Genomic DNA, 70,151 nt, shown 5'->3' on the forward strand with positions numbered 1-70,151 from the left:
TAAAACTAACTCCTAATATAAATTGTCCCATTCATGAGTACAGATTTTTCTTTATTTGTCGAAACATAATAAGCTGGCAGCTAGCTTTCTCGGACAAAGTAACATCGACACATAACAATGTGACCCAAATATGTCAATCTTTCGAAAATGAGATCATCCCGATCGCTAGGGGGAGATACAGACTATGACGTAGATTTAGACATAGTGTCGTTATCTTCCCGAGTAGCCAATCGGAGAGCTCGTTTCGGCAGTAACCTGGAAACAGTTGCTATACCAGCTTCGCCTGCAGTGAAGAAATCAGTTTAATAACGTATAGGTTGAGAGGGGGAAATGAAGCTAAAACGTTTGTTTCAGAGGCTGAAACCTGAGCAAATGAAAGGTACAACACATACAGATCATCAGAAACACAAATATACAAGAATCCGGTCTTTAAATCTCCGTGCTATGTCGAAGTGACGGAGCAGAAAACGACAGGGTTGTGTTCCTTTGTTTTCTGATATTTTAACAGTTTTTAGATCCAAAACCGTTCAAGTCAGCTCTAGTTTTTATACCTGACAACACCCATGACAGCTCTAAATGCAGAGTTACAATAATATGTGGCATAAAAAATGATTTTTGGCGCTAAATTGTCATGGTGACTACGCCTTTACATGACAGTAAACACCTGAAAGCGCGGCAGCGGGAAACTGACCACAAATAAACATAAACACCATCCCATACATATAATAATATGTATTGAAATCTTAAACAAAAACAGATTGATGTCAGACGCTTTAAAATACTGAAATAAGAACGAAAATACAGTTGATGTCGGTTCATATTTATCCACTCTAACTTGACGGAATATTTGGTGGCAAAACCAAATTATCAGATATTCAAACCACTTTGTGTTTACATGACAATTTAAATGCAGATTAAACAAGTTGATTATGTTTTATGTTTCTCTTAATCCGCTAATATTTTATTGCGGAAATCAGATTCACTTACTATGGCGACTTCAACATTAATTTTAACTTTATGACTCTGTTTGATGACAGTCAAACGCCAGTTTAAGAGCTTTCAAGTGTCAAATATATATGTTCTTTTGTCATGAGAAATGTTTCGTAAGCGGTCATTTTAATAGTTTTATAACACCGGTTTCGGGCAATTTCGTAACCCCGCACAAACAAAGCCGTTTGAATTTCCCGCAGTAGTTCAGGTGTCACGTGAACGTGGCTCGCAACCTGATTGGCCACGTCGCAGCATCAGTTTAAAGAGCCAGTGCGAGCTGCGTTTTCATTGGCCGGCCGCGTTCTAGCGCCAAGATTTCAATAAAAAGGCGAGGGGACAACAGAATCCACTTCAGTCTTTGCTCTTCGTCTGTGTCAGCTCTTCGTTAGCTTAGATTTACGCTTTCCTCTTTTTACGTTTAGTTTCTTAAGTTATATTTTATTTATCCGAGACCAAAATGCTTACTGCTCGCAATCCTCTTACCGTCAGGGATGAAAACACACTCAGCAACCAGACCAGCAACATGTCGCTGGACAAAGAAAACACGGTGAGAAGAAAAAACCCTAAAACTTACGTTTCGTCTTCTTTTGAATGTTCAATTCTTGTTAACGTAACTACACTTAACTTAACCAGAAGTTTACGCTTTAAGTTTAAGGTGTGTTTAAGTTAAACGTAGTGGCAGCCATTTCCTGAGCAGTTCAGCCTAAGTGACTCAGAATTAATCAGTATTTGTCTGACGTGATGAAATCAAACATATGGACTAGGTATTGACGCTAGTTTCTGGTCACTTTAATGATTTCTGGTCATTTATCTTTAAAGCCTCCGAGTCTGAACACCACCCGCATCCTGGCGTCTAAAACCGCGCGGAAAATCTTCGACGATGCTGAGGTAAGTGACTGAAAATCTGCTGAAACCTTCAGTTTGTTAAACTGATCTACCANTCTTCTGGCCGTGGATGCTTTAACTCGGTTTGTTGAACTGTTGTTTTGTTTATGCTCAGGACTTTCTGACGAAGGCTCTGCCCGTGAAGCTGATCGGGATGAACTGTGAGCTGATGAAGCAGTACATCGAGTTTGTAGCTGACAGACTGATGCTGGAGCTCGGCTTCTCAAAGGTAACAACACCCCGGCTGAACCGCAGCTCCTGGTAGATCCAGGTGATACCTGGAATGAAGTCTTCATTATTCCTGCTCAGCTGGTTTGAACATGCAGGCCTCTAAATGTTTGTCATGTAGATTGAATTAGTCCCAGAAACGGCTGCAGGCTGATCAGCTGCTTCCAACCAGCACAGCCAGGTTGAACATGTGATGATGATTCACAGCGTCTGCTGGATCCAAAAATTCAGCAATTCAAAAAGTGAATTAGACCGGTTTAAGTGATATTTTAAGTCTAGCATTCCAAGCGTTGCTGTTCCTCATCAGACTGTTGATAAGACACGATGAAGGCTTAGATCTGACTCTGACACTTGCTGCCACTCTAACAGACAGTCACTGTAACTTGTGCTGCGTCAGAGACAAGTTTGGTCATTTGTTCTCCTGCTGTTGGCACAAAGTTTTATAATCGGAGGTCCCTGGTGTTATTTCATTGAAATATGACTTTAACTCTTCCTAGTTTAGGTCACCTATACTCACCTGATAAGTAGGCCGAGTTTAAACTCAGAGCAGCTGCTGTAGCGGCCTCCTGATCCTGGTCTGTACTGTGTAGGTTTGTAGACGAGGATCAGGTCTGTGATGATGAGAGGCGCAGGGGTACGGACCTCAGCCGGTGATGGGGGCTGAGTGTTGCTGCACACTCTGCTCAGAGAACAAGTGGTTCACTGACAGACGACAGCAACACGAAACAGACGCCAGACTGAACAGACCTCAAAAAAGTCCTGCAGTGCTCCGGTTCACGTCTGACAGTAGACCAGGTGCACTATAGTGCAACTGCTTTATAGTTATACAAAGCAAGTCAGAGCTTCACTCTGAGGGGGAACTTTACCCCTCAGGCTTCCGGACAGAACACTCATTTTCAGATCGTTTTCATGTGTCCACCAGAGAATAAACTGACCTCTGCTCTGTCTCGTGTCTCTGCAGATCTACCGGGTGGAGAACCCCTTCGACTTTATGGAGAACATCTCCCTGGAGGGAAAGACCAACTTCTTTGAGAAGCGAGTGGGCGAGTACCAGAGGATGGGCGTCATGTCCGGCCCCACAGACAACACCTTCAGGCTGGACGCAGACTTCTGAGGACAGAGGTGGAGCGATCCACACTCAGTCACACATTTCAAAGAGAGAAACCAGGTGATGATGAAGGCCATCGCTCCACTCTGGGAGGAAACTAGACTCTTAAATTAAAGGTCAAAATGTGTTATTAACTGGATGAAAATCCACAGGTGGATATACTGAGTGTAGAAACAGATGGATCATCACTGTTGTACAGGACCATTTTAATTTATGTTGGGTTGTCAGCTGATGGGTGGTTATTATTATAACAATGATAATAATGAGATTTTCAGACAATAAGGATACTGCAGCCCATGGATCTGCAACTTAAATTCAGCAGTTAACTTGATAACTTGGTAAAGCATGGACCAGAATTGTGTATATATATATATATTAGTTTTTCTTTTTTACCTCCTTATGTGTAAACTAACTTTTTAGAGTTTGGTGTTCTTCATAAAATCTGATATATTAGTATGTTTTTATAAAGGAATTTTATGTTGCTTGTGTTCAATTTGTACAGATGTTTAGTTCTTTTGTAATAAAATTTTAAATGATAAAGTGTGCTTAGTCAAAGCCCTGATTCTGTTCATTTCCATGTGTCCGTTGATAATTTGGGTTGAAACGCAACAGAGAGCTTTAGGTTTAACTTAGAGTTTTTCACATTTTAAATTAATGAATAAATCAACAATGAGCTAATGGACACATGATCTCCCCCTGGGGGATAATTAAAGCATCTATCTAAATAGTTTAAGGCAAAAACATTTGGGCAAATATTTACTTTCTTTTCTTGAAATTATTGGTCTAGGCTGAGAAATGATAACACACTGAGTGCAACTGCAATACGTGTAATATTGGCCGATATATCTGGCTGATTTTTTTTTTTTTTTTTTTTTTCCATTTGTTCACATTTTCTAAAGGAAACTGGCAAATCAGTCTGTTACAGCCTATGAACAAGACCCCTGCTCTTCTTTGTTTATATGTCAAACTGAATCAAGCCAAATAATGAGACATGAAATGACTAAAAGATGTAAAAATACTAAAAAGTCCTAAAACTACCAAAAAGAAGCGTAATATTACTAAACTACTGAGGAGAGACGGTAAATTACTCATCAAAATGTATGAAACTTTGTATGTAGCGTTTAGGGCTAAACATTTCCAGTTTATCAGACACCAAGAACTTTACATTTGAGTTAATGACCACACTTTAAACAAATAAATTATGAATTAAATCGATATTTTTCCTGTCGTTTCTTATTGGAAATGAAAAATGAAACCACCAAGTCACACTGAGGTTATTTGACCTGCCCGATAAACTGGGTTGAGGTAAGTAAGTCATTATTGAAATGAGAAGACTGACCTACAAAACCTCTGCATTCTGTAAGGAGCCGACAACTGTGTCATCACGCCGACTCCAAATCGGCAATAAAATAAAGTATTTAAACAGCAACTATCATGTTTCTAACAGGCAATTTTAACCGTGTTAATCAACTGCTATATTAAATGAAATTTTAATTTAATAAAACATCTTAGTCATGTGTAATAACCGAAATCTTCTCTGTCTCATCCTTGTAACTGTGAACCGCGCTGACGTTTGATCAGGAAGTAAACAGAAAAACAAACTAGCCGCAGACTCCAGCTGTTCTGCTCCAAAATGTCGATTTCAAACCCGAGACAGACGTTTTTAAACCCGGTAAGACACCTACCTTGTTCATCTTAATCACCATTATCTATTTCGATTCATTTTCATTGTCGCCATGACCGTTTAATTGACAATTTATCGAGGATTTGTCGGCGAGCGGGCTAGCTAGTATCTCAGCTAAGCGCTCACTTTAATTCGTTATCATCAGCTGTAATGTCGTATAACGTGGAAGAAGTACTTTTATCGACTTGATATTATTCATGGTGAATGTGTCATACATGTCTTCCACTAAATAACTTCATTTCAGCAAATTTGCTCAGAGTCCAGTTGGACTCTTTATTTACGAGTCATTTTGTTAGAATATGAGCCCAGCTCGGTGTTTTCCGATGCCGGAGAGAGCGATTTAATTTGATTTAATTAATGTACAGTCTTAACTCTGCTCGTGTCGCTTTTAAACAATTGCAGACACAGTAGGAAATACTGAAACACCTTCAATTTCCAATGAAGTTTGGTGTGGCGATACAAAACGTTTAGAGGTAGATGTGTTTTTAGTCATTTTTATGTAAAAAATGCAGTTGGTTTATATCAGTGTAATCTAAGTTTTTTCTTTTAATTTGCATTTGTCTGGAACTAATTATTACTTTAATTTTCAATTAATCGTAAGAAGATCATTTTCTGGATAAGTTGTTGAAGTTTTTGTTTATAAAATGTCTTCATATAGTTAAAAATGCCTCATGACATTTCCGCAGAAATCTGCAGCCCAGAACCCAAAGATATTCAGATTACTCTCACATATAATAAAGAAAAGCATCAAATCCTCACATTAAAAATATCAATTTACTAACATTACAACATGACGGTTAAAGGCTCAAAGGGTCATATATGACAACAAAAGCAGGTCGTATCTGACCCTCTAAACATTTGAGCCAGTTTATGTTTGCAGAGATATCTTCTATGTATTATTTAGACTGTTCTGTCTGCAGGTTAAATGATGTTTGATGTCGAATTCAAACACAAAATCCTTCTTTCCGCCTCTGTCACAAAACTTTTCTTCATTTCTTCTGAATCTCCTTCGTTCTCATCATATGTTTGTATGTGTTTAGTGTGGTCCCTCTCACCTGACAGCCTACATCTGACATGTTTTTCTCTTCAGGTGATTCCCTTCGCTGGGACAATCCTGGGGGGTTTGCTACCGGGGGAGATGGTTCTCATTCAGGGCTCAGTGCCATCTAATGTTGACAGGTGAGTACACGCAACACAAAATTATCAAGCACAGAACTTTGTTTAACCTTTAACACCGGCATGATCCGCTCGTGTTTACAGCTTCGTTACAAACAGACATGACTAAATATTATTTTCCAGTCTCCACAAGTCTTAGAAAGCATTGAATTCAGTTCCTTCAAAAAAAGAGGCTGTTAAGATGTAAAAAGCCTTCAATTTCATTCACAAATGTCTTCAATATTTTTCTCAGTCATTCAGCTCGCCCACTCATAAAAATGCAAATTAGAAATTATTTATTTTTTAATTGGTTAATCTATCCATCAGTTTTCTGTTGTTTATCTGGGTCCAAACATGGACCGATTATGAGACATGTTAAAGGCCCCTCCCATGTGGTCGTATTGTGTCTATTTGTGGGGTTTTTTTTGTCTTTTTTGTGGTTGTGTTGTGTGTTTTGACTGGGCTTTGTGAAATATTAATTGTCTCTTCATACAGAGTTTCTGGTCCAGGGGCCCTCTGACCATTCGGCCCTGTAGGATTGTTCAGTAATCCATACATGGCTCCAGGTCATGTTAATTGAATAACTATATTCGTAGGATTTATTGTCCTACGCAGTTTGGAAGTACAGACAAAAATGTAATTTGGTGAACACCAGAAACAACTGAAACCCTGTTTTAAATCTGAAATGATGCAGATTTTTCTTCTGTATGTTTGACTCACCTGTCGTCCCTCTGCGCTGTCTTGCAGGTTTCAGGTGGACTTCACATGTGGCAACAGCGTGAAGCCGAGGGCCGACGTGGCGTTTCACTTCAACCCGAGATTTAAGAGGTCACCGTGTATCGTATGCAACACACTGCAGACAGAGCGCTGGGGCAGAGAGGAGATCCTGTGCCAGAATCCCTTCACTGCCGGGGGGGCTTTTGAACTCATCATCCTCATCTTGAAAGACAAGTTCAAGGTGAGAGCTCGGCTGCCACAGGATGCTTAAACTGATGCTCTTGATTCATTTCCCAGTAAATTGCCCTGCAAAATGAAGAGTTTGAAATGTTTGTTTGTAAGATGATAGAAACTATTCCTGCTGTGTTTACAGACATCATGTAAACAAACCTCTCAAACTGCATCTGAAAACAATAAGCCAGATTTGAACTTTAATTCTTGAAACAGCAGTTGACAAATCAATAAGGTGGCTGATCTGGAGCACATTTGATATCAGTAGAGTTAGAAGCTTTGGAGGCAGCAGAAACATCTACATTTGCATACTGTATCTTCTGATGAAGATCATGTGATATGATCAAAAGCAGCAGCTACTATCTACTACTCAAGGTTTGTCAATAATTTAGATTAGTGCTGCAACCATGAGTTGATTAATCAGGAGTACTTGTACTACAGTATTGGATCAGAGTACTTGTACTGCAGTGCAGGATCAGAGTACTGTGCTGTCTGTGCTGCAGGTGGCTGTGAACGGAGGACACGTGTTAGAGTACAAACACAGAGTGGATCTGGAGCGAGTCGACACTCTCAACATTTCTGGAAAGATCAAAGTTGACGCTGTGGGCGTCCTCCCCCCGAGCTCTGTGAGTTGCTCTCTGACGACAGCATCTGATAAAAGTAAAGTTTGTTGTTTTTTCTTCATGTGATGAAACTTGTGATGAAGTTTATGAGCTGTTGTTTTTGGCTTTGTTGTTTTTCAGACTTCAGTGTCTCCTGCAGCCAGTCTGACCAGCCAGGACTCAGAGATGAATGTAAGGACAAATAATTAACTGTCTGATGTTTGCAGCGGAAACAGTTCTGGTACTTTACTTTAAATCCAGCTATTTATCCTGTATAATCAGTTTATAAAATGGTTTCTAACAGACTGTAATGCAACTTTAATCAGACCTAAGTTTGGTTAATGTATTTGTTAACAACTCTAACTCCTCCTGTGGACACACACATCAGTGGAGGCTGCTGTATAAAAGGAAAATGAACGAGAATATAGTAAATTATTATAAACTTTATAATATAAAGTATGTAGAACAAACACTTAAAATGTTTACTTACTGATTATAAATGATGAATGGGGGAACATTATGTTAATTGTTATCTATGATTGTATTTAAACAGATTTTCTTGTTTGTTCCTCTTCCAGCTGGTAAGCGACTCGTCAGGCGACTTGGTGAGTTTCAGTTAGAGGTTTACATGGTTTACAATGATTATTGTCCTTATCTACTAATCTGCTGATTCATTTTTCAGTTGATTGATTCGGTTTTGGTCTAAAAAATGGCAGAAAATGCCATGATGACCTCTTCAAATGTCTTGTTTTGGGCGACCAGAAATGTCCCATCAATTTCATTGTGAACAACCTCTTATACTTTCCCAAACTCCAAGGTGACCTCTTCACATGTGGTTTTGTCCAACCAATTGCCCAAACCCAGAGATTCACTTTACTGGCATACAAGTGTCAAATCTTCACATTTTAGAAGCTGCAACCAGCTAATATTTGCCATTTTTGCTTGAAAAATGTTTCAGTTATTTTTGTGTCGATGGACAAATCAATTAATCACTGCAGCTATAGCTGAGATAATGTCGATGAGACACTGCAGCAGTGAGCTTGAAGTATTTACACTGGCTCTTGACTGATGAAACCTTGTTTTCTGCAGAGTATTCCTTTCAGAGGTGATCTGGGTAAAGGACTGAGCGTCGGACGAAGCATCACCATCAAAGCAGAAACCACTCACAAAGCACAGAGGTAAACATCACCTGAATGACGTTAGCAGCACTTTTCATGACCAGAAAAAAACTGTGGTGGAGGAAGAGTACTTTTACTTTTGATACTCTAAGTACATTTTCCTGATTATACTCCATTCCTTTTGGAACAGAGTATTTTTACAGAGTGATGTTTTACTTTCACTACTTATTCATTCATTCTGACATAAACTAACTAATAACTTAAATGTTGAAACAAAGTAACAAAAAAGGAAAAAAATTCTTTATGTGGATAAAAACAACTGAAGGATCCTGAACATTTAGAGATGATAAAAATCAGTCGTTTGAACATTTCTGTTTTTCTGCTGTGTTTCCGACATGTTTCCGACATGTTTCCTTCAGTTTCGGTGTGAACCTGCGAACGGCGGGCAGCAGCGACATTGCTCTTCATCTGAACCCTCGTCTAAAGCATCGAGCCTTCGTCAGAAACTCCTTCCTGTCAGAGTGCTGGGGCCCTGAGGAAACAAAGCTGGGCTCCTTCCCCTTCAGTACAGGACAATACTTTGAGGTACATCATGACCTTTGACCCTGCACACGAGACAGATAAAGTAAACAATTTGAAGATATCTCATTGTGCACTGGGAATTTGTTATATTTAACAAACAACTAGTGGATTAATTAAGAAAAACACTGTGAAAAGCAGCACTCTTTGAAGATTTTTTTTATTACTGATTAATCAATTATTTGTTTATGTCAAAAAGTTGGTAAAAACAGCCATCACAACTTTTTAGAGCCAAAGTCAAAAACTGACATCTGCTAGGCTCGTTTTCTTTAGAAAGAGTTCTTAGACGTAAATACTCTACATGTAGCTCTTTTGCTTGACCTTCCAGTCAATTACAAATTATACATTTCTATGTCATAATAATTTTCTTTCTTACTAAAACATATCAAGAAGTCAGACTGACTACATGTAAATCTCAACAAAACATGCCGGGCAGCTGTCTTCCTCTGATATTTTAAATCACATTCTTCATGTTGAATATTTAAAGTGTTTTCAGAGTTTTCAGTGTTTGAGAGCAACTGTTTTTAATATCCTAATAATTGCTTTTGTCTTTTTTTTCTTAAAAGCAAAATGCCCAAAAATTTGCTGGTCCTGGCCTCTCAAATCTGAGGATTTGATACTTTTTGAATTCGAATTTCTTTGGGTTTTATCGAGACACCTGAAGGCATCGCTTTGGGCTGTGGGAAATTATAACAAGTATTGTTTAATTTATATTATTGTGTATTTTAGTTTCCCGCTGATCATTTTTTGAAGTCCCTGATCAGGCATTATATGGATTTTGTTCTTTTCAGATGAGTCTCTTGGTTTTAGTTCATTCTATGAGAATCAGCAAGAAGAGAAAGGGATCAGCATGATATAAATGAATAAATTCATAGTTAATGTAACATGTAAAATCAGCGTCATGGACCTTTGAACCTTCTCTGTCCTCATGATTTTGGTGTGTTTCCTCTGCAGATGATCATCCTTTGTGACTCTCAGCAGTTCAGAGTTGCTGTTAATGGGCTCCACCAGCTGGACTACAAACACAGAGTCAAGGACCTGAGCCGGATCAACCAGGTGGAGGTGCTGGGAGACGTCACGCTGCTGGACATCAAGATCCGCTGAACCTGTTTTCACAATCTATGTAAAATGTATATATTGGTAGGAAGTGCCTGCTGCAATAATAACCTCACATCCTTTAAACCGAGCAGTGTTAGGAGTTAACAAGTCTTATTGCTATACAACTTTACAACAACTTAACATCTTTATATTAAAATCAGAGAATATATTAATGACTCAACATAGTTTCATCCTGAAACATATCAATCGACTGATCTACAGTATGTGCTTCTATAACCGTTCTTCCTGTTAATTTGTGACCAGATCAAATAAACTAACCACATGAACCTGTTTAGGAGTTTGATTCATGCTTTGTTACCAGCAGTGGGGAAAAAAAAAAACTTTGATCTGCTGGTGACACACTATATTTTATATCTTACTATAATTTATGCGTTGCTATACTATGACGTTTTTATGCCTCACCTGGTAGAGCGAAAACCATTTAGGCTTTGTCCTTACCATAGCGTCCTGGTTTCAAATCTGACATGTGGCCCTTTGCTGCATGTCATTCCCTCTCTGCAGTTTTCCTGTAACCCTCTCACTGTAAATATAATGAAGACAACCCCCCCCAAAAAAAACACCTAAAGTAATTTTATGACTCAGTATGTTTTTAATGCTGCTTTTTTAAAAATGATATTTAATGCTCATTAAGACCTCAAAGAAAATTGAACCTTTCCTCAGCAAAGCTAATGCTTATTAGGCCTGATTGACATGTTATTAAGGAATCAATATTACAATGCTGATATAAATCTTTGTAAAATGATATAACACAACACTTGAAATATTGTTCAAGGCAATGAACCGTTTCACATTTAGGCAAAACAAAACCTCAGTTTTGGCAGCATTTGGCTGAAAACGAGATTATATACTTAAAGGCTTTTAAGGCTTATACCACAGCTACAGCACAAGTCTAATCAAAACTTGATTTCAAGGTCTCAGGTACAAGTTGATATGTAATACTATAAATCCATTAACAATCAAGCTAGTTAACTAAAAAAAAAAAAAGAAGAAAAAAAAGAAATATAATCAGCTTCTTTTGTAAATAAAAGCTTTGAAAAAAGGCAAAATAAACTGATCAGGTTTTTATGATCAGGTTTATATACACACAGACACATTTAATTACAAAATCAAAACACCAGCATTAAAAACACTCAAACTGTACATATTTCACAAAAGTAACCTACGATACAAAACTGATCTAAAAGTTCTAATATACACATCTGGAGTTTACATGTCATTACAAATGGGCAGATAAAACACAAGTTAGTTTTACCGTACAAATACCAAAACGGCCTCAATGCTCTGATGGTTTACAATAAAAGATAAGATGAAGTTTTAATTCATCACAATTCTGCTGAGGTGCAGAACATTTCATAAAATGTTCTATACAACACTGAAAGCCTATCTCTTTGTGCTCTAGACTTTATGCTCAGGCGAGTCTCAGAATGCACTGGGTGACAGGCTTATGTTAATTTAGATCATAAAACCGCTGTCCTCCTACAGAGTGGAGCGATGGCCTTCATCATCACCTGGTTTCTCTCTTTGAAATGTGTGACTGAGTGTGGATCGCTCCACCTCTGTCCTCAGAAGTCTGCGTCCAGCCTGAAGGTGTTGTCTGTGGGGCCCGACATGACGCCCATCCTCTGGTACTCGCCCACTCGCTTCTCAAAGAAGTTGGTCTTTCCCTCCAGGGAGATGTTCTCCATAAAGTCGAAGGGGTTCTCCACCCGGTAGATCTGCAGAGACACGAGACAGAGCAGAGGTCAGTTTATTCTCTGGTGGACACATGAAAACGATCTGAAAATGAGTGTTCTGTCCGGAAGCCTGAGGGGTAAAGTTCCCCCTCAGAGTGAAGCTCTGACTTGCTTTGTATAACTATAAAGCAGTTGCACTATAGTGCACCTGGTCTACTGTCAGACGTGAACCGGAGCACTGCAGGACTTTTTTGAGGTCTGTTCAGTCTGGCGTCTGTTTCGTGTTGCTGTCGTCTGTCAGTGAACCACTTGTTCTCTGAGCAGAGTGTGCAGCAACACTCAGCCCCCATTACCGGCTGAGGTCCGTACCCCTGCGCCTCTCATCATCACAGACCTGATCCTCGTCTACAAACCTACACAGTACAGACCAGGATCAGGAGGCCGCTACAGCAGCTGCTCTGAGTTTAAACTCGGCCTACTTATCAGGTGAGTATAGGTGACCTAAACTAGGAAGAGTTAAAGTCATATTTCAATGAAATAACACCAGGGACCTCCGATTATAAAACTTTGTGCCAACAGCAGGAGAACAAATGACCAAACTTGTCTCTGACGCAGCACAAGTTACAGTGACTGTCTGTTAGAGTGGCAGCAAGTGTCAGAGTCAGATCTAAGCCTTCATCGTGTCTTATCAACAGTCTGATGAGGAACAGCAACGCTTGGAATGCTAGACTTAAAATATCACTTAAACCGGTCTAATTCACTTTTTGAATTGCTGAATTTTTGGATCCAGCAGACGCTGTGAATCATCATCACATGTTCAACCTGGCTGTGCTGGTTGGAAGCAGCTGATCAGCCTGCAGCCGTTTCTGGGACTAATTCAATCTACATGACAAACATTTAGAGGCCTGCATGTTCAAACCAGCTGAGCAGGAATAATGAAGACTTCATTCCAGGTATCACCTGGATCTACCAGGAGCTGCGGTTCAGCCGGGGTGTTGTTACCTTTGAGAAGCCGAGCTCCAGCATCAGTCTGTCAGCTACAAACTCGATGTACTGCTTCATCAGCTCACAGTTCATCCCGATCAGCTTCACGGGCAGAGCCTTCGTCAGAAAGTCCTGAGCATAAACAAAACAACAGTTCAACAAACCGAGTTAAAGCATCCACGGCCAGAAGAAGCCGATGAACCAGACAGAAACGTTCAGGATCTTCACATTCATCCGTTTGTGTCGCTGTCGACCGACCTGTTCGATCTCCACGGCGTTCTTGATGATGTTGGTGACTGTTTTTTCTGACGGCTTGTTCACCAGGTGTTTGAACATCAGACAGGCGAAGTCGCAGTGCAGACCCTGAAACCAGCACACAGTTAGACCACCACACTAAATTATACGAACAGGCAGATCCATACAGAAAACTCAAGACATTTGATTTGAGGCAAAAATCAAAGCTAAAACAAGGATTCAATTTTAATTTAACAAAACATTTCATGGTCAAACTGGCCAAAATATGAACGATATAATTATCTGCAGGTCTTAAAAGTCCTTAAAAAGCACTGAATGAAGTTTATTAAAAAGATCTTTGAAGGTATTGTAAGTCTTAAAATATTCTCTCTAATGGTGATAAAGTGTAAGTGCCAATGATGAAACGATTTGTCTGATTTCAGCAAAAACTGGCTGGAAATTCCCCAGACCTCTGACTTTATATATGACAAAAGGTGATGTAAATAAATTGTGGTCTTGCTGGTTCACACCTTTATACCAGTATAACCATCAAACAGGGTTTAAATTTCACTCTGGTTTTAAAAAAGTCTTAAACTTAATGAACCTGCAGAAACTGTCAATAAAGACCAGGAGGGACGATGAGGCCTCAAATTATTCACCAAGTCTAAGAATATCACATTTTTCCAGCACTTCCCAGATATAAAAACAATAATTGCTAAAGACATTATTGATTAATCATTAAACATGAGCTGGATAACAGCAGAAAAAGGAATAAAGAACAAATTTAGAGAAAACTAATTCAGCTGATGGATGGTCTCTTAAAAAGCAGATGAAGTGTAACATCAGTGTGGGGTCGTCACCTCGTCTCTGCTGATGAGCTCGTTGGAGAAGGTCAGGCCGGGCATCAGGCCTCTCTTTTTCAGCCAGAAGATCGCAGCGAACGAACCAGAGAAGAAGATTCCCTCCACTGCCGCGAAGGCCACCACACGCTCTCCTGGAGGATCAATAACAGATATAGTTGATCAATATCAAACCTGATCACCCAGGAGCACAAACATCATGTGGAGTCCCGGGGAGCAGGTTTACCGTAGTTGGCGCCCTTGTTGCCGATCCAGTTGAGCGCCCAGTCGGCCTTCTGCTTCACACATGGCAGAGTCTCAATGGCGTTGAAGAGGTATTCCCTGAGGGTCAGTGAACACACCGTCAGACAGTAGAAACCAGTGCAGACAAGAGTAAAGGCCAGTAGAGACAACAGTATACCAACCACCAAGAACAGTAAGAGTGCCAGGATCAGCTCACCTCTCCTTGGGCTCCTTGATGTAGGTGTCGATGAGGAGGCTGTACATCTCAGAGTGGATGTTCTCCATGGCGATCTGGAAACCATAGAAACACCTGGCCTCTGTCACCTGCACTTCCTGTGTGAAGCGCTCCACCTGGTGGTCACAGAGTGAAACAACGAGATGAGGACACGGGCTGGTTGATGTTTAAAACAGAATCACACAGCAGCAGGAGACGGTGTGATGCCTGACAGCTGTTCAGATGGACTGGGGAGTCAGAGCTGATCCCGAACCAGTAACACATCAACAATCACCGTCCTGCTGTCAGGGACGTTTCACGCTTAAGGCCGGTCGTCCTTACCAGGTTCTCGTTGACGATGCCGTCGCTGGCGGCGAAGAACGCCAACACGTGAGAGATGAAGTACCTCTCCTCGTCCTTCAGAGACTCCCAGTGCTGCAGGTCCTTCGACAGGTCCACCTGAACAAACAAGACGTTAGCATCACATGAAGATGACCACACCAGGGTCACAGCAACACTTCCAGTACTGCACACTTGTGAATGCAGCGGCGTTCATGCGTACCTCCTCTGCGGTCCAGAACGAGGCCTCGGCCTTCTTGTACATCTGCCATATGTCGTGGTACTGGATGGGGAAGATGACGAAGCGGCGAGGGTTTTCCTTCAGCAGCGGCTCCTCCTGACTGCTGCTGCTCTTCTTCACTGCTTTGGGCTGAAAAACAAACAATGTCAACCACAAACTCATTGCTACACATTTTATAACTGGTCTGATGACGCTTTGATTTTGATGCTTTAATTGGTCAAATTTCACTTGGGCTGCTTTCAAATTAAACCGTGGTTCAACACAGTTCAACGCATAATGCTGGGGTTGACTTATTAATCGAAACCTAATGTCTCAGATAATATTTGAGACACAAATGCCAGTCAGATAAATGCTTCACATCTTCTATTACATGAAGATTACAACAGTTATGATTATTGATCTAAGATCAGCTGTTATTGATGAGAACTTATCCAGTGTTGATATATAGTTTGCATGTGACTAAAACCTGCACACATCTATGAGAAGAATAACCTCTTATCGCCAAGACTTTGTCATGTTAATGTTTGATAAACTTTCTAAATGTTGGCAAACGACCTCTGATGAATAAAACCCGTAGGAGCGACAGCTGAGTTTTATCAGTGGCAGCTGACTGTCCACGTTGGCGCCAGAACCGACATTTTAAGCGCCATGTGAGCACAATACACAAGAAAAATTCCGGTCACTGACTTTAATATGAATATAGATCATCCGTCTGGTAGATCAGTTTAACAAACTGAAGGTTTCAGCAGATTTTCAGTCACTTACCTCAGCATCGTCGAAGATTTTCCGCGCGGTTTTAGACGCCAGGATGCGGGTGGTGTTCAGACTCGGAGGCTTTAAAGATAAATGACCAGAAATCATTAAAGTGACCAGAAACTAGCGTCAATACCTAGTCCATATGTTTGATTTCATCACGTCAGACAAATACTGATTAATTCTGAGTCACTTAGGCTGAACTGCTCAGGAAATGGCTGCCACTACGTTTAACTTAAACACGCCTTAAACTTAAATAAACGTCTGGTTAAGTTAAGTGTAGTTACGTTAACAAGAATTGAACATTCAAAAGAAGACGAAACGTAAGTTTTAGGGTTTTTTCTTCTCACCGTGTTTTCTTTGTCCAGCGACATGTTGCTGGTCTGGTTGCTGAGTGTGTTTTCATCCCTGACGGTAAGAGGATTGCGAGCAGTAAGCATTTTGGTCTCGGATAAATAAAATATAACTTAAGAAACTAAATGTAAGAAGAGGAAAGCGTAAATCTAAGCTAACGAAGAGCTGACACAGACGAAGAGCAAAGACTGAAGTGGATTCTGTTGTCCCCTCGCCTTTTTATTGAAATCTTGGCGCTAGAACGCGGCCGGCCAATGAAAACGCAGCTCGCACTGGCTCTTTAAACTGACGCTGCGACGTAGCCAATCAGGCTGCGAGCCGAGTTCACGTGACACCTGAACTACTGCGGGAAATTCAAACGGCTTTGTTTGTGCGGGGTTACGAAATTGCCCGAAACCGGTGTTATAAAACTATTAAAATGACCGCTTACGAAACATTTCTCATGACAAAAGAACATATATATTTGACACTTGAAAGCTGTTAAACTGGCGTTTGACTGTCATAAAACAGAGTCATAAAGTTAAAATTAATGTTGAAGTCGCCATAGTAAGTGAATCTGATTTCCGTAATAAAATATTAGCGGATTAAGAGAAACATAAAACATAAATTGTTTGTTTAATCTGCATTTAAATTGTCATGTAAACACATAGTGGTTTGAATATCTGATAATTTGGTTTTGCAACCAAATATTCCGTCAAGTTAGAGTGGATAAATATGAACCGACGTTAAACTGTATTTTCGTTCTTATTCCAGTATTTTAAAGTGTCTGACACCAATCTGTCTTTGTTTAAGATTACAGTACAGTGACTATTATATGTATGGGATAGTATTTATGTTTATTTGTGGCCCGTTTCCCGCTGCCGCGCTTTTAGGTGTTTACTGTAACATAAAGGCGTAGTCACCATGACAATTTAGCGCCAAAAAAACATTTTTTATGCCACATATTATTGTAACTCGGAATTTAGAGCTGTCATAGGTAGTGTCAGGTATGAAAACTAGAGCTGACATGAACGGTTTTGGATCCGAAAACTGTTAAAATATCAGAAAACAAAGGAACACAAGCCGGTAATCTGTCGGTTTCTCATCCGTCACTTCGACATCACAAACAGATTTAAAGGCCGGATTCTTGTGTAATTGTGTTTCAGGTGATCTGAATGTGTTGTACCTTTCATATGTTTAGGTTTCAGCCTCCGAAACAAAGGTTTTAGCTTCATTTTCCCTCTAAACTGGCGAAGGTGACTTATCAGCTGTTTCTGAAGAGGAATGCTCTGATTGGCTGCTTGAGAACCTGTAAAAACAAGTGAACAGTCGGTGTCGCCACCTAGAGGCCAGGATGAGTTGATGTTATTACAATGCAATAACATATTTTAATCTATACAAAGATTTTTGCTGCACAACTCTTTTGTTTATACAGTTTTGGACCCTACTGTATGTTTGACGTTTAGCAGCAGTGGAAACTACATACAGTTACTTATACAATTTTGAGGTACTTTACTTTATTTCAATTTTATGTCACTTTATACTTCTATTCCACTACGTTTCAGTGGAAAATATTGTACTTTTTTACTGCACTACCCTTATTTTTAAAGCAGCTAATGTGCTGTCATGTAAGAGTATATGAATATATCCAAATTGCCACCTACGAATTGACATGTTTAAACAAAGGATAGTTTTAATAGTAGAAAACAAATGTAAACTAAGGAGGTGATCACAAACATAGGCAGAGATGCAAATATTGCGTCACTAAGAAGATTCTTCATGTGTCTAGGGTCTAACGTGATGGAGGCAATCTTTCTTCTTTTTTTTGTATCAATCATATTGACACAAGCATTGATACTAAAACAATTGTACCTGTATTAGAGTATGTTTACAGAGTTTCTACTTTTGCTCAAGTAAATTATTTGAGTACTTCTTCCACCACTGTCATTTTCTGCTGGTAATATAGGTAAATGTCCTTTTTTATTTCCATTTCATTGATAATATGATAATAATAATAATATTGATAATAATGATACAGATTAATAATACAAAATGATAAGATAAGATGACATAAGATAAGCTTTTGTTGATCCCCAGAGGAGAAATCTGGTACTTACAGAAGCACAAGGACAGAAATAAGTACAGGTAAAGGTTAAGATAAAAAAAACAAAAAAAAAAAACAAACATAAATATAGGTATATAAAATGAAATTGAGAATAGATTAAAAAAAAATGAAACTATGCAATTACATGGCAAAACATATGACAAGTGTTGTAAACTAATTCTGTCTAGCACTGTCTCAAGCAAGCAACAAAGTCATCATGGTATAATGATTAAATTGTTTCTTTACCAATTTCAAACAGTTTACATGAGCCAGAAACATCATATGTTCCTTTACAGGTTGATTACTTTGCCTCTACCACACTCCTGTTTTTTTTCTTTTTTGGCTTCAATAATATGTTTATTATTACTAAGAATCAGGACTTTAAATTTAGTCTTGGCACATTTTGATAATTCAACAAATGTGCCTCAGTCTGGCCCCCATTCATAGGTTCCTGCTTTATAGATCACTCACCCAATCCGAAACGATATTTTGATATATTTGATTTAAAGTGTATGTTTGTCTTATACAGCGTGTCCCTGTTTTAAAATTGTGCTGCAGTGCCACTTGCCGCCACACGATGCTGTTTCCCTGGTCACTTCGCCTTCACCAGACTCCTGTGTTTTTTTTTAGGTTTTTTTTACGTATTTTATTTTTATTCATTTTCTTTGGCATCTGCTGAATGTCGGTCAGTAAGGTAAGTAGGCGGGTACCTCATCAGCCAATGATGCGACCGTCCCACGTTCCAGGCACAACGTCAACTTCTGCTATTGGTCACACCCCCTCAGCACTGGCTGGGGATTGGCTGAGCGCTGTTACCGGGTGGTGTGGGGAGAGTGGTCGGGGCTCCGGTTGTATAACATAACACGTAACAGGCTCGCTGTCGCCGAGCAGAAACTTTAGATACAGGACAATGTATGTGTTTATATAAAGAAACGCAGCCTAGAAAACTGAATTAACCCATTTTGTTTATCGACACAGCGGTGTTTAACCGTGTTTTTACGGTCGCTATAACATTTCTGACCTAAATCCACACAGGAAGAAGCTTATGAGCTACACGGAAAAATATTTTTCAAAAGCCATCTGGGAGATTTTCTCATGGTCATAATTTATCTCACAGTTTGAGTCAAATACACTGTATGACACAAAAAACTTAAACTCTGTCAGATTGTAAATAGGGGTGAGTTTGGAAAAGTTGTGGGGTCAGACTGGGACACAAAGATATTGACAAAAAAATGTGTTAGGACTCACATTTAAATCCCTGATTCTCATCAAACAGCACATGATTAATATCCATTGTTTATTCAGTGAAATAAATGAAAATAAACAATTATATTCTAAATAATTTAGTTTTTTTTTGAGGAGAAATGAAGTAAATGCAACCCCTTCAGCAAACAGACATAAAAAGTGAGCCGTTTGTCAAATGTCAATGCTCAAACCTTTGCTTACAACTGTAGGAGCAAGGCTCTGAAACTGAAAGAGACAAAAATATGCATTTGTGGTAATTTTTTGACCCTTTTATGGCCATTTGACATATATCTTTGTTGTAATTTTCCATCTTTTTACACAAGAGACATTGTGTGTCTCTTTGTGGTCAACGAATTAGTCCATTGGTGGCTGTTTGACATCACTGTGGTCATTTTTCATCTTTTGTGTCTCTGTGGTTGTTTTTGTCTGTGTTATTTGTCTCTTTTTAGCCATTTTGTGTTATTTTGTGGCCATTTGTGGTTGATGAAAAAGTCCAGCCTCACACATCAATCACTAAAGTGAGTCAACGTACCAACTAAAGTTGTAGCCAGTGTTTTTGGGTCGGCTTTCCGCCCAGTTGAACTATTTTTTCTTCAGTTGTGCAGGTTATGGATTTGTGCAAGTTGATATTATAGGCTACTCTTTATCAATCAAATATAGAAACACTGGTTGTAGCCTCAACAAAATGCCTATGTGTAATATATATTCTGGTTTTACCACTAACAGTAGTCTCTCTTATAAAGGAATAGTTCAGTTTTTTGTGAAATATGCTTTTTGCCTTGTCCCAAATTAGTTGAGAACACACTTCTTGAACTTCTAATCTTGATAACCACTACGTCTGGACATGGTGAGTCACCTGCTAATAGAGTCCCTAACAAATAAACAAGCAGTTTTTCACGATCAGCGGAAAAACTAAATTAGCCAGAGTTAGCCTAGCAAGCATGTTAATTTCCCATGTTAGCAATGTTAAAATGCATTAAAAAATAAAACAAAATGTCACTTGATGAAATGTACAGTGAAAAAGAACAAACAACAAACTACCACTTATTTTCATGGTAAATTTTTATTATAAAAGCCATATTCTTCACCATTGCTTACAGGCAAATGTTCAGAAATGGGATTATTCTGATAAAAGCCATTATTATTAAGAATAACATTTAATAACATGAGGTATTTTCTTACTGGCTACACTATGGGCCAAATCAAGCTATCAAAAACAGCATTTTTTTCCTCAACAAATGTTTATTAAATAATAATAATATTGTGTAAAGCAGAGATAGTAGGTAGTATCACAGTGAGGAATACTGTCCACTGACATTTTTAAAATATCAATAACTCGTACTGTCAATAAATGCAGATTGGAATACACGTAACATTCATATAGATATCAATATATTTACAATATTTACAGTCACAGACAAATAAACATAAGTAGGCTAACAATAGAAGCACAATACAGAGGCTTTGGCAAAAAATAAAAAGAGTGCATACATTTTGCTAAACTTGACATATACACATGAAGTAAACATGATTATACACGGAGAGAGTACAAAAACAAGCAAGATTAAAAAAATCCAGTGCAATGTCAGGTTTTTGTTGGTTTCTGTCCGTGGGTGAATAGCAGCCTGTCGCCTTCGTGTCCTCCTCCTCCTCTTCCTCCTCCTTGTGAGTTTGTGGTTGGTGGGAATAAAATGTCCTGAGCAGGGTGGGAAACTCGCTCTGTCCTCTGCTGGCTGCTCCAGCTACGTCTACATGAATTAAACTCAGAATATCTGGATTTTAACTGCATTTCAGCAATACTCACTTCAGATGTTAATCTTAATCATTTCAATTACTGTAGTGTGAATACACCTGAATATCTGGCCACACCTCAAAGTGTCTGAATGAAGATGATCCGTAAGCTAATGTTTACCACGCTAGCCAGTTATGAACATGTATCTGCTTTTTCAGTCGCAGTAAAAACACCTGGACCATTTACTGCCAGCTGCCATTTTGTTTTTAAGATTGTTCATTTCAAAAAAGGTTATAGTTTTTGTTACCTTGGTTGTTAACGGGAGAATAACTGTCAAGTTTACTAAAAGCTGTGCTAGTGTCAATGGTGGAAAACACCACAGTGCATTTACTGAAGAACTGTGCAGTTTGGTTTTCTGGTGTGTAGAGCTGCAATAATTGGTTGATTAATAAATAGAAAATTATCGACTATTGTGATAATGGAGTCATTGTCATGTTTTTAACCATTGCTGTTCCTAGCTTCCCAAATGTTGTCTGAAATGCTTTTCTCTGTCATACAAGATAGTAAACTGTGTATCTTTGGATTTTGGATTGTTGGCCAGACAAAACAAGACATTTTAAGACGTCACATTGGTCTGTGGTAAATACTAACAGGATTTTTTTCACTATTTTCTGGCACTTTATAGAGAAAAAAATAGAATAGATAGCATCAGATTAATTGTTAGTTCCAGCCCTAAAAGAAACAATCGATCTGACCCAGGCTAGTGGGACAGATGCTTAGCTTGAAAAACAAAAAACAAAAATACTGATGAAACAGATAACTGGTCCGTTTCCACAGCAAGGAAACCAATTCAATATGAGACTTAAGACAACCATCTTAACCTCTTTTCAGATTATCATAGTTGACCATGTTTTAATGACCCTGTTCTGAGGCGTTAATGTAAACGTAGCCAGGACCCAGTAGCTGTCTTCACTGTGTTCACCAGCCGAATGTGATTACTAGAGTAAAAAATATTGTCCTGATGTGGCTGGTGGAGCTGATTGAAACAACCAGTCAGTTCAACCTTTAAAAGTGTGGTTGCCCTTCCACACCCCTCCCGGGGTCCTGAGTTAGCCCTGTGGGCTCCTGACTGAGTCCGTTAGTTTGCAGTGGAAACGAGCACACCAACAGGAAGCGCAGGGCCTCTGTTTTGGCCCTTGGGCAGGGCCACTTTATTGAGATCTCCAGTTTCGGCGGGCCACGAGGATGACCTCTTGGTGGTCATATGTCTCCGGGCGTGTTTGGTCAAGTGGTCGCTGCGCATGAAGCGGCGGTCACACACGTTGCAGACGAACTTCTTCTCACCGGTGTGCGTTCGGCGGTGGCGGGAAAGCTCATCAGAGCGGGCAAACTTTTTGTCGCAGCCCTCCCAGTGACAGCTGAACGGCTTTTCACCTGCAGAGGAAGAAATAAGGACAGACTCTTAGCACACAGGATAATTCCTCACAAACAAAACCACAAACCACACCATCACTAAATAATAAGAATGTTCAATGCTTTACCAGTATCACAGGAAAAGCTGCTCTGGGTTTTTATGATTTAGTTACTTTGCAAATTTTCTTTTTTATTAGGAAGCATCAGCTCTTAGATCACAAACGTATCACCAAACAGTAGCCAAGTGGTCGAAGGCAGCTCTCAGCAAATCAGGAGGGTTTATTAGCCAAGCTCGTTCGTATCTCTAGGAATGGTTATATCATAATGACATTCTCATCAGCCTCAGTTGTGCTTTACTGGATTTTTAGAGCTGATTCTGATACAATATTTGGGAGTTAAAAAACAGGACAAATAACAACAACAAACAAACAATTTTGATACAGATTTCTTGTTCATCATGTATCTTGTGAAACATTTTACAGTTAAAAATTAACTTGTCAAACTCTGTATTGGAGATACTGTTGGTAAATTACCTCAAACTTGTTTTGCATTGTTTAGCATTTCTGTACTGATATTTCTTGTTATCTCAACTAACATACTGTATACACTGATTATAATATTGCAATAAGCCAATATCAGCTGATTTATTGGGCTATCTCTACTTAGATGTTGGCATTAAGCTTAAAGCACCAATGTGTCAAAGTGCAGCAGGGATGCAACTTACAGACAATAAAATAAATAAAAAAATTGTGGTTATGTGGTTATAATAATAATAATAATAATAATAATACGAGATGACGTCACCTTGGGCTTTGGAAAATTGCAATGAACATTTTTCACCATTTACTGACATTTAAACAATCAACAGATTAATTAATGCACTTTATATATAGGTGCTATATTTTTCTGTTTGTTTGCTATTTAAGCTACAACTGCTAAAGTCTAAAAGTCTTGTGTGATTTGTACTATTTGTAAAATAAGTAAATTATCAAATAAATAATAAACTCTATTCAGACAATTTAATACTAAGTAAAAAATCAAATGTCAAATTTGTCAAATCAATAGTCCAAAACCCAAAAATATTCACTCAATAGTTGTAGAAGACTGAGAAAACCAGCAAATATTCATATTTAAGAAACTGGAACAAAAAAAACCCTTTTTTTCCAAAGAATTGACTCAAAACAATCAAGAAAAAGATTTTAATTAATCAATTTATCAGATAATTGTTGCAGAGCTTAAGAATAGATTCACAGAGCCATTAACATGTAGTTTGTTAGTTCAAAGGAAAGGAAAGAAGTTTCAACCCACGAAGGAACAACCACATCAACAAAAAATGTTTTTCATTTTGCAGAGAGGGGAAAGATTATTTTGTGTGATGACTCTGCCTCTTACCTGTGTGTGTGCGCAGGTGAGCCTTCAGGTGTGAACTCTTGAAATACGTCTTCTTGCAGCCGGGGAAATTGCAGACATAATTTCGCCTGCGGGAGAAGTCGGTCTGTGAGGCGCCGCTGCTCGCTCCTGACGGCATGTAAACTGGAGCCGGTGCCAGGGGGAGCAGCTTGGTGTTGCCCAGGGTCATGACAGTCTGCGGACCCTGTGGGGGCTGGGAGACGGGCGGCTGGGGGACCACGAACATCACGGTCCCCTGCGGCACAGCAGAGCCCACCAGCAGAGGCTGAGCAAAGCTGGAAGTCGACTGTGGCAATATGGGCTTGGGCCCCCCCTGAGTCTGCACCTGAACAGGAGCCTGGACAAAGGCGGAGATCATCCCCGTCCGGCCACTCACCGGGAACACCTGGCAGAGGACCGGAGAGGGGGAGACTGGGGAGGAAGAGGAAGACACTTGGCAGGATTGAGGAGAAGACACAGAGGAAGGAGGAGAGGACGGGCTGTCAGGAGACGGAGGAGGTCCCTCCTTCTCCTCTGTAAGTGTCTCTGGAGGTCCTGGCTGAGGCAGCGTGGAGGTCTCTATTGGCTGGGAGGAGGAAGAGGGAGGGGGAGGAAGAATGCTGAGGCTGTCGGCAGTGTGGCGGATGACGCTGGTGGCCATAGCTCTGCCAGACGGAGCCACACAGGACAACTCCGTCTGAGGTGGAAGTGCCGAGGTGTCTGAAGTGAAGGGGGAGGAGGAGGGGGAGGGTTGGGGGAGGCCAGTTTGGGAGTCACTGATGAGGGCGGGGCCAACACTGAGCCCCAGGCGGGGTAGGACTGGTCTGGAGGCGGGACTCATAGCAGAGGTGGTGGTGAGGACAGCGGTGGTGGAGGCTTCTGCAAAGCTTGGACTGTGAGGTGGAGTCATACACTATAATGACAAAAAATTATTATTACTTTTAAAAATCTTAAAATCTTAGAATGATTATGTATTCATTATTATACAATCAAGTCAAAAGCCTTTAATTTTCCAGTTTTTAACCTGATTGTCGATTTATTCTTACCAGTGAGGACAGAGCAATCAGGTCTTTGGGAGTGTCCCCTCCCTCTGGGTGGAGCTGGATGGAGTCACAGGAGTCAGAAGTCGGGGTCAGCGGGCGGGGTTTGTGCGCCCTTTGACCCCAGAAGCTCATGCTGACAAGCGCCTCGGCGGCCTCCAGGTCATGGTACTCGATGCACGGCTTCAGCTCCATGGTCGCCGCTGGCCGGCTGTCCATACGGTCAACCTGAGGCAGATCAGGAGGTCAAAGAATGACTCAATCTGCTGCACATGAAGCACTTTCTTCTTTTTAAAAGTTTTCTCTTTATCACTCAAATATGACAAGAATCAGAACCATCAGAGTCAATATGAATTTGAATATTCTTAACAACTGCAAGAAAATGAAATTTTGGCACCATTTTGCGTCCACAGCAGTCATCTAGTTTTGGAGTAAATCTACTGTTTAAACAAAAGAGACGACTTTGGCACCTTTTTGTTTCCATAGAGCTCATGTATTTCTGATATGGACAAGATTTTAGGGTGGGGAGAAGTTTCCAAAAATAAAAAAGCTACAAACATCTTCTTTCAAATACAATAAGTCATCCACTGTGGTTGGTCAGAAAAAGGAAACAGGGTTTTAACCATGTTGACTCAATGATCTCACTATAAGAGGGCTCAGGTTGCAGGACTGAATTTGATTACATAGGTGGGGTCAGAAATGTGTGATGGTTTTAAAATGTTTAAAATATCTGTATTATCTGTCTGCTGGTATAAACTCTGTCTGCCAGCTCACCACTAACACTGACTAACCCGTTTGGAATCTCATATTTGATTACTTGTGAGTTTGATAGTTATATGCTATAATCCAGTATCATAATGTTGTCTACAGACACCTGCTCTGTTTATGTTTGGTGATCCTCTCAGAAAAATGCCAGAGAATCCTGAAATCCTGTTCCTGACCAGCTACCACCTTCCTCCAAATAACACACACAGGGAGCAAAAAAAGAGTCTGACATTTTTTCCTGGAGAACCACTCTATGCTAAATTTGATCATTTTTACCAGAGGTTTGGTTCATAGCAGTATCCTGCAGCTGTTTGCAAAGAGGAGTTTAAGCTCCAGCTTTTCTTCTAAAGACAGACTTTCACATTAGTGATGCAGAAGATAATCCACTTTGTTCATGGAGACCACAGCTGCTCTCTTCCTTAAAACAAATATTAACTTCTACCAACTACGAGCAAATGACAACATTATTCTGAAAACAGCCAATTAAATTCATTAACCTCAAATTGAAGAATAACGACACATAACAGCAGTTGAAGTTTTTTTGTGTCCTGCATTAATCCAGAGTTATATTAATTTCTAAGTTACTCAGAGCCACTAAAATGACTTTTTTTATTGGCTGCCAGCAGGTGGAGCTTTGCCCCAGATGACCCGTCGCCTGTAAGGGAGCAGTGAATGAGTGAACAAGGGAGTGATTTCAGACACAGCCCATGTTCTTCTTCTTCCCTCTTCTTTTTTCTTTGAGAACTTAAGTGCACGCCACCCATCTAATTACCAATGATGTCATTAGTTTTCCCGCTTCTTCCCGTCTCCCTGATCCATAAAAACAATGTAAGAAAAACATAGAAAATCAAATAATAATAATAAAATTGTGTTGTTCTTCACAAAAGGCAGCCAAGGTAAAAAAAAAAAAAAAATGCACACACAAAATGCTAGAATAAATAAATTAAAAAACATAAGTGTATGTGGGAGGTGATGGGGGGACAAAGGGCTCCTGGGTGCTTGGCTAAGTTGGCTGGCATCTGGTGACTGCTCAGCTGCACGTACAGGAAGGGTGGAGGGAGAGAGCAAGCGAGGGGTGAGAGACCTTGGTATATAGACACAGAGAGAGAGAGAGAGAGAGAGAGAGAGAGAGAGGGGCCCCACTGCAGCGGGTACACCCATCGTTTCGCTAAAGCAAAGGGGGAACCTCCCCATGTACCCAGAATAGATGACGGGTGGCGTGCCAGATATTTCCCCCCCCCCCCATGGAAAAGCCCCGCCCCCTACCCCTCCCACATTAACATGCACCGACTTGCCCCATGAGAGAGAGAGAGGGAGGGGGAGAGAGAGAGGGAGGGAGGAAGCTCCTCACAGGAAGTATAGTTGGAGAAAACAAAGTCAATCTGTTGCAACAAACACACACACACACATACACACAGTATCGTGCTCCAGCGCTGCAATTTCCCACGCAAAACATAACACAAACACATCACACAGCAGCACATAATGAGATTACAGCAACAAGACACAATGCAGAGCACAACACACATCCACAATCACTTGAAAAGGGAATTAATGTGTTTTTAATTACTCTTAAATAAACATTATCATCATTCAGTGTCTGACTTTTACTGACAGCAAACAACACATGAATTTACCCAGAAAGGATTTATTGATTGAGCTTGACTTTTTCGTCAGCCTTTGATTTTTCTTTTCCTCGTTTTAGTGACTTTGGTTCTGGTTGGTTGTTGATATTTTCTCCTGTTCATATGTGGTCTTGTTTCTTCTGCTGTCTCTTTGTTTGTGCTCAGCTGCAGTTTTTGGGTGCAACCTTAAGGAACAAACTGATCCTGAATCTGATCAATTGAGCAGTCAATAAACAGAAAATGCATCGATTCTAATGCTGACAGTTGAATTTTTTATTTGTAGATTGGTTGACTGAATATCTGAGCCATTTTTAAAAGCAAAAATGCCAAAAAATCACTGGTTTCAGTCTCTTAAATGTGCTACTCTTTTTTTTGACTTTTATATGATAGTCGACTGAATTTATTTTGGTTTTGGACAAAATGTGCAATATGAATACATCAACTTGGGCTTTGGAAAACTGGGACAAGCATTTATTGCATTTTTCTGTCATTTCATAGACCAAAAATCGATTAGTTGACAGATTAATCGATAACAAGAATAATCAATATTGAGGCACTTCTTCTTAGAGCTTCATGGATACAGACATTTTAGTTTATGGTTAATATTACTTTACATTTGATATTTCTCTTTTGTCTGACTGATGATTAGATTAATTATCACATCTAAAGACTACACTTTGAGCTTTGGTATATTGTGGTTGTCATTTCACAGACTTCAGAATTCATTAGCACATTTAAAGCAATCAACTATAGTAGAGCTGCTGCTAATAGTCAATAATTGATTGACGGGAAATTAATCAACAATTAGCCATTGACACAAAACATCAAACATTTGATTATGTCTTTCATTATAGTAAATGGCTATTTTTGTGTTTTGGAAGGTTGGTTGATGATGGCAGTTTTTGCTTGCAGACAATATTATGGCATTTTTCACTGTTTTGACGATTAATCGATTAATTAATGTCATCAAATTGATCGGTAATGAAAATAATTGTTAGATTTCAGAAATCATTAGCTGCAGTTTATCATTTCTCCATTAACAGATCAGGTGAAGCAAGAAAAAAAAAAAAACCCATTAGCAGCTTCCTCACTCATCACAGCAACAACAAAGACAATCAAGTAGAATCTGACTCTGCTCATCAACAATAAAAAAAAAAAAACAGTCAAACCAGCAGCAGCGGTGGATCCTTCTGACAACAAAGACAATCAGACCAGTTTGGGGCAAAAGTATCTCCATCAGTCTTTAAAGTTTGTGATGGATGCACTGCAGTGATGCAACTGTTGTGAATACACAGCAACACAACACACTGTTGACGGCAGGATGCGCACACACACACACACACACACACACACACACACACACACACACACACAGGCGACACTGGGTTCAGTATGACCTCAAATAAACCAGCCAGCAGCGCCAAAATAAGACAAAATCACCCGCTGGTGGCGGTAACAAGCCCACCTGAAGCCCGCTTTAGAGCCTCTTGAAGTGACCTGAGACCAGCGTGTGTTATTATGAATATGCAGGAAACAGCTCAGCTATAACAACTTTGATTAAATATCGGCCGGACAGCTGCTTAACAGCCAGTTTCAGTGGACGTGAAGCGGACTCACCTGGCAGCAGTGCTCCGCCGTGAAGCTGAGCATGAGGAGGAAGAAGAGTTCAACACCGAGCGACAAATGATTCAAAATAAAGGCAGGAGCAGCGGCAGGAGTGCGAGCCGTCAATAATAAGCTGAGCCTCTGCCAGCAGACTGGCTTCAGCTGAGCGGAGCCAAAAAAAAAAAAAACCTGAGGGAAAAAAAAACACAGAAACAAAATTCAGAGCAGTCTGGCGGGTGGTAACACGCAGCCAATCAGAGGCAAAGGTGTAGCGGTCTCCGGCCAATCCGAGACGAGGCGGTGCGTGATCGGTACGTGGCTGCGACGCGATTGGCCCGAGGCGGGGTGCGTGGCTGTCGGGGGGCGTGGCAGGGGAGTCAGCGGTGTCAGAGTAAACCCGGTGAACCCGGCAGCGCGCTTCGAACTGGGGGAAAGGTTGGGAAGCAGACAGTCGCGAGGCGGGACCGCGATACCCGCGAGGACGCGCGTGAGAGGCATGTAGTGACCAACTGCTGGTACAATACAATGTTGAAAAAATATAAATTATTGACAAATGAACACGAGAAATTAAGAATCACATACAATTATGTCATTATTTGTATAAGGCTCGCTCATAAACACAAATTTGACCTAATGTTTTTGTATTTTTACAGTGTTTAGGCTGAGATGACAAAAAGCTTTAACTTTAAACAGCCTCCATGTGGAACAAGATATTATCCTACATAGCTTTTATTTATATAAAACATATAAATAAATAAAAATATGTCGATGTTTTAATGTTTTTATATGATTGGCATTGCAAATAAATTTGAACTTTTTAATATGGTGACACTAAATATAGGATATTAATGAAAACACATGTTGACAGCTTAATTACTTCACTTTTTTATTAGATATATTCATAAACACATGTTGATGCTTTTAATTTTTTTAATGTTTATATTTGTACGTTTTGTTGCAGATGAAATTTATGTTGTTTGTAGTTGAAATGAGAAATTCAACTTTAAACAGCCTACATCATGTTGGAATATCACTTAATATATGAGATATTAATATAAATACATTTTTTATAAGGATGTTTTTATGGAGTAATGAAACAAATTTTTAATTTCTAATCATGTTAGAATATTACGGACACGCAAAATGTAAGATATTAATAGAAATAAATTTTTGGTTTTGTTTTTTTGCCCTGTCCTGAAGAAGTAAGAGCATTGTGGTTGAAAAGACAAATAAATGTGAACTTATTTATAAAAATATGTCATTTGAATTAGCTCACAAAATGATTCCATCAATTAATCAGTAGGTCTAAGTCAATAGAAAAATAATCTGCAACTTTGTTAATCATTTAGGTCATCTTTTCAGGAAAAATGCTAAAATTGTACTGGGTACAGCTTCTGATATGTTGTAAATGTAAATTGAATGTCTTATATGAATATCTGAATGTTAGATAAACAAGATGTCAACTTGGGTTCTGAGAAATTATAAGAGGCATTTTTAACTAATTTGTGACAGGTTATACATCAAACATTTAATCAAGAAAATGATTCTTTTTTCTTTATCAACCTGTGTAAATAGCCTTTATTTTACTGTTGCACTCTGTTGAAACAGATGTGAGACTCATGTAAAATGTAGATGTAAACACAAGTGTGGAGGAGGAGATGGGAGGGGTGTGTGAACTACAGTAGCAGATTATAAACAACATGCTTGCTGTTCTACCATTACACAGACAGACACTGCAGCTCAGATGCAATGTAAACTCAAGCTGGACAGGTCGGCAGCAATGACATGTGGCTGAACTGCCCAACTTCTACCAGATAAGACTTAATAAAAATGCAAATGGGTGAGAAACTAAAATATTGTTTTGTCTGCTGGTTTGCTTCAGTGCAAACTGTGCAGACAGGTTCCTGCAGCTGACTAAGAGACTAGGCTGCAGCTCTGTCTGAAGAAAACAAAAACATGAAAAAGAAACTAAATAAGTCCTCCTGCTGCATGTCTTTTCATAGAGAGAATGTGGAATCGGCTGCAGCAGAGGAAAGAGGAGTTTTTCTTTTTTTTTTAGGGCTGCAATCCCCTTCACGTGTCTGCATCAACGCGGACATGTGCATGTTAAATACTGTTAATGAAAGAAAACAAAGACAGAAATAAAGAATCATGAAGAATCAAAGAGAGACAATTGGGAACAAAGAGGAGAAACAAAAGCTCAGATCCTGCAGCTCTGGAGGCCCTTAACATATTTTCTTATTGTCTTCTTCCTGTACCATTTTCCTCTCTGCTCTCTTGTGAGTCCAACAACCTCCCCCTCCTCCCTCCCCCATCCTCCTCCTCACCCCCTCCCCACCGGGCCGATGAACCCGGGGACTCCTATGCGTCGAGGTTGTAAACAAGCCTCTCCAATAAAGAATTCCAGGGCGGGCTAGAAGGCAGCCAGAGCACCCCCTCCTCTTCTTCACCCCCCCCCCCCCCCCCCCCCCCCCCTTCGCACACACTCGACTCATGCACACGCCGGCCCAGCACCAGCTCCTTTGTTGTGGCTGCATGTTAACCCTTTAAGCTGCTGCAGGAGGCTGGAGGTTGAGCCATGCTGCCACCACCACCATCATCATCATCATCATGACATGAACAAACCCTGGAGGGGAGGAGGAGGGGGGAGGAAGGAAGGTGGAGGTGATGGTTGGTTATGGCAATACGTCATCCTGTCTGAGACAGAAGCAGACAAAGAGCTTGTTTTATTCCCTGTTGTTTCCAACCGTTTGTGATGCTGATGCTTTATCTATCAGTGTTTGATTGACAGCAGAAACCTCAGCACACAGCCAGCCTCAGATCACCTGCTCGCCAAAACACCTAGCGGTGGCGGTGGTGACCTAGCTCGCCCTGCGGCTCATACGCAAAACCAGATAAACATCTTCATTATTCAAAATGAATTAGATCAACATGCTGCTGCTGTTATAACTGTCTGCAGAGAGAGAGAGAGGTGAGCTCAGCACTGTAAACTCAGCAGAGACATAGACTCAGAGAGAGGAGAGAAAAACTGGGACAAAAGCAGGATCTGGCAGCAGGCAGGGGTGACGTGAGTTCATTTTCATTTTCAAGTTCAGCGAGGTTGTGAAATAAAAAAAGGAAAAAGAAAAACACACAGGCAGGCGGTCCGTCCGTCAGTCCATAAAAAACCGTTTCCAGGCAGAAAACACTCCCAGACTTTGTGCAGGAGGAAATCAGAAGCAGAGACGACGAAGCTCGACTCACTCATCCAGCTGTTTGTAGGATGAAGTCAGAGCGAAGAACCCGCAACTGACTCTGAACACAAACTAAACTCCTGGAGGAATGTAGCGCACTGCAGTGTCAGGAAACAAAAAAATACTGATACCTAACTTTGGACACTTTTCTGTCACACGACCCATCCTTTCATTTCCCTAAAGTAAAGTTCTGCATTTATTTCTTCCCAAATTACTGTTGACGTTGAGTCTAAACAGTAGTGAACTGGGATGAAATTGGGGATTTTGGGGTATTATAATATTAATATTATATTATTCTTCAGAAACTTCAGAAACTCAGGACTCTCACGCATTTTAACAACCCTGTTGACCCTTAAGTTATGGCCTCCATTTTTACCTTTGTTCCTGAGAAATAATGTTTTGTCTCTCTGATGGGTCTAAATACTACAATACCCATAAGCCTTGGGTACAGTCATCATGTAGAAGCAGCCAGTCAATGGTTAAAAACAATCCTGTCGCCAGAACTGACCCAGAATTTAGGAGTGAACTTGTTTTAGCTGCAGATTGTGTTTTAAGTTTTCGTCAGTTATCGTCATCTGTAGTTTCAGAATCTTAAGTTCAGTAATTGGATGTTTCTTGCCTAAATGCACCTTGGGAGTCGCAGTTTGCATCTTAACTCAAAACTTTATGCACACACTCTTGTACCTTTGACTTTTTTTTTAAATTTTTTATAACTGTAACACCGCTGTTAATCATTTGGAAGAATTCAGGATTCAGCCTTAATTCATCTAAAATAAAACTGCTGTCAAAGAATGATTGAAGTCTTTCAGAGTCCTTGCTATTTAGTCACCTCTCAACCCCAAACGCTACATTAATGGCTCCTGTCTTTGTCCAAGAAAGAAGTGGTGCGATGTGAGGTGATAATTGATTGGCTGTTGCCATGGAAATGAGGGAGTGATGAGAAGCCTAGCTGGTTGGTTATTACTTACAACCTGAGCCGGGCTGACAGGACTGCACCAAAAGACAATAGAAAACACAGTGGAATAGCTAGATTTCTGAGGTCTAATTGCAAAGTGAGACCATTTTGCGAATGAAAAGACATATGAAAGTTTTAGAAACTGTTGATATTTTGGGAAAAGTAATGACATTTTGAAACATTAGGACATTTTCTAAAGCAAGTTTATCTTTGGATTTTTGGAAAGTGAGAAGATTTTGGGAGGGGAGGGCATTTTTAGAAAGTTTGGATATTTGTGAAGACATTTTTTGACAGTCATGAAAATGAGGATGTTTATGGAAAGGGACAATGTTTCAGGAAAGTCATGACATATTTATGGAAAGTGAGGACACATTGAAGACATTTTGTCTGGTCCTCAGTTTATTCCAACCATAGCCATAAAACCAAATCTAAACCCTATGGTCCCCACAAGTACAGGAGTACAAACGTGTATGTTTGGAGGTTTGTGCTGCAGCTCGTCATCAGCCTGTGTGAATAAGAGCTTCAGTTAAATCACCACACAATGTAAATACGTCTGAAAGTGTGGTGTGTTTCTGTGTGTGAGGTTGTGAACCTCCACGGCAGCAGATGTGCACGTTACTGCAGGGGCAAAGGTCGTTCCTCCTTCAAGACTTCCAAGAATCAGACCTCTAGGAACTACAACCCCCAGCACACATGCGCTCACATTACTCACGTTCAGACTAAGCTGTCATTTGAAACCTCATCTGCTTCAATTTTTTAAAAGACCAAAGTGCTGATTCTAAATATTCTAATGTTTATTCTGTCCCAAATCCCTATGTGGGCATGTGACACTCCATTATTGTCCTAGAACCATGTGCAGTGACAAAACAAATCCTCCAACATGTTTCTAAGTGGGTTTGTTGTCATTTTAAACCTGGTATGGTTAGTTTCACACACTTAACAACAATTAACTGTTGAATGTTGTTCATGATCTCAGTCCCAGAATCTAGTCCTGGTGTTAGTCCCTCAGTTTAGCTCTCAAGGTAAGTTCTTAGTTTAGTGAAGTTTAGTTCTTTTTGTCTCTTTAGACCCTGAATGAAGTCCTTGAATTTAATCCTGGAATCTAGGTCTAGTTTCTAAGTTTTGTCTCTTCAGAAATGTTCCTAAGTTGAGTTTTGAGTTTAGTGTCTAAGTTTAGTCTCTGAATTCAGGTCCTGGGACTGTTTTTTAATAAAAAAAAAAAAAGCTGAGAGCTTGATTAGGGCAGCAGATGTGATTTCCCTCCAAAGCAAACAGGAACGACCTCACCGACCAGGGACACACCCACACTGAGTATGTATGTATGTATGTGAAGGGGGAGTGAGGGGGGTGTCCAGGGTGGGTGGGGTCACTGGAATTTAGGTCACACTCCATCCAGGACGAGGCGGGTGGTGCAGTGAGTTCACCGTTGCTAAACACAGACAGTCATACAAAGTTTTTTTTATATTCTTTTCTGTCTACAGTGGAGATAAAAACACCCAGAGACAGAGTCCAGATAATGTTGGTACACTGATGATGCTGATCCTCATCACTGTGGTCTTTGTACTAAGAATGGAGGACACACTGGGTCCATACATACGAACATGTGAATCCAGAGCTGTTTGCACGTTCTACTACTTTACGTCTCTACATTCATCTGACAGCTGGAGTTACTTTCCAGATTCACATTTTTTTATTGAAGTGGAGATACATTTGGCTTCTGTCAGGTGAAATCTGTGAAAGGTCAACTCTGTGATGTTCGTGCGCTCTTTAGCAAGGGTTTAAATGATATTTGGATGCTCTGTCAGGTGGGGCTTCTCTTTGGTTATTTTGGATTTTTGTTTTGAGTGGCGATGTGTCTTGTTTGTGCCGTTACATCTTAATCAATACATCAGTATGTTGTCACTGTACTGTCTCCAGAATATAGCTATCTTTAGTCACACTGAGTCCTCATCATCAGCACATGAGAGTCTGGGAGTGAACTGTAAAAACTGTTCTTCATGCTTGATAATACTGGAATTTATGATGTTTTTTGACTGTGGTAAGAGCTCAGTAATGTGTTTGTTTGTTTTTTATCTGAGGAGTTCACTGACCTTCATTTGTATGCATACTGGGAGGTGTTCCTAGCGTCCTCCGATTGGCTGCTTTTCCCAGGTGAAAACCTGTTACCTTTAAATGTCTGCTGTTTGTTTGTCTGCATGAATTTTGTCTGAGGACCAAAACATTGACTTAATAAAGTGAGTTCAAGTGATGGACAGTGTGTGGGAATCTTTGATTTTCTATTTAAGTCAAGGTTTTTTTTGTATGTTTAATAAATTTGGACCAGGTTAAACTATTAGTCATCTTAGGTTTGGTCAGCTTTTCAAGAATTCCAGAAACTCAAGACAGCTTTTTATTTTTTAACCTTATCTAAGCTTTCTTATTCTTATTTTATACAAAACCAATTTTACTTTTTCTGTCACGTTTGTTCGTACAAGCATTAAAAATCACATTCATCGAAGCTCATTGTAACTTAATGAATGCCAGGATAAATGAATGGCTCCCTGTTATGTCTTTACTGCCATAATACTCACCGTACTGATATAAAATAGTTATTTTTTATCTTATGTTGTTTTCAGTATATAAAAGGGGCTATATGTAAGTTTTCTCTCCCACCAGATTTCTTGCCGGGGAGCAGGTCGTGGTGATGGTCGCTTGACAAGAGCTTCAGCCATTATTGTGTTACAAAACAAGAGGTTATAATACGTCCTCTGAGCAGCTTTTTTCTTCAGGGCAGACTGGACACTACAGCGACTCAGTATTGGAAAGTCACCATACAGTCCAACTGGGCTGGGGCTAGCTGGTTAGCATGCTCACTTCAGTGGAAGAAAAGAAGTGATAGAAATAAAAACAAAACAAGAGGTTACGTTGGTGTTTCTTTCCATCTTGGTGAGTAAAGGAAAGTTTGATGCTGAACTTGGAACATTTCTTCTAGATTGTTAAGTATACAGCTGTTAATGTTAATGTTAGGCATGTAGCAACTTCTCCTTGTCTTCTTTCCTTTTTTTCCTTTAGTCCTTACAACAGCACTAGTCAACCCTGTCTTCAACTTCTCATCCACATCAGACCTTCTGTCCTCTCCTCAGTCCACCTGGTTTCTGCAGCCTGATCCAACCTGACTGTCTCCTGCAGATACTTTCAGACATCCAGCATTCACCGTGTCCGAGAGTGACATCTGATCATAACCCGTTCTCCTCCTCTGTGGAGGGATGGAGAGCGAGGTGGAAAGGGATGCACTGTAAACTCCTCTGTGACTGGGTGAAACACAGACAGTTATAAACTGTTCTGGGTTAAGCTCACCTGCCTCCTGGAACAAGTCTTTCACAGATTTTTTATGTTATGTGTCCAGGTTTACAACTTCAATTGTAAACATGGGTGAAATGGGCTGTAAATCAACAGAAGTCCGTTGGTGGTTGAGTGAGGAAACAGTTTAGTCCACAGTGATGCTGCTGCTACTGCTCTGACCATGTGAAGAGTTTTGATAAAATCTCAGTCAAGAGAAATGTGAGTTAGCAGCTGTAAAACACTCTCATCTGCGCAGCTGACTTCAGTGAGAGGGATGGTGGGAGTCCAGACCAGCAGTCAAACATCAACAAACATTTCCTGCGTGGCTCTTCCCTCAATCCCTGTTGACAACTCGTGTGTCATCAAAAAACAGATGAATCCAACCTCACAAAGAGTTTATATCATGCTCCAGCCCGCACAGGGGCGCTGTAAAAACTGCAGCACGTGTTTCAAGCTCAAATCAGCACTTTCAGAACTAATTTAATGATGAGTTCAGTTGCCAAAATGTCTGAGGGATCACTTCAGATATTTAGAAACACTGTCAGCTCATTTGCATACAACACGTGTTGAATTAAGGTTAAAATTTCCCACTAATCTCTTTTTTTCTGAAATGAAAAAGTGACATAATGGAGGCTGTTATGTGAATTTTTGTACACGTGAATTGGCTTTTTCTCATTCTCTGATCAAAAGTAAAACAACCCTGACCAAGAAGAGGCTGTGCTTCAGGTAGCTCCTGCATCATTATTGTGTACGGCACTTGAGTCAAGAGCCATGTCTAAGTTCAGGGGCTGCATCCTTCAGAGGATGCATTTGTAGACTGATTGCGTCACAGTGGGACGACTAGACTGTCCCATTTCAAAGGCTCCTTCAAATACGGCCGAGAAATGCGTTCTTCTTTTACTGGGAAAACGAAGGATCCACCCATTGGATCCTTTGTGTCCCAACCTACCCCAAAGGATCCATTGCGTTCCGGTACTGAAAGCAAACAACACGGACAGAGAGCCCAAGGATTCCACTTTTAAATGTCAGTATTTGGTGTCAGCTCAGCTCAACGGCTAATGGTACAACAGTTAAAACAACCATAAAAATTTTTTTCTGAAAAAAAGTTGTCTTGTCAAGGTTGCTAGGTGATAGGAGCTGCGCTTTGCGATGCAACGGTAAGGGCGGCACAGCTGGTGACGCAAAAAGGGAAAATCCTCCGAAGACCTTACCGTATCATTTGGGTTCCACCTTTGCGGTCTTTGCAGGCTACGAAGGGCCACACCACCGTAGACTGTGTTCCTCGAAGGATGAGGCAATGAAGAGCGATGTCTTTAAGTTCTATACGACTGAGAACAGAGCAGAAAAAATTGGAAAAAAGATATGACTTAACTCAATAAATCATTGGAAAAAATAAATAGAAATCAAAATCTGCAGATGCAGCAGACAGATCTGAGTCATTTTTAACTTCAGGTAATTTAACAAACACGTAAAATAAATATTACTGTAACTAGTGATAAGTTAACAGAAGTAAAAAGTCTAAGTTAAAGTGGTGCTAAGTGGTAAGCTAAGTAAACTCAAAGCCTAAACTTAACTCAAAATTTTACTGAAGTTTGTTTTTTTTTACAGTTTTTTTTACAATAAATGTTTTCAATATGTTGAAGAGAGAAATAATTTATCCCCTGTTGTTCCTCGCTCGCTCCCCATTGTCTTGTTTTCTTCCTCTGAACCAGCAGGAACCAGTCAGTGTTTTATTGGGGCCTGAATCATGTGAAACTTCAGTGTAAATCACAAATGAGATGCAACATGTTATAGTCAGTGAGCTGAGTGACTGAAGTTCATGTTAAATCATGAACTCCGTCACCTCCACCTGCAGCCGCCACGTGACCAGAGGAAACCTGAACCTGAGGAGGTGGGTTTGGCTTCCAGCAGCAGCAGCAGCAGCAGCAGGCGTCAGTCAGCTGATCAGCCCTGAACCCAGACTCCTTCACTCCCTGATCCTGCAGCTCTGACAGCACTTTTGGTTGTGGAGCATGAAGTTTTATTACTTTGGAAAACTCTGCGTACAAATGGCTGCAGGTTCCTGGAGGACACTTCCCTCTGCAGATGAAGAAAGTCATATCAGTCATGTCACATCTCTGTCTCTCAGGAAATGAAACACAGGCTGATTTCTGTATTCTGACATGTTTCCAAGGCTTCAACAGAGATTCTTCAGATATTTTATTCTCAGAAAGTGAAAAATGTTGGTCCTAAATCTAAAAAAAGAAGCTTATATAGACTGGAAAAAGAGGGAAACACCTGGCTCTGTCTGGTAGAAAGTAAATCCACCTCCAAGCTCCTCTAAAGATCAATAATAAACATGTAAGAAATACAATTTATCATTTTGTCTGGTGACAAATTGGCGTTTTTACACTTTGGCTTCAGAATGGATTCAACAAACAAAAGATTTCTAAATATGTCGGGCAAAATAAGTACTTTAATTCAAGTACTATATAGTGTTTCCATTTTCTGCTACTCTCTACTTTTAGTTCACCACATTTCAGAGGGAAATATTCTAATAAAATAAAACTTAAAAAATAAAACTTTCAGAACCTTGATTTTCTGTAATCTAATGCTCAGAAAGGGCATTCTGCATAAAGAGTATATTTATATTTGATATGTATGTAGGGTATTTTTACATTATAGTACTGCTGCTTTTACTCCAGTAAATCAAGTATCTGCACCACTGCCTAAAATATGTGCATCTCAGGAATCAAAACTGTCAATTTATTATTTAAAACTGTGAGAGGAAGAGGAGAAAGAGGCTGCCTCTGTTTTCTTGCCTCTCAGGAAATCTTATTTTATTCATTTATTTTTGTTAAACTACTGTTTCCAAGGTTGACTTTCACACCTGATAAAATAAATAAATAAATAAGTTGGTTTTGTTCTGAGGAGGTGAAGCATTTTCTAAAAGAAGAAATATCTGTTTCTCGTGAAAGTGTAAAAATGTTCATTTAAAAGGTTTTATTGTGTGATTTTGGACATTTTCGAAACTTTGAGTGAACAGTAATTTGGTTTTGCTTCATCAGATAAAAACCCACTGTTGTTAGTATTTTCTTTCAAACACCAGGATGTACTTTATTTTAAACTTTAGATGAATAATGCTTTATTTACATCATATTCAGGTGACATTTAAAAACATTAAACCGGCTCTGAACATAATTACATTATTCATTTATCACAAAACATGAAGTTTACAGAGTTAAAGTCCTGAAAGTGCAAAAGATAATAACCTGTTCACACGAGTTATGATCTTGTGTGCACAAAATAGAAATATATCAGTGTCATTTCTTTTCTTACTGAAAACATGAAATTATTTTTCATGTTACGCCACATAAAAAATATGAATTAACTCGAAGTGTCTTCTTGAGTTTTTACAAAGTTCATCAATGATTTAATCTGTTGTAAATCTGGAAAACCATTTTCTCTGGTTTAATGTTTAATATCTGATTATGTAGCAATGAATAAACAAGAAATATATGTTAGAAGATAAGAAAAAAGACAGAAACGGTAATATAAATATCCACATATTTAAAACCATATTTATATGAACCTTTTTTTTAAAAAGAGGTTCTTGTAAAGCATGGAAAATACATACATGTATGACAGAAATTTGACAAAATAATTCATCAAACATTTTCCTCCCACCATCACTAAATACAACAATTTTCTTATCATTTCATTTTTAACAAAGCATGATGAAAGAACAATTAAAATTTGACAACAAAACTAAATTCTACTTTTCATGAAATGAATTCACTGATTCTTACCACTTCATCATCAGGATTTATTTAATGAATGATTTGGGTTTGGTTTACTGATTTAATCTATGTAAAATATACAGAAGATATACATATATATATACAAACATAATATAACGTAAATAAAAAATATCAGACTTTTTCAGATATTAAAGTCTGGATTTATTTTCGTTGTTGTCACTGATGTTTTCACAGTCCACCAACATTAAACCGTTCACTGACGGACATTAAAATATGAAGTAAAGAGGTAGAAAACTGAGTCATGTGAACAAACTATAAAAAACATAATCAAAACATGATCATTTCACGCATGAAGCACATTATTATTTTCACAGGGATTATAAATGCAAATTCAGTTTAAATAATTTAAAGATACAGATTTCCTAATCTCATTAGTTTTTCATGTGGTAAAAGTACATTTACTCAAGTACTGTTCTTCAGTGTTTTATACTATAACATGCATTTGATAACTTTCGTGACTTTTCAGATTCAGATTATTAAAACAAAATATAATCAATAAATAAATTAGGACAGCAGTTTAAGTCATTAAAACCATCTCCATCTTTCCACTCCAAAACATATTGATACAGCAATAACTATTCTGAAATAGCCCATTCAGCATGAGTACTTTTAGTACTTAAGTTTTGGTACTTTAAGTATATTTTGATGCTGATATTTTTATATGTATTTTTATTATGCTTTTACCTAAGTAGAATTCATGACTTTCATTTGAGTATTTCTACACTGTGGAATTAGTTTTGATCTTTTTGTTTTAATTTTCTAAGCAGATTTTGAGTGTTTGATTTGCCTTCAAGAAAGTGAAGTAAATTTAGAAAAGAGACGACTGCCCTAACATTATTTTTCTCACATTCATTCATTCAATCTCTTAGATTTTAGAATATGAATTCACACCACCAAGTCTCGTGACTTTTTTCCTGGGGGGAGACTCTGACGCCATCGCCGCAGATGTTTGCTTTTCAGGAACTCTCAGTGTGTGATCTGGACGTTTTCCAGAGTTTTATTATCAGCAGTCTGACAGCAGCACAACCTGTTTCTAAATTAGGAAACCACGTCAGGAGGCTGTGTTTTTTTTTTTTTCTTTTTCTTTTTAAACTCATGTTTTCTTTTCAAGGTCTGGAAAAGAGCCGACCTGCCAGTATCAACTCTCTGGCTGCTCCTGTGGCATTTTCCAAAAAAGATGAAGAAGTTTTTTTTCACATGCGAATCTTTGTCGTCTCCTGCAGCTTCATTCTGCCCTGGAAGAAACAAAAAACAAAACGACAGTCAAAAAGATACAGAACAGGGAAAGGAAGAAATCCAACAAAGGTGCAAACTGCAAACTCTCTTTCCTGATAAACATGGACTACAGTCGTTTTACACATTTATTGTCATATACATAAGTGTCATTACAACTAATAACAGATAAAGCTGCTCACATAAATGTGTAACAACCATCATATTATTGCTTTACTCATTATACTAGTAGTCTAATTACTATAAGCTGTTTACTGCGTAATGTAAATCCACAAGTCTGTAGGATAAGTGAAATACAAAGTGCTCTAAAATAAAAGTCAATTTAATTTCTTCTTTAAAAAATAAGTAAAGCCCAAAGAAAAAACTCCAAAAGAAAAACAGAATAAAAACAAACCTTCTTCCATCTTTCATCATCCAGGGTTCAGAGTCTCGGTGGCGACAGACTAAAGTCTCAGAGTGCTTCAAATAAATCAATTCAATCATGTCAATCACCTGCTCTGTGCGGCCACGGCGGAAGGTGGAGGTAAAGGAATATTACAAATATTCAGAATATAAAATCGTACAAATATTGATGATGGATCACACAGTCAGTTGGACTAACGTTCAAACCCTGGTGGAAATCATGAATCACTTTGTTCAGGTTCAGTTCAAAGATTCACAGTCACTGGGTTCGTACACCTTTCCCCTAAACTACCTTCAGTCTGTACGCCGGCAGGTGAACGCATCGCTGTTCGTGCAGGGCACAGGGAAGGGAGGGACTCTTCAGATTTGAGACCTCGTCATAAATCACAAGTTTTTATAGTTGTCGTGAAAATGGAGGTAAAGGTTGTTTGTTGCATATAAAATAAATGAATAGCTTATTAAATACGAAGCTTTATTATGAATAAAACCAGTCAACAGTAAATACAACAAGAGCTGAAAGACACAACAGACTTGAACCGTGGACTTTGTAGTTGTGTCCCGAGTCCTCCGTGACTTAAACCTCATGGAGCTGGTTTGGGATGAACTGGACCTGCAACCTGCAAGTGCAATATACTGGCAATACAGGTGAGAACAACAGGAGCCGAGCTGTGTTGATAATCTAATGCATCATCCCTTCTTCATCATCATCATCATCATCATCATCACATCATCATCATCGTCTCTGGATAAAGTCTGTCACATCAAATCAGCTTCACACAGACGACAGTTGTGGGGGTTTTATTTGGTGGTTGCCATGTTCGTGGCTGTTGCTAGGGAACTTTACAGCGTTGGGCATGTTGCCATGGTAATACTATAGAGAGCAGTGTTACCTCCTGTCACCTCAGTGGAGGAAACAGCCTCGTGCTGCATTCACACACGGCTGGTTGATTCCAGCGTCCTGAGATGACTCCTGTCCTCTGACAAACTGCGTCAGATTCACCTCAGACAGAGACTCTGCTGCTGAGGCTTTAATAATAATAACAACATAGTATTTTTCCATTGTTTCTTTATTCTTATATCATTTGATGTGAATTATATCAAAAGTGGATCAAGGAAACGTACCAGTACAACAATGTAAAAATACTCTGTTACTAGAAAAAGTATCAGCAGTAAAAATACTTCATGTTCTTGTCCTTTCAGAATAAAAGCTGTAAAAAGCCACTGTCCACTACCTGCTCAGCAGCAACCAGCAGACAGACACAGCTACAGAGCAGCTGGTGAACATAGTGGAGCATTTAGCAGCTAAAGAGCCACACATTTCCCACAGGAGCTGGTGCAGACCAAAAACAGAGCTAAAAGAGAAGGAACACTGGACACAAACACCTCTGCACAGCGTATTACACATACTTCAGCAGCTCATACAATTCTCCACTGTCTTGTTTTTGTTTGTTCCTGGTCGTATGTTGCAGCAACGTGTCACTCCCCACCGGTCTCTGTTCATTCTCTACTGGTCTGTGGCAGTTTGACCGGTGGTATGATGCTGCTGTGCCACATGAAAACATTTTGTCTCTGTTGTTCACTGACATTTTCACATCATGCCTACTGACATATAGCTAATGTTTCCTCCTCTGAAACTCTAATCACAGTCAAGTTTTATCAAGTTTGGTCTCATGATTTCCCACTGTAGCCCACGTATGATGTATTTAATATAAACTCGGTCACCCTTTTTTGTCTTCTTTGCCATTTAGTTTATAACTTTTGTTTATTTTACTTGGATTAACTACTGCAATCTACATTACGCAAAAGTTTTACAAGACCCTCCATTTTTCAAGTCCAGTGAAAACCTTAATTGGTACAAAGGTCAGTTGGAAACTGCCCAATGTAAAAAAAAAAAAAATGTTCTTGTCACCAAAAACAGAAAATACATGTAATTTTGACAGAAATTTATATTAATTAACAGAACCTTTTTTAAAATCACCTTTTCAGGGATAAAGTTTAAAATGAAGCTGAATCTTAAATTCTGGCTAAGTGAAAACTGCTTAATGGACGGAAACAGTCTTGAACTGTTAATTTTTTGTCTCATGTCATAACCAATTAATCAACTGACGACTTTTTTTTTTGTTAATCAGTAACTTCATAAAATGTCAGGTTCTCAGAGTCCAAGCTCACATCTTTAATCGTCCTGTTTTATCCAACCAACAGTGACAAAGACGTTCACTTTACCATCATGTCCAACAAAGAAGCAACATTTTATTAGTGTTACTTTTTTTATCTGTTTCATAAGAAAAACTTTGTGTGAAGTTGAAATGAAGTTGAATCTTAAAATCCTCCTGTTTGTTTTTATTCCTGTTGCTTCATTTTTATAGTTAAATATCTTTAATTCTTTAGTTCTTCTGGATCATTATGAGAAACTTGAGCTGTGTTTTAGGAAGAGAAATAATCAAAATAAACAATAAATAATTATAAATACCATTTGCAGATACTGTGTGTGTGTGTGTGTGTGTGTGGTATCACTGCAGTGTGTTCAGTTTCAGCTCCTCTCTGTGAATCAGTCTTTTCTGTGTGTGTGTCTCCCTCTGCTGTTCAGTTTCTCTCACTGCATTTTTCTGACACTTCTTTGTCTTCAGTGTCGACAGCAGCTCAAAAACAAAGTAAATAATAAAAACAGTTCTCACTGTGTTCACTCACAATAACTGGGGAACAGTTAATACAACAATTTCCTTGAAATCCTTGAAAAGATTTTATCCCTCGCTTGTTTATGTGATAATTATGTTCTTAATCTTTATTTTCAGAAAACAGTAAAATATCTATTTTAAATATACATAAAGCTGGTTAAATGTCCCAGCAGCAATCTGCTTCATAAAGGAAAACGTTGTACTGTGCTGTATTAGACCCTTTTATTTTTAAAAATAGAAAACAGTGAACAGTTTCCTAAAGTCCAAGGTAACGTCCTAAAATGTCCAAAATCCAAAAACGTCTGCAGGATGAATTGTTTTCATTACTATGTAACATTTTATTGATTAATTAATTAACTCTGATGGCGATGCACTAAAGAAAAAGAGCAGAGATTATGTCAAAGTGAAACCTGCTTCATGATGGGAAACGGTCTGAAACGATTTTCTTTAGTTTTATAACCATTTCATCTGCTCATAACTTTATCAATGAATCTGTAAGTTTATAAAATGTCAGAAGAGTCATGTTTTAACCAGCAACAAAAGATGTTCAGTTCTGAGACACTGGAGAAGGACGAACATTTTACTCGAAAATGACTGATTATTAATTTACTGTTGATGATCATCTAGTCAATCAACTCATCAAAAGTAGAGTTTTAGTGGCGGGAATTGGGCGAATAAAGGTAACAACTGGAAATTCATATTTAACAAAGTGGCATTTATTCAAAAATATTTCTGATGTACATGAAGATCATTTGCTACCTGCCATATGCTGTTGGTACAAAAACAAACAAAAAAATAAATAATCAGGCATTTTAGAGTAACTTTTAGCCCAAACGGCTCTAAGATGGAGCAACAACAGTGGACGTGGTTCAGAGAATACCTGATTTCTGCCCATAAAAAAATAGTTTTGATTCATTTACTCGACAGAATTTTATTTTCAGAAATAAAAATGAGCAGAAATTTCTTTTACCATATTAGTCCACCTGGTATACTTATATAAGATGTTTTTTGCTTGCTGTATACTTGCTATTCTTGTTTCAATAAAGTTTATGTAAAAAAGAAAGAGAAAGAAACAAGAGCTAAATGAATAATTAACACAGGGACACTTGACTTCACTGTTCAGTGTCCACGTCAGGTCACCGTTTGTCTACAGTGTCGATAAATATGTTCAGCAGCTGACTCTCAGATCTTGGATTTTGGAGTGTCCTTGAATGCACTGATAATAATGTGTTATTGAATTATTATATTTCTGACACTGGCAATTTTTTTTCTTTTCTGAAGTTACCTGAAGGTTTTTCATCTCGTTTCTTTGGTTTCTTGTAGTCTCTGTGACGTCGTGGTCCCTGTCCTGGTCCCGGTCCCGGTCCTTTTCCTGGTTCTGGTTGTCGTCTTCCCCGTCTTCCCCAGGTGTTGGTTCAAAGGCATTGAGCTGCTGAAGACTCGTCTCTCCACCCTCAGCACCTCCTCGTACAGGTAGTCCGGCTTCACGTCCAGCAGGAAGGAGAAGAGCTGCAGCAGCCAGACGAATGACCGAGGCAACGTCGCCTCCACCTCCGAGTAATGACTCACGCACTTCCTGTGGAGGACGAGGGGAAGAAAACATCAGGACTGGATCTGAATAAATCCTACACCTGGATCTGAAGCACAGGGGTCAAGGGTCAAGTGATGTTCAGATTAACAAAGTGTTTTCGTTTGTCGCCAACAGCAATCTAATTTTATTCACTTGACTGCAAATGTTACTTTGAAATGTTGATTTTACTTTTTAGCTTTGATGCTAACACTGCTTTTTAAAAGGCTAAGATCAAATTTTTTGTTTTAATGCAAATGTTACATTTCGAAGTGGCTACATTACTTTTTTTATTTTGATGCTTGATGCTTTAATTTTGCTCTTTTAATACTAACACCACTTTTGGTAAATGCTAACATTTAAGTGCTAACATTACTTTTTTTTTCCTATAATGGCAATGCTACTTTTTAAAATGCTAAAGTTACTTTTGTTTTAATGCTGAGTGTATTGCGCTATGCTAAAAAGTGTTCCTATTACTTTGTCCACCCCATTTATATGAATGAGGGTAGACCTCTCTGTGTAATGTAATACACTTTAACAGCAGCACAAACTACATCCTCCAAATTGATCAGACAGTTGAATCAACAACTCTGAGACAGTCTTAACACAAACTGAACATGATAACAACATTCAACAACATTTTAACAAACCTACCGGGAGTCACATGGCCTGAGCGCCGGGTGCCAGTATGTGGAGTTAGAGGGAGTCAGGATGTCGTTTTTCAAAGACACAGCTCTGTCCAGCTTCTTGTGGTGCAGACTGGGACCGTCCGCTCCGTCCTCGTCCCCCCAGCAGAACCTGAAGCTGGACGGATCGCAGCGCGGGACACTCACCGGACAAGAAGACAGCTTCTCAAAACAGATCTGAACCTGCTCTGCAACCCCTGCAGAGACACAAACATCACAGCTTGTTTAACCTCATATAGCTGTTTTTCATACATACGTTTTTATTATTATGCATTAGCACAAAAATCCAAAGAAATAATTAATTAATTAGTTATGCATCAACATTAATTATAATTAGTAGTTTCTTACTTTTTCTTTTCATCACGACAGATTTCAACTTCCTCTTTGGGTAGATAGGTTTCTTTGCCTTCCACTGTTTCCTGAGGACGAGAGTGAAGGAGATAATAAATATGTTAGATTAAAAACACTATGGTGTTAAACTGAATTTAATGACTCCAGGTTTGTTTAATTTGCACGATTAGGACTCATGGATTTACTCTGATTTTCTTGTTTTGTGTTTTGTTGTTTAGGATTTGAACTTGCAGATTGCCCATGAATAGTTTGCCATTTGCAAGACATACAAATGTAAATAAGCAAAAAGAATAATATTGAAGTCAGTAGAAAAGATTTTACACTGGACAGTGTTGATGTGCGTCAGGAGTAAGAACTGTTATTTTGTTCATATAGAAGCAGTTAATCTCGGGTGTAGGTGACCTCAGATGACCTCAGCTGTAAGAGTTGCTGATATCGCACCTGGCGATGTCGTTGTGTCTCCTCTGCTGAGCTTTGATCAGAGCGGCCTGCATCAGTCTGTACCACCTCCTCAGGTTAAACATGTTTTCTGAGAAAAGAACAACCACAAAACTTTAACCAAACATCGAGAAAATCTGCAAAACCAAAATGTGAGTGAAGTCTTGTGTGAATGTAGCTGAGTGACTGGGTGATGTCAAATTTGAGAAAAGATGGAGAAACAACCTCTGTCGTCGTGGACACTAGCTTCACTGGATAAATCCCTGAAAGACACAAATCAAACGTACTTGTTACATTCATCTGTCAACATCCCACAGCGTCAGATCTGACAGGGAGAGGTTTAAACGTGGCCGTGGTGAGGATGATGAAGGGGTGGGGGAGAGACAATTACCACTCGCTGTGGTCGTCCATGCCAAAGATGAGCTTCATGGTGACGATGATGAGGGCGGCGGTCTGGACGTCGTAACGCGGCAGGGCGGGACAAGACACAGGGTCGAATGTGTGGCGTGTTTGATCCGCCATACCAGCGTGCTCCATCAGGCTGCAGACCCAGGGGTGGAGTTCGTCTGAGAGGAAAAAAAGATCAAATATCGATCTATAATAATAATATAATCCATAATATCTATATGATCAAGTTTTAAAGGTTTAGCAGCAGTACTGTGAGTACAGGGGTTACCGGGCAGGTTGGCGTCGGTCAGGTAGCGCAGGCTGAGCAGTGCAGGGTGCAGCAGACTTTGCCGGCTGATTGGAGGAAAAGCCTGAAGCTGCAGGTAGAGAACCAGAGCCTGAGCCTCCTTGTGTACCACCTGGTGGGACGGGATGCGCTGCGGAAACAAAGACACCCCGGAAAACATTTACTCATCGTACTCACATAGTCCCGCCCACTAAAACTGGTGGACTGATTGGTTTGACTCACTGTCAATCAACACACAAGACTGTGAGAAGTGGAGGCTGTTGGGCTGAAATAGTAATTCTGCATGTCGGATTTCTGACCTCGACTCTGAAGATGGCAGCGTCTCTGCCGTCGAGCCTCATCTCTTCTGGCAGTTCCTCGTAGGCGTTCACATACGGGACATGACCTTCATTCACCAACCTGAAAACAATCACATCAGCTAACTCCTCCAGGACTTTCTAGACCTACACTGGGACTTGTTTGCATAACAGACAGTAAATCAAAATAATATATTTAACACTGTTTTGCAGCCTCTAACCCTCCATGGGGCAACGATCCAGGTGTGTCCAGAAGTTACCTGAGCAGGTCACTGAGCGTCAGCGGCTCGCGGCTCCAAATCAGAGCGAGGAGGATCAGAGCCAGAGTCTTCTTCATGCTCATCAGACAGTGACCCCGCTTCCGCCGAGCCGTCACGTAGGCGACGCCGTCCACTGAGCCCGAGCCCAGCGACCAGTTGCTGGAGCTGTCTGAGGGGTTAAAGGAGCATTTCAACTCATTTTAACATCTTTCAGTCAAACACCGCAAACTGGGAAAAGTTTTTCTTTATGGAGCCGGTTTTGTGCATCATGTTCAAACAGCAGGAGGCTGTGGGTTTCGTTTCATTACCTACGTTAGATCCTGCGGTGCTGGGCAGGTTCGTCTCTCCGTCCGTCTCACTGGCGGACACGACGGACGACTCGGCCACACTCTCCGAGTCCGAGTCCATATTCTGCTGAGGACAGAGAGACAGAGTCAGTGCAGCTCTGCAAACAGGGTGAACTATCAGCTGCATTCTATTTAATCTGTTTATCAGATCTGAATCCTTTCCCCTTAATGAATCTATTCAAGTTTATGTAGCACAAGTTAAAATTTTCAAATGCTCAGTTACTGCAGTTGTTTGCAAAAGTTTGGGCAAATTCATATTTAGTTGATTTTAGAAACAAACAAATTTAATGCTCCGCTATCTTTTTATTTTCTCCCATGCATTTGCATAAAAATGTGAAAGTCAAAGAAAAAGCCTCGGGAACCTGTCTTCTCCTGTTCAACCCCATCTTAAAAACCTAGGTGTGAAATACGACTCTGTCCTAAAGTTTGACAAGCAGGTCAGTGCAGTCGTAAAGGCTTTGTCTTGGTCTTTTCTCTCATTCAAAGTCATCTATGCTTTCACTTCCTCTTGCTTAAACCAATGCAATTCCCTCAGTCACTTAGTCAGTTGTCCCCATCTCACCTGCAGTTGGTCCAGAGAGCTGCTGTTAGACTCTACACTCCAGGTACCCAGGAGAGAGACCACAATAGCCCTATTCTGGGCTCTCTACACTGGCTTCCAGTGCATTTCAGGTTTGATTTCAAGGTCCTACCGCTTGTTTTATCTCTGTCCTTTTAACCCCTGTATTCTGTACCTAGGTCCCTGAGGTCATGTGACTTCAGGCTCCTGGCCTGGCCGCAATCCGAATCTAAGCTCAGGGTTGAACGGGCCCTTAGACTGTGGAACAGCATCTCCACCTATAAAAGATCTGCCCGGTCTACTGATTCCTTTAAATCCAGGCTTAAGACACACTTTTATTCTTCAGTGATTGGATCCATTTGATGGCGGTTTTTTTTCAATGCCTTTGACAACGTTTATGGATGTGTGCTTTTTATTCTGATTTTAATACCTGGGTGTTTATTGATTTTATTCTGCATAGCACTTTCATCAACTTGCATAGTTTTTAAATTTGCTCTATGAATAAAAGTTACTTCACTTGACTTTTCTGAGTCATTTAAACAAGCTTTCTGAAGGTTTAACACGTTGCTCTTTGATAAAGAATCGTCATTTGATTCTCAAATGTTTAAAAACTATGACAAATAGTTTTCACAAGTTCACAACACCCATAAACTGTTGATTTGATCAGTTGTTAGATTCAGCTGTTTTGTGTCAGGTGTTTGTGAACTCACCACTTTGAACGTGGAGCTCCTCACTGGGTTGCTGGTGTAGGCCTGTCGACTCTTCTGCAGGAAAAGTCTCCACAGCTGACACAACACCTGGTCCTGAAACAACACGTTTCTGATCAGACTGTTTCTGCAGGGGGGTTTCCACTCCGACTGACCCTCCAGGTTCAACAGCAGGTACATAAACAGACCTTAAAGTGTGGAGAGACTCCCAGTCTGAGCAGAGCGTTGGCCTGGTTCCTCAGGATGAACTGGAAACCTTCACAGACCATCCACTCACGACCTCCCTCTGAAACGCAGGAAAAACTAAACTTTCAACTCACAATGATTTTAATGATCGTTTAATCTCTAGAAGTCCGAGCAGATATCTTCAAATGTCTCAACTGTTCAGTTTAATGTGATAGAAAACAGAAAACTACAAATCCTGACATTTTAGAAACTGTCATTCAGCTTATCAATTAATTTACTCATCTTCATTTCGGCCCTAAATCACCCAAAACTGTTCATTCAAAAAACCAAACAGATGCTTTCAGAAACAAATTGATGATGTAGAATAACAATCTGCTGCTTCATTTTTCCATCGTTTAATCACTTTGAATTAATCTATCTTTTATTTTTCTGTCGGTTTTGAACTTCCAGCAGGTTGAACTGAAAACATATTTATTGTTTTAAACCACTTTGTATTTTAGGTCCGTGTCAGAGGACTGAGACAGAAACACTGACCGGGCCTCTTGTTTCTGCTTCCTCTGCCGATGGTGGAGACCCTGGTGGATCCGGGGGTGAAGGTCAGGTCCACCACCTCCCTGGTTCTCTGAGGACATGTTAAGACATGTTCAAATTCACACAGATGAAACCTGATAAAACTGAATTCAAACTGGTACAGAAACACAATGCTGCCACCTGCTGACCTGCAGCTACACTGCAGTCTGAGGGAAACCAGGGACTGATGACAGCTTGCTGAAGTTTGCCAAACAGCATTTAAAGGACTGAGAGCATGAGGAAAAAGATTCTCTTGCCTGAGGAGTAGAACTAAAACAACTACAGAAGCATTATGTCATTATGAGTGGACGCAACCTGAGACTACAGGCTACAGTTCAACTTTCAGCACGATAATGACCTGAAGCCAAGACAACGCTTGAGTGGCTTCATGATTCATGACTCTGGCTGTGCTTCGGCCAAAGCCCGAACTTATTTAATCTATTTACAGTTAAATCTATAGGATGATAAAGTGAAGGAGTCTGAATACTTTCTGAAGCTGCTGTGAATATTCCTGCAAGTATCAACATCTGTGAAGTACTTCATTTATTCATTCTGATTGTCTTGGCTGTAATAACCAGCTCCTGCCCATTCACATGAACATACTCACTGGATCAATAAACCAGTGAACAGGATCACTGATGTTAGGTTCACTGAACACAGGTAACAGACTCAAGATCAGCTGATGCTCTTGTTGTTTACCTCAATGACATTGTGGCAGGATCTGCAGTAGAAACGACCCTCATCTGATATTCCCCAATCCACTGCAGAGCATTGAGCACAGGGCTCCCTGAACCCGGCCTACAAACACACACACACACACACACACACCCACACACACACACACACACACACACACCCACACACACACACACACACACACACACCCACACACACACACACACACACACACACAAATGTAATAAACATCTACAACAACATACAGGTACAGTTTGATCACATAAAGAAAAGAGAGCAAAATTATTTTCATTATGTGGTTTTGTAACTACATTAATATCTATAAAGCTGAAGATATTTTTACTAATATCTTAAAAATAACTCTGGAACAACGGCAATTAAGAATCTCCCACTTCCATAAACTAAAGCAACTAACGGACTGTAGTTGTGGAATATCAGCAGCACCTGTAGTCAAGACTTCATTTATAAAATAGGCAATTTATTTTTACTTTTCTTTGGAAATAGCAAATAATCATTCAAATGGGCTTATAAGGATTTCTGAAGTTTTGATTAAGCTCTCCGGTAAATTCGGCAACCAAGTTGTAAACTAATGGAATATTTACTTCAACAAAATTTCAACGTTAACTTGGAATACGCACTATTGACATTAAAGTCAGACACGGTGTGATATCTTACAACATTTACATTTGAGGAAACAGTTAGTGAACATATAGTTAACTTATCCCCTGTACAGTCGTAGAATTGCGTTAACTGTGTTAAATAATGTTTTTAGTGTGTCTTAGGTGTGAAAAGAAAATACAAAACCGACATTTTGATGAATCGAGTTTGGTGTTGACCCGACTAGCTAACCTCGTCAGTAGCGATGAAGCGTTAGTTAGCATTACCATCTACATCAGAGTATCAGATGTATTTACCGTGTGTTCGTCGTCCATGTTCACTTTTAAAGAACCGTTTTGAACCACAAATTCTAAATTTGTTGTGTATTTACACTTCATATACAGTCATTGGTCCACATGTGCCGGGTTTGTTTGGGATTTACTTCTTATGTGATTTCCGGTAGACTGGACGCTCTGTGGTGCTCTGCTGCCACTCGCAGTCTGAGATATGAACTACAACTACACACTGCAGTGAAGCATAAACTCTGTTTCTGTAATTTCACATTTTTTTTACAACAATTATTTTGACTTTATCAAGTCAAGTCAACATGCTATTGAACATAAGATACATAAAGATTTTGATGTTTTGAAAAATTGGGTGTTTCTGAATTCTGAATGACAAAAGTAGAAATATAATAATAATAATAATAATAATAATAATAATAATAATAAGAAGAAGAAGAAGAAGAAGAAGAAGAATGATAATAAGAATGATAATAATGATAATGATAATAATAATAATAATTTCACACTGATCTTTTTCCTCAGGAGGCTCAGGTCCTTTGACGTCTGCAGTGAAATGCTACACATGTTTTATCAGTCAGTGGTGGACAGTGTACTTTTTTATGCTGCAGTCTGCTGGGGTGGCAGCAGGTCCAACATGAACACAAAGAGACTTGACAAGCTGGTAAAAAAGGCTGGGTCTGTTCTTGGCAGGAGTCTGGACTCACTCAGGACTGTTATGGAGAGATGCATGCAATGTAAGATGGAGGCCATCTTGTACAATACCAACCATCCTCTCCACAACATTCTGGCTGGACAGAGAAGCAGCTACAGCTGCAGCAAACGTCTCATCCCACTGTGCTGCAGAACAGAGAGGTTTCAGGAGATCCTTTGTTCCCACTGTCATCAGGCTATACAACACCTCAGCCAAAGGATGAGGACTAATCTAAATTTTTTTGTTTTTATTTTATTATTATATTATTTTATTATCAACTGTTATTATTATTATTATTATTATTATTATTAACAATGAGCTGATGGAGACATGAATTTCCCCTTGGGATAAATAAAGTATCTATCTATCTATCTATCTATCTATCTATCTATCTATCAATCTCAAAAATGAATTATATTTTTCTCAAATTCCTGCTTCAGCCTTATTCATGAAAAAAAACTTAATCCCACATCTGACTAAATAAATAAATAAATAAATAAATAAATAAAAGGCATTTGCAGAACACATTTCCTGTCCTTTGCAAGTGTCTGTGCAGACAGGAAATGTCACCTCTGCAGTTTGATAGTAAGTTCAAACAAAATAACATGAAATACTCCTTTTATGAATCTTACACAGTAAAGTCACTTTTACGTAGTAACTTCTTATATAAAATGAAAAGTAAGTCATACTATATTCAGATTATTTCTCGGTATTTGATAATAAATTCGTTTAAATTCTGTTTCCTGAGGCGGAGTTTACAGTTTCCTGTGTAATAAAGGTTTCCCGCTGAATGTACAGTTACTGCTGTTAATGTTGTGGTTGATCTGTGTATATGTTGTAGTAAAAGCGGATTTGGATGAGATCAGATGTTATAAATAGACCTGCCAGATGTCTCTGTGTTATTCTCTTACATAAGATGGACGACAGACATGTTTCACTTCTATTTGCTTCACTTTGTGTTTGTTGTGCAGCTCTAACTCCTACATCATCCCCCGCTCTGAAGAAAATCACGATCAGTTTTTAAACTGCTTGTTTCAGGAGCCTTTTAGATTCCAGCGTGTTTGACTCACCAGTTTGTAAAGTTTGAACCAACACGAACACAATGCAAGGACGGATTTTCAAAATAAAGCCGCTAATAATTTAAACAATAAAAACGTAACTCTGGAGGACAGAATATTGCATTCTTGGACCAACATATGTATATCTGACTATTTTTAGTCTCTCAAAAATAAATAGTGTAAAACATATAAATAAAAATAAATATTCAATATTACGTTTGGTTTATAATTAGTTTTTACATCTTTTATTTAATATTCTTATTTTATTCTATAATTTATGTATTTTATTTATGTCCTCGTTTGTGCTCAGCATTTCGTGTTTTTAGTAAGTAAGTAATCATTTAAGTAATTAATAATTTTTCATTATTATTTATTTTGATTAATGTATCTATTTATGTTTTTTGTCTTAAAATAATTCATGTCTGTAGCCTACTCTGTGTTTATTTTTTTAATTAAATAATTTGTATTAGATGAAGTTGTTACTTTTGAAAAGCTTTATAAATTTAAAAATATTCAATTATTAGTTTATTTTATTTTACTCGCTAAATGTCTTTTATTGTGACGGCAGTTAAACCCACTTCCGTACCGCATCTCCAGCTTCTTGATGACTTGACTCGAGAGCTTTCCGTCTTCCTGGTTTTTACGGACTGGAGAAGTTTTTCTACCTGTTTCTAAACACAGTAAAGACCTCACCTGGACGAGGTTACTCAGTTTTATAAAGAAATGTGTTTTTAATGTGAAATTTTGTATCCAAACTGTCGTCAACGTCTGAAATCTGATGTTTGGAGAGTTTTAATCTGAAAGAAGCAGCGGCGGCCGTTTCCATTCAGCCCATCCTGTGCGAGGATTAAACATCCATCAGTCAGAACCGTCAAACATGAGACAGGAGCTCACGGTTTTAACTTTTCTAACCGTTTTTACCTTTTACACCGAAGCAGCCACCAACCCACCCGCAGACACAGAGCAGCAGGAGTATGGTAAATCTTTAAATGTGGTTCTGATCCTCTAAATTTACAGGCATTATAAGTAAAGTTCGCTAAAACAACGTGCCTGACTGCTGCTAACAGTCATGAAAAGGTTAATGTACATCGGTAGAAAGTATGGAAGACCATTCCTGAGAGAAAAAGACAAAAATCAAATGAATAGCTGCGTTAATAAGTGGAATAAGTTTTAAAGATGGTAAATCTTAAATTGTCCTTTCTAAGTTATAAATTTGAGAGAATAAGTCAACGTTTGATAATTAGTCCTAATTTTGTGATAGTATCTCATAACCATCGTCACAACTTTGAGTTAACAATTACTTAATACAACCTCATATCACATAAAATTAAAAATACTATGTAAAAGAGATAAGATAATAGTAATTGTGTCAAAATAGATGTAAAAATGAAATTGTTACTCAAAATGAAGAGATAAGTCTACATTTTATGAGATAAATGAAACCTATGTGTCTTTTAAACTAACCTGAGATACTAAGTCAACATTTTGGGAGAGTAAGTGACAATTTTGGCTTAATATCTCATATCTTACTTATGTCATATCTCATAATATGTCAAAATACCATGTAAAACTTAATAGCAAATCATCCTAAAACACATCGCTTATCCCAAACAACGTCAAAATACCATGTAAAATTAGACAGTATTTAATTATCAATATGTCAAAGTCAATATTTAATTAATATGTATTTATTTTCCTTATTCCCCACATGTAAAATGGGGTCCTAAAAAAAATCTGAGGCCACTTTCTGGTCTCAGAGTTTATTTTTGCCATTTTTGTGATGAATCAAAGGAGTAATAACATAGTATATTTACTTACTATCTCATATTTCACTCTGTCTCAAAATTATTTAAAAGTGAGTCAAAATTATAACTTTTAAAGTGAGTGTTTGCTAATGTCTTAGTTTCCACTTACTACTTATCATCTCACATCTTATCCTATGTCCAAATTATGATGTAGTAAATCAAAATTCATTCACTATCTCTTAATTATAGCTTTTGAATATCATTTATCATAACTTTATCTTTATTTTTGCTAGCTCTGACTATTTTGTCAGTTTTTTTCTTTTCCTGGCCTCTAGATAAATGAATGAAAAATGATCAATTGTACCTCAATTGATCAACCTGAACAGGTACATGTTCCCTAACAACACAAATGACAGAAACTCTGAGACTCAGAAACAATATTTCAAACTGTTTAAAACAAAAACAAAAAACAAGGTCAATATTAGTTGAAAGTACACATTAAGGACTCGTCATTTTAATTTGATAACATATGAGATTTTGTTGGTAAATCCAGTGGTCTGCAGCTACTGTGTCATACATTACAACTTGTTTGGTATTATCTGTTACATATTAACCCGTTCACCCAAATCTCCACATTAATATTTTTTTAACTACGGATGGTTCCAGCTTCACCTTAATAAAACCATGAATACAGACAGAGGCACTGTTGGTGCTGTCTTGTGGCAGGTTGAATTTATGACTTTATGATCATTTAATCAGACACATCTGAGGATCATAAACATGAAGACATCAGACTCTGTGTTTCCTCCTCAGCCTCTCTCAGGTCGATGCTGGATGACTTCGACGTGCTGCCTCTCTCCAGCCTGCAGACTCACTCCGTCCGCCGCCGAGACGTCCAAACTCAAACTCATGTGGAGAAGACGCTCAGTTTCAACGCCCTGCAGAGGTCCATGTTTCACACGGGTTAATGTAAGTTTTGATTCATGACATTTAAACGGCCCCTAATGCTACTTGTACATTTTATCTGTGCAGGCAGTTCAGACTGTACCTGAGGACCAACGATGAGCTGTTCACCGAGGATTTCAGAGCCGTGGTCGTGGACGAGGGCGGTCGGGAGCAGAGCTACCCGGTCAACAGACACAACTACTTCACCGGACATGTCATCGGTGAGACAGACCAGCTCGGAGTACATTGATAATAAAGCACTTCTTATAGAGCTCCGTTGTTTCCAAAAACTAGTAAGAACACATCTGTTTCTGAGGTGAGAGGATAGGGCTAGCTCCCTTTAGGTTTTTAGCAGTAAGCAGGATGGTGTATCGGTCAGGACACAGGAAGGAAGGTGAGGAGACTTCTTCCTTATCAATCTGCTTCAGGATCCAGCAGGGGTTATTGATGGATACTCAGTATTGCTATCAGTATGGAATAACAGTAAATCACCATCAGACACTGGTGTCTTAGCAGCAACAGGACACAGAGTAACTACTGTAAATATTATTAAAGAAATGTCCATATTTATATGTTGTACCCACCCCCCCCCGCATTCAGTTTGTCATTTTCATGTGCACAACAGTGACTGTGCTGGATCTGAGCTGGGGGCGTTGTGGTTATGTCTGTGTGTCTTAACTAACTTTGTCTAAACCTACAGATGTTTTAGGAAATTGCTGGCTAATATTTTAAAACTGAAAATAAATGTATGTAATCTGTGAGGAGATTTACGTCTTCAGTAGGGATCATTGGGCTTGAAGCTGAGAGCCACAGACAGAGGAGGGAAGTCAGAAAGTGTTGGTTTGAGTCTGCAAGTGCGATTTGCTGACAAGAAAGAGAAACAAAAAGATCCTTTAACTCTGTTTTTTCCAGGGGAGGAACACTCTCGAGTTCAGGCTCATATCGACGAGCACGAGTTCTCAGCTCACATCCTGACTGACGAGGGAGAGTACAACATCGAGGTAAAACAAGGACACTGAGCGTCATATACAGTGTGTGAAGTTTAACTAAAACATCAAACAAAAGCTTCCTGTCTCCTCTGTGTTCAGCCTCTGTGGAGGTTCACCTCAGCGCCCCCCGATGGTCGTCTGCTGATCTACCGCTCAGACGACATCAGGAACCTGAGCAGACTGCATCAGCCTTCTGTCTGCGGCTACGTGACGTCCAACCCCAGCCACCTCTTTCCTGACAGCGTTCAAATGGCCGTGCTGGAGGACCAGGATGACGAGGGTTAGTAGATTTTAACACAGATGGAAAAACATGAGAAGAAGGATTTGTTTGATACGTGATTAGACAACTTTATGTCCAGACTTTGAGCCGTTATGTAGCTCATTCTGTATCTAACATCATGGTTTTGTTCATGGAAGGTTTTAGGTTCAACTAAACTGAAGTGAGCAGCAGATAAACAGCTCATTGTGGCTGCCTTTACTATTCCTCATTGCAAATAAAGACGAATACAGTCCATTTCCTGTGGCTGCTTCACAAAAAAAAGAGCATTTAACGTGAACAACCTAGCTTTTATTGTGAAGAGTTTGGGTTTTAATGTGAAAAGAAGAACTATTTATGTTAAAGAACAAGCTTTTAAGAGTGAAAAAAGAACTTTTGATGTGAACAAGAAGCTTTTAATGTGACCTAAGAAGTGTTTATAATGTGAAAAAACTGATTTCAAATTAAAAAAAGAGCTTTTAATTTGGAAAAAATAACTTTTAAGCTGTAGGAAGTGTGTTATATCAACATCACTTTACTTCATTTCACTACAGTGAAAAATCTTTTCATATCAAATTGTGATAATAAGGGTTTCATAAAACATTTAAAATACGTGTGTGAAAGGGTCCTGACCACAGTACTGATATTCAGTGTGTTTTCTGTCTGTACCTGGACAGAGTCTGTGTTCAGAGGGAAACGTCAGGTCCACGACCACAAGAAAAACACCTGTCCCCTGCTGCTGGTGGCCGACCATCGCTTCTTCAAACACATGGGCCGCGAGGAGGAGAGCACCACCCTCAACTACCTGGTCAGACCTGAAAACACCTTGATCTCTCACCTGGACAAACAAATTCAACCATCACAGTATCAGGATCACTATGATTCCTGTTTGAACCCCTCACCACCTCCACCCGGTGATGTTAACCACCCTGACTGTGTTTTCAGATCGAGCTGATCGATCGCGTGGACGACATCTACAGAAACACGTCGTGGGATGACGAGTTCATAGGTTACGGTGTTCAGATCCAGCAGGTGAAGTGAAGTGATCAGTTTAACTTACCCACACGTCCTATAATCAGTTTGTATTCAATCAGTGTGTTTTTTAACAGGCTGTAACAGTCAACCTGCATCATATCAGAGGTGGACGACAGCGACTCCAGTTATGTAATAAAATAACACCAACCTGGTTGTCACATGTGACGCTGCTGTTTCTCCTCTCATAGATTATCATAGAGAAGATTCCGACTTCTGTAGATCCAGGGAAAAGTCACTTCAACATGAGAGGAAGTCCAGTGAAGGGCAGAGACGTCTGGGACGTGAAGAAACTGCTGGAGGTAAAACCAAATCGCCCGACGCGAACAACATTTAGCATTACTTTGCGATGTTAAAGTGCGCAGCGAGAACCAAAGTTAGACGGTTTTAATCCTGAACGCCTCCTCTGAGATCTCTGTGGTTTTGTCCTCTTGCAGCAGTTCAGTGTGGACATCGCAGACAAAGCCTCCAACGTTTGTCTGGCTCACCTCTTCACCTATCAGGACTTTGATGAAGGCACTCTGGGTCTGGCCTACGTTGCCCCATCCAAACCCGACATCCCCGGAGGTCTTTGCTCCAAATGTAGGGTCCTGCTGCTTCACTACACTTCACACTCCCTGATTTTATCTGATCAGTGGAAAAGATAAAGATTTAAAGCATCTTCACTGTTAACCAGTCACACCCTGTTGTTTTGTTTCCATTTAGCGTGTCCTTCATCTACAAACGAACAAAGAGCGATTTACCTCAACACAGGTCTGACCAGCACTAAGAACTATGGGAAGACCATCCTGACCAAGGTGGGCTGGTTTTCTGACAGCTGTTGAACTGCATCAGTTGTTCATGCAGGGACATTTAAGTCGGCATTCGTGCCTGGCTGTTGAGATTTGCCTGAGTTATGATTCCAAGAAGGAGTGGGATTTTTGAAGCAGAAATTGTACGTTGTGTTTCTTAGTATTTTTACCTCACATCTCTCTCACGACCACCGTTAACTCTCCTGCTCCCACATTGTGAAGCACATCGCAGTTTGAAAACTTCCTCTTCCCCTGAGTCTGTTTGTCTGGAAGTTTGTCAGCTGATGACTAATGTTATGAATTAAGCGGGGACTCAACAGTTTGGTGTTGTTTCCACAGGAAGCAGATCTGGTGACGACTCACGAGCTCGGTCATAACTTTGGAGCAGAGCACGACCCCGACAACATCCCAGACTGCGCCCCCCGAGAGGACCAGGGAGGGAAGTACGTCATGTACCCCATCGCTGTGAGCGGAGACCACGTCAACAACAAGGTGCTGCCTCCTGGTCTACACCTTTACCTGTGACACTGAGCCCTCCATGTCCTGAGAGATGATATTTTAATGTGCATAAGCTCCTAATCTAAGGCCCTGTTCAGACCTGGTATTAACATCTGTCTCAGGTGATCTGATCACAGGCGCTCAGCTCTAAGTTCAGGTGTGAGCGCACCCAAGACACCTTGAGGACACATTTGAGATCCAAAAAAATCCACCTTTACTCCGAGGCCAAATAATCACTTTGTCCTTATTTTAAACTGAAATGTGGTATTACGATGAATTCAATTCAAAATCGTTTATAAAAGCAAGAATTTCATTATATTCTGAGGTGAAAATGACTTTATTTAATAACGGAGGTCTCTTCAGTGGCTGTGAGCATCTGAGGTGTTAGCATGATTAAAACTGATCAAAAAAGTCATTTTTCAGGACTTCTGTGTAGTGACCCTCACTGACCTGCAGAACAGAAACAAAAGGAAAACAGAAAGCTGAATAGAGATGTATACTGCAGGATATAAACCGGACTTTCTGCTCTAGTGGAGTGTTTGTTATGATAAACAGATTTTCTCCCATCTGTCCAGATGTTCTCTAACTGCAGTAAACGCTCCATAGTGAAGCGCCTGAGGTCGAAGGCGTCGTCCTGCTTCAAGGAGAGAAACATTAACGTGTGTGGAAACTCTCGGGTGGAGCAGGGGGAGGAGTGCGATCCCGGACTGCTGCACATCAACTCCGACCACTGCTGCACGGCCGACTGCAGGCTGAAACCTGGAGCTCAGTGCAGGTCAGAGGCCACACTAGGGATGGAGTTCGATGGCATTTTATCGAACCCCAATCCTTTTGAATCCCCCGTGAAATCTTTTGTTCGGATGTGGAATAAAAAAAAAATGCAACAAAACTCAACTGTTTTCACAACAAACGATAAAACTAGAATCGAGGTTCTTATAATCACATCAATAACAAAACTGGTAACTTTAATTGTGATTTATAGGAGGAGGCTGGTTGGTTGGAACTGGTTGTTGCTGCAGGTCACTGAATCAGCTGTAACACCTCCTCAGGTTATCAAAGATAACTCATGTTGGATGGTAGATAAAGGTTTAAATAAAGGACTTGTTTCTCCCTCAAGCATTGCATTTTGTAGCTGTGTTGTTGACGTCTGTGGTGTCATACCAACGTGAATGAAAGGTTCAATGAGGGATTCATCGGTCGTGGAGCTTAATGACTGAAGCACCGTTAGAGTTGTCACAGTTTCTCTAATGGTTTCGTCTTGTCCTGACATGAATCCGTCTCAGCTCAACTGAGTCTTTTGTCTGTTCAGTGACAGGAACAGTGCGTGCTGCAAACACTGCCGGTTCGAGTCTGAAGGCGAAGTCTGTCAGGAGCCCATCGACGCCACCTGTAAAGGACACTCCTACTGCACAGGTCGGCACGCAAAGTTCAAAGGTCAAGAATCTGCCTTCCACTCCTGGTGCTTCATGTCTGCTGTTTTTTTTTTTTTTTTTTTTGTGTGTGTGTGTGTTGACAGGAAACAGCAGCGAGTGTCCTCCTCCGGAAAATGCCCCAGATAAAACGGTGTGTCTGGACAGTGGAGAGTGTCTGGACGGAGAGTGTATTCCTTTCTGCCAGGCCGTCTTAAAGCTGCAGCCCTGCGCCTGCAATGGTACGACACTGAAAGTTTGACTTGGTCCTTGTGTGATTACGGCTGCGCAAGTCAATATTTTTGTACTAAGCTTATTAGTCTACTTTAGCTCTCCACAGCAGCAACTGTTATCTGAGAAACAGCTGTGAAAAGCCACTGTGCACCACCTGCTCAGCAGCAAACAGCAGACACACACAGGTAGAGAGCAGCTGGTGAACATAGTGGAGCATTTGGCAGCTAAACCCATCAATACCCATCCACCCAAGGACTGGTGTTAGAATTTAGCTTCAGCTATAAACACATGTAAAGTCCATCGGACACTGCTTCTGCAACTGTCAATGTTTTTCTGTACTTTTCTTTTACAAATGAAGCAAATAAAAGAGTCAGATATTTCCCTCAGGAGTTGGTAGAGACTAAAAACGGAGTGAAAAGAGCAGGAATATTGGACTTGAAGTGTTTTTCCACCACCAGGTACTTTTGGTGCCAGGTACTTCTTTTTCCACTGCAGATAGAACCCCCTCAATGCAACGTTGTTACTATAGCGGCGAAGCACAAAGCTATTGTGACGTCATCTTCAATGTGACACACACATGAAGAGCTTGGTTTTCACGTGTTGGATCTTTAACCTGCAGTAATCAGTGGTGATCCTAGACGGACAGATGCTACGATTTACAGATGTGATGTCCCCTAAGTGCCCGACATGCAGGCAATTCAGAGATGCTAGCTACAGCACACATCATCAGGTGCCCCGCTCCGACCCCCACCACCCCACCACCCCCATCATCAGGGCTTTTGGGGCAACTGTATAGTGCGATTATGGGAGGTTTAAGGGGGTTTATAGTTGTCGTTGCAAAATGTGTCAATATGAGGGTTCATTTGGGGCCCCAGGCATTTGCCTGGTTTGCCTCTCCTGACAATGAGCCTCTGGCAGTAATGAGTCTGCATCCGCTTTTTTCTTCTCGGTAGAAACCAACTCGTCGTGTAAAGTCTGCTGTCGCAGCAGCATCGGTGTCTGCGCGCCCTATCAGGACAAAACAGGCAACTTCCTGTTCCTGCGTAAAGGCAAACCCTGCACCGTGGGCTTCTGTGACGGAGCGGTGAGACGATCCATCAGTAAAAACACCCAGAATTTAACATTAAAGACGAGCAGGATGAATGAGCGTGTGGATGTTCTGCTGTCTCTACAGGGGAAGTGCATGAAGCAGGTGCAGGACGTGGTGGAGCGGCTGTGGGATTTCATCGATAAACTGGACATCAACACGTTCGGGAAGTTTCTGGCTGATAACATCGTTGGCTCAGTGGTGGCTTTCTCTCTGCTCTTCTGGGTTCCTGTCAGCATCCTGGTTCACTGTGTGGTGGGTCTCAGTACACTCACTTTGTTATTGTTACAGGTCACAGTCCATTCTGATCACATCCCATCAGGTATTTTCCTTCATAACTGCACGGTGCAGCTGCCAGAGCTGTTTAAAGTGTCTGTGAGAGATGTAGTTCTCTCAGATCTGATGTTGATCATCACATTACTTCAATATTTTAAGTAGAATATAATAAAAATAAAAATAGCTTTATTTATATAGCACCTTTAAAAACTGAGTTTACAAAAAAACAAATCAAAAGCAATGACAGTCAAAAGCAGAAACAGACAGGAATTAGGTAGAGTTACAGAGGGAGGACAAATAATATAATTCAATATAGATGAGGACAATTAGAGGGAGCAGATGTTGTATAGAAACATACACACAAACACAGTAAAAGCAATAAAAGGGCGATATGGTGTCGATAAAACGATAAAGAGATAAAAAGACGATTAAAAAAACGATGAAAAGATGACATCATAATAGCAAGTCTATAAAAATGAGTTTTAAGAAGTGATTTCAAAGGAGTTACTGATTCTGCTACCCTTATCATCAACACCACTATTCATCATATCTTCTCTCTTCCCTCAGGACAAGAAGCTGGATAAACAATATGAGCAGACCACAAAGTCACTGTTCTTCCCCAGTGTGAGTATCTGTATATGTGTATATATACAGTATATATGTGCAGTATACAACAAAACGCATTAGCAAGAAATCTGTCAACACCTCGGCCTCCTCTGCTGTGGGTTGTGTCAAATGCAACAAGGCTCCACATGAAGGAGCTGCCTGAACAATAAGAAACCAGACAGTGAGACTTCATGAAGATGGAGGGGGAACATGAGCCGAAACACAACACAACTAACTATTAACTCAACCTTGTACTGAGAACCTTACAATCCGCCTTATACTTCTTCTGTTTGTTTTACATTTTTGTAAACTGAATGTTTTGGGTGAATTTAATTTATGAATTAAGCCATTTGAAGTTTGTGTAGTTTCAACTTGAGGATTGGAGGGACCTTTATTGTTGAGGTGGATTTTCTTACTAAGATCTGACCGTGTGATGGTCCAGCTGCTAAAGATGATAGAGATGAGAGAAGTAAAACATCAATACATTCATTCAGTCGCAGTCAGTTATTTGTTAAAACATACGGTCTGCTCCTTTAACCATTAAGCGCAACTGACTCTGATGGTTCATTTTCCCAGAATGCCGAGCTCTTGAGCAGCCTAGAGTCTGCGTCTGTACGGATCTTCAAACCTCCAAGCTTCCCGACCACAAACGCCGCCCCCCTCCGTTTCCAACCATCCGGCCCCCAGCAGACCAGCACCCCTCCGGTTTCCAACTTCATCCCCGGGCCTGATTCTGCCCCTGCTGGCTCCTGTCACATGCCCCCTCCTCTGGACAGCCCACGCATGGCCACCATCCAGGAGGACCCCAGCTTTGACTCCCACCTGGATCAGGAAGCTCTGGAGGAGGCGTTCGGGCGGCCGGTGGGGTCGGCTCAGCGCTCCTTCGAGGACCTGACGGAGAAAAGCGTGGTGAGTCGCAGCGAGAAGGCGTTGTTGTTCAGACTGAAGAGACAACATCAGATCGACACCAAGGAGACGCAGTGCTGAGAGGCAGGTGGACTTCAGGCGGCTTGTCCTCTTCAGGTCCTCGTGCTCTGGTTTTGCAGTTTTATAGCTTTTTAAACTGGCTCTGTACTGAAGACTGCTGCACTGTTTTATTTTTGCAGTAAAACTTAGGTCTGATCACACAGGTCTGACAGGATCAATACAAATCTTTAGTAGTAAAAAAGAAAAAAAAATCTGCCTTCAAAATGTCTCCTGTGCGGTCAGACGTCTGTTTCAAATGGCTGGCCAGTCCTTCCTCAGCTGGGGACTTCACTTCAGTATCCGTCCTCCTCACGTCTCTTAAATCAAAAGTAAAATTAAACTTTTGTGTCCATTGTATCGTGGAGACATGTCTCCTTGGAGCTGCTGCACCTGGGGCTGGGTATCATCACTTTTTCCGGTACTAGTTAAATGTGGCTTTAGAATATCAATGACATGCTCTAATCAGCTGTTTCCTGATACTCACACTGTCAGTTACTTCAGGCTGCAGAAATAAAGTGAGAGCAAGTGAGAGACTAGACTCTGTGCTCTGTGGATGTCTGATGGTTGGTCGGTCCAACACTGGTCCAGACTGAAATGATGAAATATGGTTCAGACATTCATGTCCAATACTTTGATGTGATTGAATACCTGCAAAAAACTGTGTGTTTAGTGCAAGTTTCCTATTGGTCACTGTCAATCAATGTACAAATTCAGACCTGCTCGTCTTTTTGTCTGAACGTCATGATGCGTCCCAGATGTTGCATTGGTTGTCTTCCACCATGACACACTACATGGGATACAACTAGCACCTGTTGGCTCCCACGTAGTTCTTGAACAACCCACAGAACTCTTTGTCCCTGAATGCGTTATGGTCATTTTAGTTCCGTTTAACACCCTGCACTCACTAGTGCCTCAAAACCCTACACTCATTTTTGTTCCTGAACTCCCCATGCTCATTTTAGTTCCCTTAGACCCTGCACTCACTTTTGTTCCTGAACGGAATTGTTCCTAAAAAACTGCTCATTTTAGAGAGTTCCAAGCACAGAGACAAAATGAAACAGTTATTCTTGTAAGATTTTTTGAAATGAAGGTACCAAAACTCGGTATGAAAAAGTTTCACGATACCCAGCTCTAACTGCAGCACGGAAAATCTTTTGCGAAAAGGTTCAACTGAAATATGACAATCATTTGTGTGTACAGAGTTCCTGTCTAGTTGAAGCAGTAGCTTTTTTTTGTGACTTAACTCGATCTCTAAGAGTTGATGTTTGTCAATCACAAACCACATCACCAGCATTTATACAAACAGCAGCCTGTTGTGGAGCTAATATTTTACTACTTACAGCAGTATACACAGTGTTAGACCTCAGCTGCAGGTGAACAGTCATAGACTTATTCACCATTAAACAGCTTCATGTCGTCTGGCTGCTGCTGGTTCAGAGACTCAAAGTGTTCAAAACTGAATAAACATAAACATTCAGACAAAATATTATAGAACTACAGAATTGTGAATTATTCAATAAATGCTTGAAACTCAGTTTTTATTACAGTATGTTTTTTATGAGCTGAAGGATTATTTTAATTTCCCTCCAGCAGTTTTTATTGTGTAGTCACTTTGGTGTCGAGTCAGTCACAGTAAAGCAGCAGTAAATCACATGACTGGCTCTGTAATGTCAGTAATGTTCCCTGTTTAACTTCACTTACGGATAAAGACTTGAAATAAAAATAAAAATAATTTATTTCATTTTGAACACTTTGGGCCTCCATATTTTAGAGGCAAAAACAAACCATCCAAAAGAATAAAGGCACCAGATCAACCGGTAGCTTCATCTGTATTTTACAATTACCAAATGTTAAACCTTCAGGTATTTTACATTCTAATAAAGGACATGTTATCAAAAGCTTTAGAAATATTTAATATTTCATCACAACAGCAACAAAAGTGCCAAAGATTTGGTGTCTTCAGCTTCTCAAATGTGATTATTTGCTGCTTTTACTTGTCTTAACATTCAGATTAATTGACAGTAAAAATAACTGAAAGCTAATGATGTGCAAGCAGCCAAATACTCACCAACATTATATGTTTATATGTCAAATACAGATATATCAATAAATGCAGACATGTCAAAGATTGTATTTTTAAGAGTTTATGTGAAAAATGAATATTGAACGACATCAAAATCTCAAATATATGTAGGGACTTTGGTGGAGGACATGATTACTAATCGTTCCCTGCATCTTCTGTTCATGTAAGAAGACTAAAATATTTTGGGAGAATTTAAAGCAGCAGAGGAATAAATGTTAACTCCGCCCCTCCCTCAAAACGAACATGCAAACAAAACCTTTTAAACACCAGCCTCAAAAATCCAGTTTTGTTTGAGTAAAAACTGTTCGTTTTAAGAGTTGACATCAAGCGTCTCACTGGGACTCGAACCCCTAATTCTGACAGTGTTAGTGCCTTGCTCAACCTACTGAGCTACACAAGACTCTGTGTACATAATACATATGCAAATATCTGTGCTGCAAAAATATTCATATCTAACCTGATGGTCTGTTTTTCTGTTGTTAAAGCCACTATGTGTGAATTTTATTTATGGACTTCAACCAGTCAAATGTATTTTAATTATATTAGAGCTGCAACAATTAGCTGATTAATCGATTTGACAGAAAATTAATCAGCAGTTATTTTACTATTTGACTAGTCATTTATATAAAAATGTGATAGTTCCAGATTCACAAATGTGAGAATTACTTGGTTTTCTTATAGTCTCATAGTAAATTGGATATTATATTAAAGGGACATTGTGATTTTTTATGGTTTTGTAATGTTTTATAGACCCAATGATCAATTGATTAATCAAAAAATAATTGGCAGATCAATCAATAACAAAAATAAGTGATAGTTGCAGCCCTGGTTTCTATAGCCAAAACCATGAATCACAGATTTACCCTGAATGGCTTTAAAACATACAACGCTCTTTTAGGTAATTAATCAAATGTTTTACTTTTTTAGGTCAATATTACGAGATACTCAGTGAGAATTATTTTTAATTCTTAACATTTCATCTTTTGCTTCTTTGTTCTTGGTGTTCCTGGGCTTCCCTAATTTTCAAATTATTCTGATCACAAGGATTTAATACATTTTTGTCTGTAGAAAATATAGATGTGTAGTTGATCTGTTGCTTTCACCTTTTTTGGGATAAATAGAAACCACGTCAAAGAACAAAGTCACACAGAGGGGCTTTAAACCAAACGGAGGTATTTAGTGTTTGCATTGTTTCAAATCAACTTGTGTCACTGGGAGAAGCTGTCTGGTACCAGAGTTTAGTTTTCATAAAGTCTCTTTATTTTTTATTGTGTTGTTATTGTGCTCAAGTCTTGTGTTGGTTTATTTTATTTTTTTGAATTGAAAGCCATACTGTTGTTGAAATCCCTGTGCCTTCTCTTTTTCTGTGGTATTAAAATGCACTAGTCAGTATTTTCAATATTGTGTATTCAAGAAATGAGTGGAGTCCTGTACACTGTAATGTTTGTTTTAGTCTGTGTTGTTACATGCTGATGATCATTTGTATTAATCCATTTAGAGGTCTGAGTGTCATGTCTCTAATGTCACTGTGTTTACTGCTGTCAGACTGTGATGTTCAGTCAGTCTGCTGTTTGGAAATAAAACGTTCTACTGTCTGTTTTCATGTCGGCAAACTGTTTTTCATTCTGATCAGAAATAAATTCATTGTTAAATAACTGTTATGAATATCCTGAGAAATATTTTATCATCGACTGCTGTCAGTGTTGAAACTAAGAGAGAAAACTTTCCCAACTCAAGTTGCACATACTAGCTTCTTCCAGAGCTTTCAACAACATAACATGGTTCTCACTAGTCTGTTCAGTTGTCATGGACATACAAGCTAAGTAGCTGTTAGGATTTCATGTGTTAAGATATTCTGGTTTCATTTTATCTGGTTTTATTTATTTTTTTGCTATTTCTAAAACTCCCGGCATAATTTCCTACAGACCGAGCGTCTTCCTGTCTTGTTTAGCTGAAAACCAAAAGATTTAGTTTATATTCATGCGTGACAAAGAAAAGCATCAACTCTTAAAATTTGAGAATCCAGAGCCAGAAAATATTTGTTTTTCTTTAAAAGAAAAAAAAGACAAAAAAAGAAGAGCAAAAATGATTTTCAATAATCAAATTAGTTGCAGATTCATTTCCTGTTGATTAACTAATCAATTAATTGACCTAATGTTGCGGCTCTAGTTTAATCAAACCAAAGTCAACTTTTTGGATAATTCAATAATCATTTCAGTAATTTCTTTAAACAAAAATAATAAAGAAAAATAAATAAAGTTTTGGGTCTCGTCAGGACACATTCTGACACATTAAATCTGTGTCAGAATAATCCACTGTTAACTCCTCTTTTAAAGTTAAAAAGTCAAAGCAGATTTATCTTTGGGGACAAAAACACACTCATCCACTAAAAATCTCACTGGACAAATATTTATTTTCCT

The 70,151-nt window shown here is 39.6% G+C and overlaps 6 protein-coding genes across 6 annotated transcripts; 3 read left to right on the plus strand and 3 right to left on the minus strand.

Moving 5' to 3' along the window:
- Positions 1 to 1,993: 1,993 nt before the first annotated feature.
- Positions 1,994 to 3,737, plus strand: LOC111240441 (ribonucleoside-diphosphate reductase subunit M2-like). Its single transcript, XM_022770460.1, has 2 exons — positions 1,994 to 2,104; positions 3,065 to 3,737. Exons 1-2 carry the CDS (start codon positions 2,030 to 2,032, stop codon positions 3,215 to 3,217), a joined length of 228 nt encoding a protein of 75 aa, XP_022626181.1. The 5' UTR covers positions 1,994 to 2,029; the 3' UTR covers positions 3,218 to 3,737.
- A 1,046-nt stretch (positions 3,738 to 4,783) lies between these two features.
- lgals8 (galectin 8) lies at positions 4,784 to 10,688 on the plus strand. Its single transcript, XM_022770351.1, has 9 exons — positions 4,784 to 4,883; positions 5,986 to 6,074; positions 6,798 to 7,008; positions 7,502 to 7,624; positions 7,742 to 7,792; positions 8,179 to 8,205; positions 8,690 to 8,778; positions 9,138 to 9,303; positions 10,252 to 10,688. Exons 1-9 carry the CDS (start codon positions 4,845 to 4,847, stop codon positions 10,399 to 10,401), a joined length of 945 nt encoding a protein of 314 aa, XP_022626072.1. The 5' UTR covers positions 4,784 to 4,844; the 3' UTR covers positions 10,402 to 10,688.
- A 782-nt stretch (positions 10,689 to 11,470) lies between these two features.
- On the minus strand, positions 11,471 to 16,488 carry LOC111238436 (ribonucleoside-diphosphate reductase subunit M2). The gene is made up of 10 exons (XM_022767940.1): positions 16,287 to 16,488; positions 15,949 to 16,017; positions 15,166 to 15,312; positions 14,946 to 15,062; positions 14,607 to 14,740; positions 14,394 to 14,488; positions 14,168 to 14,301; positions 13,332 to 13,436; positions 13,092 to 13,205; positions 11,471 to 12,131 (listed from the first exon to the last, which is right to left on the minus strand). Exons 1-10 carry the CDS (start codon positions 16,374 to 16,376, stop codon positions 11,979 to 11,981), a joined length of 1,158 nt encoding a protein of 385 aa, XP_022623661.1. The 5' UTR covers positions 16,377 to 16,488; the 3' UTR covers positions 11,471 to 11,978.
- Positions 16,489 to 20,699: 4,211 nt separating this feature from the next.
- LOC111240321 (Krueppel-like factor 11) lies at positions 20,700 to 29,337 on the minus strand. Its single transcript, XM_022770289.1, has 4 exons — positions 29,200 to 29,337; positions 25,199 to 25,420; positions 24,156 to 25,065; positions 20,700 to 22,784 (listed from the first exon to the last, which is right to left on the minus strand). The coding sequence occupies exons 1-4, from the start codon at positions 29,230 to 29,232 to the stop codon at positions 22,489 to 22,491; spliced, it is 1,461 nt and encodes a 486-aa protein (XP_022626010.1). The 5' UTR covers positions 29,233 to 29,337; the 3' UTR covers positions 20,700 to 22,488.
- Positions 29,338 to 45,472: 16,135 nt separating this feature from the next.
- On the minus strand, positions 45,473 to 53,197 carry taf1b (TATA-box binding protein associated factor, RNA polymerase I subunit B). The gene is made up of 15 exons (XM_022770475.1): positions 53,078 to 53,197; positions 52,167 to 52,265; positions 51,432 to 51,519; positions 50,900 to 50,997; positions 50,715 to 50,807; positions 49,407 to 49,512; positions 49,099 to 49,267; positions 48,842 to 48,941; positions 48,525 to 48,672; positions 48,240 to 48,414; positions 48,074 to 48,111; positions 47,852 to 47,939; positions 47,408 to 47,478; positions 47,028 to 47,256; positions 45,473 to 46,382 (listed from the first exon to the last, which is right to left on the minus strand). The coding sequence occupies exons 1-15, from the start codon at positions 53,156 to 53,158 to the stop codon at positions 46,103 to 46,105; spliced, it is 1,863 nt and encodes a 620-aa protein (XP_022626196.1). The 5' UTR covers positions 53,159 to 53,197; the 3' UTR covers positions 45,473 to 46,102.
- Positions 53,198 to 55,456: 2,259 nt separating this feature from the next.
- Positions 55,457 to 68,241, plus strand: LOC111236091 (disintegrin and metalloproteinase domain-containing protein 17-like). Its single transcript, XM_022764705.1, has 18 exons — positions 55,457 to 55,791; positions 57,373 to 57,505; positions 57,592 to 57,725; positions 58,417 to 58,505; positions 58,593 to 58,773; positions 59,427 to 59,557; positions 59,695 to 59,781; positions 59,973 to 60,083; positions 60,219 to 60,363; positions 60,487 to 60,578; positions 60,912 to 61,064; positions 61,646 to 61,845; positions 62,380 to 62,483; positions 62,587 to 62,721; positions 63,667 to 63,797; positions 63,888 to 64,055; positions 64,644 to 64,700; positions 65,259 to 68,241. The coding sequence occupies exons 1-18, from the start codon at positions 55,692 to 55,694 to the stop codon at positions 65,667 to 65,669; spliced, it is 2,562 nt and encodes an 853-aa protein (XP_022620426.1). The 5' UTR covers positions 55,457 to 55,691; the 3' UTR covers positions 65,670 to 68,241.
- Positions 68,242 to 70,151: the final 1,910 nt, after the last annotated feature.

This window comes from Seriola dumerili, unplaced genomic scaffold, assembly GCF_002260705.1.
Source record: "Seriola dumerili isolate Sdu_G_001 unplaced genomic scaffold, Sdu_1.0 BDQW01000025.1, whole genome shotgun sequence".
Taxonomy (NCBI): domain Eukaryota; kingdom Metazoa; phylum Chordata; class Actinopteri; order Carangiformes; family Carangidae; genus Seriola; species Seriola dumerili.

Coding starts and splice junctions, on each gene's coding strand:
- LOC111240441 (XM_022770460.1), top strand. CDS start 2,030: ATGAACTGTGAGCTGATGAAGCAGTACATCGAGTTTGTAGCTGACAGA. Junction 2,105..3,064: donor TGGAGCTCGGCTTCTCAAAG/GTAACAACACCC, acceptor GTGTCTCTGCAG/ATCTACCGGGTGGAGAACCC.
- lgals8 (XM_022770351.1), top strand. CDS start 4,845: ATGTCGATTTCAAACCCGAGACAGACGTTTTTAAACCCG. Junction 7,009..7,501: donor TCTTGAAAGACAAGTTCAAG/GTGAGAGCTCGG, acceptor TCTGTGCTGCAG/GTGGCTGTGAACGGAGGACA. Junction 9,304..10,251: donor GTACAGGACAATACTTTGAG/GTACATCATGAC, acceptor TTTCCTCTGCAG/ATGATCATCCTTTGTGACTC.
- LOC111238436 (XM_022767940.1), bottom strand. CDS start 16,376: ATGCTTACTGCTCGCAATCCTCTTACCGTCAGGGATGAAAACACACTC. Junction 15,063..15,165: donor CGTTCTGGACCGCAGAGGAG/GTACGCATGAAC, acceptor TTGTTTGTTCAG/GTGGACCTGTCGAAGGACCT. Junction 13,206..13,331: donor ACGCCGTGGAGATCGAACAG/GTCGGTCGACAG, acceptor GTTTATGCTCAG/GACTTTCTGACGAAGGCTCT.
- LOC111240321 (XM_022770289.1), bottom strand. CDS start 29,232: ATGCTCAGCTTCACGGCGGAGCACTGCTGCCAG. Junction 25,421..29,199: donor CGGCGGAGCACTGCTGCCAG/GTGAGTCCGCTT, acceptor GATCTGCCTCAG/GTTGACCGTATGGACAGCCG. Junction 25,066..25,198: donor TGATTGCTCTGTCCTCACTG/GTAAGAATAAAT, acceptor TTGTCATTATAG/TGTATGACTCCACCTCACAG.
- taf1b (XM_022770475.1), bottom strand. CDS start 53,158: ATGAAGTGTAAATACACAACAAATTTAGAATTTGTGGTTCAAAACGGT. Junction 49,513..50,714: donor GGAGCTCCACGTTCAAAGTG/GTGAGTTCACAA, acceptor CTCTGTCCTCAG/CAGAATATGGACTCGGACTC. Junction 48,415..48,524: donor GACCGACGCCAACCTGCCCG/GTAACCCCTGTA, acceptor TTTTCCTCTCAG/ACGAACTCCACCCCTGGGTC.
- LOC111236091 (XM_022764705.1), top strand. CDS start 55,692: ATGAGACAGGAGCTCACGGTTTTAACTTTTCTAACCGTTTTTACCTTT. Junction 59,782..59,972: donor ACGGTGTTCAGATCCAGCAG/GTGAAGTGAAGT, acceptor CTCCTCTCATAG/ATTATCATAGAGAAGATTCC. Junction 64,056..64,643: donor GCATCCTGGTTCACTGTGTG/GTGGGTCTCAGT, acceptor CTCTTCCCTCAG/GACAAGAAGCTGGATAAACA.